Source organism: Panulirus ornatus, chromosome 54, assembly GCF_036320965.1.
Source record: "Panulirus ornatus isolate Po-2019 chromosome 54, ASM3632096v1, whole genome shotgun sequence".
NCBI classification, from domain to species: Eukaryota; Metazoa; Arthropoda; class Malacostraca; order Decapoda; family Palinuridae; genus Panulirus; species Panulirus ornatus.
Genome location: NC_092277.1, coordinates 5,312,217 through 5,365,927, shown reverse-complemented (window position 1 = coordinate 5,365,927; position 53,711 = coordinate 5,312,217). Strand labels below are relative to the sequence as shown.

Genomic DNA, 53,711 nt, shown 5'->3' with positions numbered 1-53,711 from the left:
CCGGCAAAGCAGCAGGTTTGGATGTCATTGCAGTGGAATTTATTAAAAATGGGGGTGACTGTATTTTTGACTGGTTGGTAAGGCTATTTAACGTATGTATGATTCATGGTGAGGTGCCTGAGGATTGGCGGAATGCTTGCATAGTGCCATTGTACAAAGGCAAAGGGGATAAGAGTGAGTGCTCAAATTACAGAGGTATAAGTTTGTTGAGTATTCCTGGTAAATTATATGGGAGGGTATTGATTGAGAGGGTGAAGGCATGTACAGAGCATCAGATTGGGGAAGAGCAGTGTGGTTTCAGAAGTGGTAGAGGATGTGTGCATCAGGTGTTTGCTTTGAAGAATGTATGCGAGAAATACTTAGAAAAACAAATGGATTTGTTTGTAGCATTTATGGATCTGGAGAAGGCATATGATAGAGTTGATAGAGATGCTCTGTGGAAGGTATTAAGAATATATGGTGTGGGAGGCAAGTTGTTAGCAGTGAAAAGTTTTTATCGAGGATGTAAGGCATGTGTACGTGTAGGAAGAGAGGAAAGTGATTGGTTCTCAGTGAATGTAGGTTTGTGGCAGGGTTGTGTGATGTCTCCATGGTTGTTTAATTTGTTTATGGATGTTGTTGTTAGGGAGGTGAATGCAAGAGTTTTGGAAAGAGGGGCAAGTATGAAGTCTGTTGTGGATGAGAGAGCTTGGGAAGTGACTCAGTTGTTGTTCGCTGATGATACAGCGCTGGTGGCTGATTCATGTAAGAAACTGCAGAAGCTGGTGACTGAGTTTGGTAAAGTGTGTGAAAGAAGAAAGTTAAGAGTAAATGTGAATAAGAGCAAGGTTATTAGGTACAGTAGGGTTGAGGGTCAAGTCAACTGGGAGGTAAGTTTGAATGGAGAAAAACTGGAGGAAGTGAAGTGTTTTAGATATCTGGGAGTGGATCTGGCAGCAGATGGAACCATGGAAGCGGAAGTGGATCATAGGGTGGGGGAGGGGGCGAAAATTCTGGGAGCCTTGAAGAATGTGTGGAAGTCAAGAACATTATTTCGGAAAGCAAAAATGGGTATGTTTGAAGGAATAGTGGTTCCAACAATGTTGTATGGTTGCGAGGCGTGGGCTATGGATAGAGTTGTGCGCAGGAGGGTAGATGTGCTGGAAATGAGATGTTTGAGGACAATGTGTGGTGTGAGGTGGTTTGATCGAGTAAGTACCGTAAGGGTAAGAGAGATGTGTTGAAATAAAAGGAGCGTGGTTGAGAGAGCAGAAGAGGGTGTTTTGAAATGGTTTGGGTACATGGAGAGAATGAGTGAGGAAAGATTGACCAAGAGGATATATGTGTCGGAGGTGGAGGGAACGAGGAGAAGTGGGAGACCAAATTGGAGGTGGAAAGATGGAGTGAAAAAGATTTTGTGTGATCGGGGCCTGAACATGCAGGAGGGTGAAAGGAGGGCAAGGAATAGAGTGAATTGGATCGATGTGTATACCGGGGTTGACGTGCTGTCAGTGGATTGAATCAGGGCATGTGAAGCGTCTGGGGTAAACCATGGAAAGCTGTGTAGGTATGTATATTTGCGTGTGTGGACGTATGTATATACATGTGTATGGGTGTGGGTTGGGCCATTTTTTTTGTATGTTTCCTTGCGCTACCTCGCAAACGCGGGAGACAGCGACAAAGCAAAAAATATATATATATATATATATATATATATATATATATATATATATATATATATATATTTTTTTTTTCATAATTCGCTATTTCCCGCGATAGCGAGGTAGCGTTAAGAACAGAGGACTGGGCCTTTGAGGGAATATCCTCACCTGGACCTCTCCTCTGTTCCTTCTTTTGGAAAAAAAAAAAAAAAAAAAAGAGAGGGGAGGATTTCCAGCCCCCCGCTCCCTTCCCTTTTAGTCGCCTTCTACGACACGCAGGGAATACGTGGGAAGTATTCTTTCTCCCCTATCCCCAGGGAAATATATATATTTTTTTCTTTTTTTTTTTTATACTATTCGCCATTTCCCGCGATAGCGAGGTAGCGTTAAGAACAGAGGACTGGGCCTTTGAGGGAATATCCTCACCTGGCCCTCTTCTCTGTTCCTTCTTTTGGAAAATTAAAAAAAAAACGAGAGGGGAGGATTTCCAGCCCCCCGCTAAATGGGAGCGGGGGGCTGGAAATCCTCCCCTCTCATCATTTTTTTTTTTTTTTTAATTTTCCAAAAGAAGGAACAGAGAAGGGGGCCAGGTGAGGATAGTCCCTCAAAGGCCCAGTCCTCTGTTCTTAACACTACCTCGCTGATGCGGGAAATGGCGAATAGTTTGAAAGAAAGATATATATATATATATATATATATATATATATATATATATATATATATATATATATATATATATATATATATATATATATAAATATATATATATATATATATATAAATATATATATATATATATTCGCCATTTACTGCATTAGCGAGGTAACATTAAGAACAGAGGACTGAGTCTTGGTGGAAATATCCTCACTTGGCTCCCTTCTCTGTTTTTTCTTTGGGAAAATTAAAAACAAAACTGGAGGAGAGGATTTCCAGCCCCCTGCTCTCTCCATTTTTCGTCGCCTTTTATGACATGCAGGGAGTACGTGGAAAGTATTCTTTCTCCCCTGTCCCCATGGATAATATATATATATATTTATTATACTTTGTCGCTGTCTCCCGTGTTAGCGCAAGGAAAGACGAAAGAATGGCCCAACCCACCCACATACACAGATATATACATCACGTCCACACACACACATACATACCTGTACATTTCAACATATACATATATATACATTCACAGAAATTTACATATATACACATGTACATAATTCATACTTGCTGCCTTTATTCATTCCCGTCACCACCCTGCCACTCATGAAATGACAACCCCATCACCCTGCAAGCATGCGAGGTAGCGCTAGGAAAAAACAATAAAGGCCACATTTGTTTACATAGTCTCTAGCTGTCATGTATAATGCACTGAAACCACAGCCCCCTTTCCACATCCAGGCCCCACAAAACTTTCCATGGTTTACCCAAGACGCTTCACATGCCCTAGTTCAATCCATTGACATCATGTCGACCCCGGTATACCACATCGTTCCAGTTCACTCTGTTCCTTGCACGCCTTTCACCCTGCTGCATGTTCAGGCCCCAGTCGCACAAAATCTTTTTCGCTCCATCCTTCCACCTCCAATTTGGTCCCCCACTTCCCCTCGTTCCCTCCACTTGACACATATATCCTCTTTGTCAATCTTTCCTCACTCATTCTCTCCATGGGACCAAACCATTTCAATAACCCTCTTCTGCTCTCTCAACTATGCTCTTTTTATTACCACACATCTCTCTTACTCTTTCATTACGTATTCCATCAAACCACCTCACACCACATATTGTCCTCAAACATCTCGTTTCCAACACATCCATCCTCCTCCACACAGCCCGATTTATAGCCCATGCCTTGCAACCATATAACATTGTTGGAACCACTATTCCTTCAAACATACCCATTTTTGCTTTCCGATATAATTTTCTGGCCTTCCACACATTCTTCAATGCTCCCAGAACCTTCACCCCATCCCCCACCCTGTGACTCACTTTTGCTTTTATGGTTCCATCCGCTGCAAAATCCACTCCCAGATATCTAAAACTTCTCTTCCTCCAGTTTTTCTCCATTCAAATTTACTTCCTAATTCACCTGTCCCTCAACCCCACTGAACCTAATAACCGTGCTCTTATTCACATCTAATCTCATCCTTCTTCTTTCACACACTCAACCAAACTCAGTCCCCAACTTCTGTAGTTACTTACCCGAATCAGCCACCAGCACTGTATCATCAGCTAACAACAATATATACTTTCCAAAAAGTACATTTCTCAGACACAATGACTAGATGGCACTTTTTTTTCAGTTTGAAGGAATATGCACCTGAACTTATATCCATGCTTGTTCAGCTTTTTTAAGGCTTAGGTTTTCAGAAGTACAGGAGGGTCTATTATATCAAAACTACCTTCCAACTCTTCCTTATTTCCTGTAGAAATGTGCAGTATTCATGTCACACTCTTATTGATTGAGTAATCCCCCAGAAAAGAAATTTACAATCTGTACTAATTCCCAGCGTGCACTGTAAGTTGTATCACACAATACTCTCTTGCATTCCATTGTTTAGAAAGTTCAAGATTGGACTTTAGAGTAGAATTTACTGGTTCCCTGGACATGTTTGTATCAGCAGTAATGGAATAGCAAATGCTGAGGCTAAAGCAGCTGCACCTGGCAATCTGTGTATAAGATTTGTGCTTCTCTGTGATTTTGTTGGCAGAATAGAGTATTAGACGTAAATGGTAAGCTAGATGGGACTAGGAGGCCCAAAACAATAACAACCTGTGAAAGATGAAGAAATGTTTTGAAGCATGGCTTTCCCATATCAGCAGGAATTACCTATCTATTGATCTATCTATCTATATCTCTGATGTCATTTCCAATTGGAACTCCCTCAAGAGGTTGGCCAATTGTCTCGTTAATTAGGGAGCTCTAGTGCCGCTTCTTAATCTTTAGTGCTTCACTTATAACAGCCACTGGCAAAGGATAACTGTGGTGCAGTGTTTGCAGAGGCTTCTACCTAATGTTCCGAACGAGGACTTCTACCCAATGTTCCTACCTACTATTTCTACCTAATGTTTCTACCTAATTCTCATGCCTAGATGTTCCTACTTACTATTTTTATCTACCGCTCTTACCATTTTGCCAAAAGGCAGGGCTAGCACATGCTCACTGCAGGTAAATCTAGAGATATGAAGAAAGTTCTGTGTGAATTAAGGGTTGTCTATTGTTTTGTACAACAAGGAGAGGTTATATGTTTGTGGACAGAATTCCAATTGTCCTCATCTGGGTAAGGCAGAAAGAAAAGACAGCTACCTTGGAGATAAGTACAGCTTGATAACCACTGAAGTGCTGACTCACTAAGCAGCTGTCACTAACCCTCCTGATACCCAGGCTAGTAGAACTGGTAATATACTTATTTCCCTGGTTCCCTGGCTGTTGGCTGCTTACCAACTATTACCTACAGCAGGAATTACCATTGAGACGATTCTTTGTTGACTGAGTTGTCATACCTTATGAAGAGGAGCCCTGCATCATTATGTGACATCTGCAATTGCTGCATTACTGTGAAAGTAACAGTTTAAGAAATGAATTTATTGGAGAAATCTTAAACAGTGTTAATGCACATAATTTGATGATCTCAAAGAAGGCCAAAATATATAATTGTATGTGATAGAGTTGATAGAGATGCTTTGTGGAAGGTATTAAGAGTATATGGTGTGGAGGGTAAGTTGCTAGAAGCAGTGAAAAGTTCTTATTGAGGATGTAAGGCATGTGTACGAGTAGGAAGAGAGGAAAGTGAATGGTTCCCAGTGAATGTCTGTTTGTGGTAGGGGTGGGTGATGTCTCCATGGTTGTTTAATTTGTTTATGGATGGGGATGTTAAGGAGGTGAATGTAGGGAGGTGAATGCAAGCGTTTCAGAGAAGGGGCAAGTGTGCAGTCTGTTTTGGATAAGAGGGCTTGGGAAAAGAGTCATTTGTTCGCTGATGATACAGCGCTGGTGGCTGATTCGGGTGAGAAACTGCAGAAGATGGTGACTGAGTTTGGTAAAGTGTGTGAAAGAAGAAAGCTGAGAGTAAGTGTGAATGAGAGCAAGGTTATTAGGTTCAATAAGGTTGAGGGACAAGTAAATTGGGAGGTACGTTTGAATGGAGAAAAACGAGGAAGTGAAGTGTTTTAGATATCTGGGAGTGGATTTGGCAGCGGATGGAACCATAGAAGCGGATGTGAGTCACGGTGGGGGAGGGGTCGAAAGATCTAGGAGCATTGAAGAATGTGTGGAAGGCGAGAATGTTATCTCGAAGAGCAAAAGTGGGTGTTTGAAGGAATGGTGGCTCCAACAATGTTATATGGTTGTGAGGCATGGGCTATAGATAGGGTTGTGCAGAGGAGGGTGTGGATGTATTGGAAATGAGATGTTTGAGTACAATATGTGGTGTGAGGTGGTTTGATCAAGTAAGTACTGAAAAGGTAAGAGAGATGTGTGGTAATTAAAAGAGTGTGGTTGAGAGAGCAGAAGAGGGTTTATTAAAATGGTTTGGTCGCATGGAGAGAATGAGTGAGGAAAGATTGACAGAGGATGTATGTGTCAGAGGTGGAGGGAACGAGAAGTGGGAGACCAAATTGGAGGTGGAAGGATGGAGTGAAAAAAATTTTGAGCAATTGTGGTCTGAACATACAGGAAGGTGAAAGGCGTGCAAGGAACAGAGTGAATTTGAACAATGTGGTATACTTGGGTCAATGTGCTGTCAGTGGATTGAACCAGGGCATGTGAAGCGTCTTGGGTAAACTATTGAAAGTTTTGTGGGGCCTGGATGTGGAAAGGGAGCTGTGGTTTCGGTGCATTACACATGACAGCTAGGGAATGAGTATGGACGAATGTGGCTACCTCGCGTGCATGCGGGGAGTGGGGAGTGCCATTTCATGTGTGGTAGGTTGGTGGTGGGAATGGATGAAGGCAGCATGTATGAATATGTACATGTGTATATATAAGTGTATGTATATGTATGTGTTATCCCTGAGGATAGGGGAGAAAGAATACTTCCCACGTATTCCCTGCGTGTCGTAGAAGGCGACTAGAAGGGGAGGGAGCGGGGGGCTGGAAATCCTCCCCTCTCGCCTTTTTTTTTTTTTTTTTTTTTTTTTTTTTTTTTTTTTTTTTTGTAAAAGAGGGAACAGAGGAGGGGGCCAGGTGAGGATATTCCCTCAAAGGCCCGGTCCTCTGTTCTCGACGCTACCTCGCTAATGCGGGAAATGGCGAATAGTATGAAAGAAAGAAAGAAAGAAAAGAATATGTATGTATACATTGAAATGTGTAGGTATGTATATGTGCGTGTGTGGGTGTTTATTTTTATACGTTGAAATGTATAGGTATGTATATGTGCGTGTGTGGGTGTTTATTTTTATATATGTGTATGTGGGTGTGTTGGGCCATTCCTTCGTCTGTTTCCTTTCGCTACCTCGCTGATGCGGGAAACTGACAAAGTCAATAATAAGAAAATAAATAAATGAAGTTTCAAATTATTTTATATATTTCTCATGCTAAGGATGTTGAATAACCATTCTGCTCTAGTGCTTAACAAGTTCCACAAAATAGATTTTTAATTTTGTTTCTGCTAAAGCACCATGTCTTGCTATCTTTGTGGAAATATTCATTGGTATGGCCTCTGTCATTTTTTTTTTTTTTCATGACAGTTGGCTTGGATCATTCATTTGTTTGGGGTCATTTGCACCAAGGGAACAGTCAGTGGCCATTCCAGCCAGAAAGTTTGTGAGTGAGGTGTGAGGTCACACACGCACAATAACAACTGATAGAATGCACAACCATGAGATGAATTCCAATTAACACAATTACAGTCATACACACACATGAACAATAATGCAAATACTCATACTAATACAGGAACTGTTCTAACCTTTGTTGCTATCTTCCAATCAGTAGGAAATGTATTTCCAAAGTCTTTGGAAGGTGGGACCCACTGTTGATATGCTTTCACATTTACTAATGCCTAATAGTCTAGTCTGAGAAACCAGTGAATCCTGTGTTGTCACCCTTGATATCCCTGAAGCATTTCCAAGGCCCTCCTCTTTTAGCTTTCTTCTCACTATTTTCTCATCTTGCTTCCACTCTGGCTCATCTATCTTCATAGTGTTCCTACATTATTCCTCTTCCTCTTAAAAATACTCCATTAATTCTTGCTGATTGTACATTTTATCTTGTCATGACTGAATCTGTGAACTCAGTTTAAACATCTTTAGGAAGAATAGATAACCTGATTAAGATGAACACCCTTAAAAGTCAGTTTCTACCAACTTCCATCTCCTATGATAGGTCTCTTGTATATATAGTACTGCTCTTACAGCTTTAGTAGATGTGGCTTTATTGAAGAGTACTTAATTGACATAATCCTGTATAAAGAATTTCAGCTTAATCTCCCTGTCTGTCTTTATAACTTGATCCACTTAGCCTGTGCTTCTTTTTGTGTTTTCTTTCCCTCTAACTTAGATTTTACTTTAATTTCTGTTTCAAAGAACTAGCTACTTATATACCCATCTGTCTGTCTTTATCAAGACCATGTCACACACAGCAAGCCACTGCATCACATGATTACAATGTGTCCATCTGCAGCCTAGGTATGAATCGTCCCTTTTTGAAAGGTATTTTTTTGTCATTCAACTTTTCAGACAAGAAGATAATGATGACAGTTCTGCCCTTACCTTTCTTTCTATGCTCACCCCTTTTTCTTTTTCCACAAGGCTTGGCATTGATGGAAACTTTTGTCCATGACAGAAGCTTTCAGTATGAATAGAAAAATAAGATATATTCACATATTATTTATTGTACTGAAAAATTTTGATGGGGCTTTAGAATAAGACAGTACTTGATGAAATGCACAAACATGTAGAATTTGAAGTGTATTACACTTGTAAATTTTTCCTTTGGTAGGTACAGTGGCAGAAGGTGCACCAGTTATTCCTATCTCTGCACAGCTCAAATTGAACATCGATGTTGTATGTGAGTACATCATGAAAAAGATTCCCGTCCCAGAACGTGACTTTATGGCAGAACCTCGACTGATTGTCATTAGGTCTTTTGATGTCAACAAACCAGGCTGTGAGGTGGAAGACCTTAAGGGTGGTGTAGCTGGTGGCTCCATCTTAAGGGGTGTTTTGAAGGTGAGCTGCATGCTGTTGATCGATTATTTTTGATGTTAATGAGGGTTCCATCATACAAAAACCAGTCCTAGCTTTCTCCATTTCCATTTTTTCAAAATTCTTTTTCATAAGACAAAAGGGACACACCACACAACAAGGATGAAGCAACTACCTTGGCAGAGAGACTTCAGCTGAAGTCTGAGAATAGGTCATCAAACTTAAATTTGCATTTTGCCATTTATTCTAACCTGAACTCATCCTGAGATATAAGTTTACTTTATACTCTTTCATACAATGTACCTTTATTCCTGTGGAAGCAACATTATGGGGAGCAGAGATATATATTTGATGGATTTCATTTTTAGAAATGGAAATAATGAGAAACATTCCTACTTTATGTAGGTTTATTTTTATGTTAAATTCACATACATAGTTTAATTTAAGATAAAGTTCCTCATTGACTAATAGCAAAGATTTTAGCGAGTATTTCATTTCTTTAGATTTGGAAGTGATGTTATGTTTAATCATAGGCATTTTTGTTAATGTCTGATGAAATGTAGTGGCAAAAATGTTTTATATCTTTATTTTTCCAGTACCTTAAACATTTCCTCCTTTCAAATATTACTTTTCTTTTTACAGTGTACCTAACGCTCCATAAATTTGTTGGTACAGTACAAAAAAATTTAATAAATATTTGAAAAAGTGAAGCCTTGGATTTTTGTTCTTAGTCATTAATCTTATAGGACCTTTTCGTAATTGTTGGTCATAAACTAAATGAATAAGGTTGAAACAGAAGACCTTTCCTTATATTACCAGTACTACCCGCCTGGGTATTGGGAAGGTTAATGACAACTGTGGAGTGAGCTAGCACTTCAGTGGTTGTCAAGTTGCACTTCTCTGACCCAGGTAGCTGTCTTTTCTTTCTGCCTAACAGCAGACGTGGACTACTGGCATTTAGCCCACAAACATGCTATCTCTCCTTGTCATACATAACACTTGACAACACGTAATACGCATGACTCATTATTCGTAACTAGGTTTCCCTACAGTGAGGACTATGCGTTAGACCTGCCTTACAGCAAAATGGTAGGAGCAGTAAATAGAAACATTAGGCAGAAGTAATAGGTAGGAGCGTTAGGTTGAAGTAGTAGGAACATTAGGTAGGAGCCTCTGCAAACACTATGCTAGAATTGCCCTCTGTCAGTGGCCTGTTGTAAAGGCTATGAGGTGGCCCTGGAATTCACTGTTTATTGCCATGGCCACCCCCTTGAGGGAGTTTCAGTTGGAACAGGCATCAGAGACATAGACAAATAAAAAAGGGATGTGATATGCAGTGCATGGGCAATAGTGTCCCAGGGCTAGTGCATTATGCTCACCACAGGAGCATAATGAGCTGTGTGAGGTAAATGTTGTCATGTGTTACATGTGACAGGGAGAGATTGCATGTTTAAGAACAAAATGTTAGTAGTCCACATGGAGGTGAGGCAGAAAGAAAAGACAGCTACCTAGGTCAGAGGAATACAACTTGACAGCCTCTAAAGTGCTGGCTCACTATGCAGCCCTCACTAACCCTCCCGATTCCTGGGTAGGTAGTACTGGTAGTATACCTTCTTGGTCATTGGATACCTACCAAGTACTACCTACATTGGTATTGCCTACAATACTTTTTTTATTTCAACAGAGAACATTATATGGCTAAGTAGGACTTTCCTTATAAACATCCACTGTAACAGAATATCTCATTATTTTTGTTAGAAACCTGTATATCTTTATCTCTGATGTCCGTTCCCTTCAGGAAGTCTCACATGGGGTTAGCCGCAGCCAGAGAATATCCATGATTGTTGAAAGCATTCTACATTTTACTTTTTTATTTTTATTTTTTTAGCAATCTCAGTTTAACCAGAACTAATATGGCAGTAGCAGCAGAACAAAAGAAACTAATTAACATAGCTTTGTATACATTTTATTTACATATTTCTTTGATGTCTGCTGACAGTTATAATTTGAATGTAGTTAATGTATAAAGGAACTGCATATTTTGCTATCTAGCCAGATCATCCAGGTTGAATATTGAGTAACTATCCAGGAAGTCCTTTCTCCAGCTGGATTCACTGTTCAATGCATTTTTAAAGTTTGGCTCTTGATGGAAGGACAGACAGATGATAGACAAAGAGATCCATGACAGTCTGTCATGCTAAGCAGGCAAAACAGTTACTGAAATAAATGAGTACCTACCTGCAAATCCTGTAAATTTTATTATTCTTCAGAAATGTATGGTCACAGCAATTTAGTCAGTTGTTACATGTGTAAGGATGGATCGATATTTAAAAAGTAAAACATTAAAATCTTCTTAGGTGATTTTTGCATCCATGAAATTGTGCTGAAATGGGCCATGTTTTAATATTCATCAGATCTTCAGCAGTCTCACAAAAAAGTTACATAAAACATATCAAATTGGTGTTTCTTATTCCCTGCTTCAGTCCATTAGCATGTCCTCCCATGCTTACCACATTGCTCCAGTTCATTCTTTTCCATGCATGCCTTTCACCTACCTGCATATTGAGGTGCTGAGCACTCAAGATCTTATTGACTCCATCCTCCATCTCCAATTTGGTCTTCCCTTCTCCTTCTTCTCCCCACTACTGACACATAAATCTTCTTTGTCAGCCTATCTTCTCCATATGTTCAGACCATATGTTCATCTTCAGCTCTTGGTCATACTCTCTTTATTATCACTTTCTCATCACATTCTACCACCTCTCACACCACTTATTGTCCTTGGACATTTCATATGCAAAGCATTCACTCTTTTCCATACAATTTCATCGAAAGCCCACACCTTGCATCCTTACATCATTGCAATTATTGCAGCTTCACATCTACCCATTTTTGCCATTCCAGTCAGTGACTTATTCCTCAGTACTCCCAGAACCTTTGCACCCTCACCCATCCTATGCTTCACCTCTGCTTCCATGGTTCTGTTGATTGCTATATCTACTCCTAGGTTCCTAAAACACTTCACTTCCAGGTTTTCTCCAATGAAACCCACTCCTTAATTTGCCTGTCTCTTTGCATTTTTTAGATCTAATAACCTTGCTTTATTAATAACTCATTTGCTCTCAACTTTCTTCTTCAACACACACTTCCAGACTCAGGTACCAAGTTCTGCAATGTCTCGCTCAAATTAACGAAAAACAGTGCCATCATCACACAACTGACGACATACCTGCCCCTCTTTCCAAGACCCATGCATTTACCTCCCTCACCACCTTATCCATACACAACTGAAACAGCCTTTGTCACATCACACACCCTTGCTACAGATCCACCTTCACCTGGAACCCTCCTTGCTAACTTAAACATACCTTACTCTCTTGATAAAAACTCCTCCATGCTTCTAACAGCTTTCCTCCCACATGCTAAATCCATAACACCTGTCACAAAGCATCTCTCTCAACCCTATCATATGCTTTCTCCAAATCCATGAGTGCCACATACAAATACTTCTGTTTCTCATCAGTTTTTCTGACATGTTCTTCAAAGCAAATACCAGATCCACACATCCTCTACCACTCTTGAGACCACAATCTGAAACATGAAATCTAATTCTCGAAACATCGAATCTAATTCTCTCTGCATGCCTCCACCCTCTTGATCAACACTTTCATACAGCATATCGGTACATTCAGTGAATTTATACCTCTAATGCAAACACTTACCCTTGTTCACCTTGCCTTTATACTGTGAAACTATATATGCATTCCACCAATCCCCAGGCAGCTCATGATGTTCCATACATACAACGTAAATATATTTTAACCTGTCAGCTGCAGTGTCACCCACTTGAGCCACTTTACCGCATTTCATCTTATGCAAGGCTTTCACCACCTCTTCTCTGTTCACCAAACCACCTGCCATGACACTCTTACTTTGCACACCTCTCCAACCCAAGCACCCTTGTGCCACCCCATAATATAATACATTCAGCAGTCCTTCAGATTGCTGACTCCTCTTCTTATCTCTGCCTGTTACCACTTCCCCATATGTCTCCTTTACTGATGTTCCCATTTCTTATTGTTTTTTCACACTATTAACCTTCTGAAATGGAATATTTTTTTATTTCCATGAAGTTTGCTGATACTACCTCACCCCAGCTCTCACTTCCCCCCTTTGTCAGCCTGTGCACTTACCTCTTGACCTCCTGCTGATTTCTCTTGTAAGTCTTTGAATCACTTACACTCCCTCACTTTAAGTTTCATCCTAGCACTTCTCTTTTTCTTTCTCTCATGATTTCGTCATCCAGCCACTCACTACTCAGTACCTGCCTTATTCCCAAACTTTGCATACCGGATACATTAGCATTGCTTTAGTAAATACCTCCCATTCCTTATCCACTCCCCCAGCTTTGTTTACTCTTACCATTTACCATTTGCACTTAGTCTCCCCTGGTATTTCTTTGCATGAATCTGCTTTTCAAGCTCACATACTTTCACCACCCTCTTTACTCCATTTGATTTTCTTTTATTCTGAAAAGCTCTGCATATCTTCACTCTCACTTCTGTCAGGTTATGATCAGACATCCTACCAGACATCCAAGAGTCTTTTTTCTGTGCCGGTCATTTAGTGAAAGTGAAACTAATTTGTTATTGTTTTGTGAAGCACAGCTTTTTCAGAAGATATTAACATATGAATGATTCTTTTCTTTGTTGGATTTATGTGAGCTGTGAAAGTTGCTTCTTACATACCTAGAATGCTGTACTGATTATTCAACATTCAAAAGAATAATCGCCGCTTGCACAGCAGGATGCCAGTCTGAGCTAATTTTGAAGCTAATGGCCAGCCTCTCATACTTACACCTTAACATGGCCATTTGCAAACCGGCCACTCCTGGTTAACTCATGGCCTGTCAGTCTGATTCCATCCCATTATTGTGTGCTACATCAAATGCATATTTGCTAGTTAATTTCATAAAATTGAGGCTCACAGCTATCTCACAGGAAAAGGATGCTTTATTCTTTGTGGCAGATTTACTGTCTCACTTCTCATTTCTGGATTTAAACATCTAAGAGAACTGTCATTCACAAGCTAACTATTCCTTGACTTTTAGAAAAACCATACCAAAAATTAGCTGTGTCCAGATCATACTGCTGTTATGTTACAGTAGAAAGCCTTCAGTTGTACTTACACTCAATAAAAATGCATTAACAGGACATGTAAACAATTAGTATATTGTGTTCAGTGTTGTAAATGGAAATGGCGAGGAGCTTGTAGATTTATATGTTGAAAAAGGACTGGTGATTGGGAATACCTGGTTTAAAAAGCGAGATATACATAAGTATACGTATGTAAGTAGGAGAGATGGCCAGAGAGCGTTATTGGATTACATGTTAATTGACAGGCGCGCGAAAGAGAGACTTTTGGATGTTAACGTGCTGAGAGGTGCAACTGGAGGGATGTCTGATCATTCTCTTGTGGAGGCTAAGGTGAAGATTTGTATGGGTTTTCAGAAAAGAAGTGTGAATGTTGGGGTGAAGAGGGTGGTAAGAGTAAGTGAGCTTGGGAAGGAGACTTGTGTGAGGAAGTACCAGGAGAGACCGAGTACAGAATGGAAAAAGGTGAGAACAATGGAAGTAAGGGGAGTGGGGGAGGAATGGGATGTATTTAGGGAATCGGTGATGGATTGCGCAAAAGATGCTTGTGGCATGAGAAGCGTGGGAGGTGGGTTGATTAGAAAGGGTAGTGAGTGGTGGGATGAAGAAGTAAGATTATTAGTGGAAGAGAAGAGAGAGGCATTTGGACGATTTTTGCAGGGAAAAAATGCACTTGAGTGGGAGATGTATAAAAGAAAGAGACAGGAGGTCAAGAGAAAGGTGCAAGAGGTGAAAAAGAGGGCAAATGAGAGTTGGGGTGAGAGAGTATCATTAAATTTTAGGGAGAATTAAAAGATGTTCTGGAAGGAGGTAAATAAAGTGCGTAAGACAAGGGAGCAAATGGGAACTTCAGTGAAGGGCGCTAATGGGGAGGTGATAACAAGTAGTGTTGATGTGAGAAGGAGATGGAGTGAGTATTTTGAAGGTTTGTTGAATGTGTTTGATGATAGAGTGGCAGATATAGGGTGTTTTGGTCGAGGTGGTGTGCAAAGTGAGAGGGTTAGGGAAAATGATTTGGTAAACAGAGAAGAGGTAGTGAAAGCTTTGCGGAAGATGAAAGCTGGCAAGGCAGCAGGTTTGGATGGTATTGCAGTGGAATCTATTAAAAAAAGGGGGTGACTGGATTGTTGACTGGTTGGTAAGGTTATTCAATGTATGTATGACTCATGGTGAGGTGCCTGAGGAGTGGCGGAATGTGTGCATAGTGCCATTGTACAAAGGCAAAGGGAATAAGAGTGAGTGCTCAAATTACAGAGGTATAAGTTTGTTGAGTATTCCTGGTAAATTATATGGGAGGGTATTGATTGAGAGGGTGAAGGCATGTACAGAGCATCAGATTGGGGAAGAGCAGTGTGGTTTCAGAAGTGGTAGAGGATGTGTGGATCAGGTTTTTGCTTTGAAGAATGTATGTGAGAAATACTTAGAAAAGCAAATGGATTTGTATGTAGCATTTATGGATCTGGAGAAGGCATATGATAGAGTTGATAGAGATGCTCTGTGGAAGGTATTAAGAATATATGGTGTGGGAGGCAAGTTGTTAGAAGCAGTGAATAGTTTTTATCGAGGATGTAAGGCATGTGTACATGTAGGAAGAGAGGAAAGTGATTGGTTCTCAGTGAATGTAGGTTTGCGGCAGGGGTGTGTGATGTCTCCATAGTTGTTTAATTTGTTTATGGATAGGGTTGTTAGGGAGGTGAATGCAAGAGTTTTGGAAAGAGGGGCAAGTATGAAGTCTGTTGTGGATGAAAGAGCTTGGGAAGTGAGTCAGTTGTTGTTCGCTGATGATACAGCGCTGGTGGCTGATTCATGTGAGAAACTGCAGAAGCTGGTGACTGAGTTTGGTAGTGTGTGAAAGAAGAAAGTTAAGAGTAAATGTGAATAAGAGCAAGGTTATTAGGTACAGTAGGGTTGAGGGTCAAGTCAGTTGGGAGGTAAGTTTGAATGGAGAAAAACTGGAAGAAGTAAAGTGTTTTAGATATCTGGGAGTGGATCTGGCAGCGGATGGAACCATGGAAGCGGAAGTGAATCATAGGGTGGGGGAGGGGGCGAAAATCCTGGGAGCCTTGAAGAATGTTTGGAAGTTGAGAACATTATCTCGGAAAGCAAAAATGGGTATGTTTGAAGGAATAGTGGTTCCAACAATGTTGTATGGTTGCAAGGCGTGGGCTATGGATAGAGTTGTGTGCAGGAGGATGGATGTGCTGGAAATGAGATGTTTGAGGACAATATGTGGTGTGAGGTGGTTTGATCGAGTAAGTAATGTAAGGGTAAGAGAGATGTGTGGAAATAAAAAGAGCATGATTGAGAGAGCAGAAGAGGGTGTTTTGAAATGGTTTGGGCACATGGAGAGAATGAGTGAGGAAAGATTGACCAAGAGGATATATGTGTCGGAGGTATGGGGGTGAGTTGGGCCATTTCTTTCATCATTTTCCTTGCGCTACCTCGCAAACTCGGGAGACAGCGGCAAAGCAAAATAAATAATAAATATAAATAGTATTGAATTTTTTTTTTTTTTTTTTTTTTTTTTTTTTTTTTTTTTTTTTTTTTTTTTGTCGCTGTCTCCCGCGTTTGCGAGGTAGCGCAAGGAAACAGACGAAAGAAATGGCCCAACCCACCCCCATACACATGTATATACATACATCCACACACGCAAAATATACATACCTACACAGCTTTCCATGGTTTACCCCAGACGCTTCACATGCCCCGATTCAATCCACTGACATCACGTCAACCCCGGTATACCACATCGCTCCAATTCACTCTATTCCTTGCCCTCCTTTCACCCTCCTGCATGTTCAGGCCCCGATCACACAAAATCTTTTTCACTCCATCTTTCCACCTCCAATTTGGTCTCCCTCTTCTCCTCGTTCCCTCCACCTCCGACACATATATCCTCTTGGTCAATCTTTCCTCACTCATTCTCTCCATGTGCCCAAACCATTTCAAAACACCCTCTTCTGCTCTCTCAACCACGCTCTTTTTATTTCCACACATCTCTCTTACCCTTACATTACTTACTCGATCAAACCACCTCACACCACACATTGTCCTCAAACATCTCATTTCCAGCACATCCATCCTCCTGCGCACAACTCTATCCATAGCCCACGCCTCGCAACCATACAACATTGTTGGAACCACTATTCCTTCAAACATACCCATTTTTGCTTTCCGAGATAATGTTCTCGACTTCCACACATTCTTCAAGGCTCCCAGAATTTTTGCCCCCTCCCCCACCCTATGATCCACTTCCGCTTCCATGGTTCCATCCGCTGCCAGATCCACTCCCAGATATCTAAAACACTTCACTTCCTCAAGTTTTTCTCCATTCAAACTCACTTCCCAATTGACTTGACCCTCAATCCTACTGTACCTAATAACCTTGCTCTTATTCACATTTACTCTTAACTTTCTTCTTTCACACACTTTACCAAACTCAGTCACCAGCTTCTGCAGTTTCTCACATGAATCAGCCACCAGCGCTGTATCATCAGCGAACAACAACTGACTCACTTCCCAAGCTCTCTCATCCCCAACAGACTTCATACTTGCCCCTCTTTCCAAAACTCTTGCATTCACCTCCCTAACAACCCCATCCATAAACAAATTAAACAACCATGGAGACATCAGACACCCCTGCCGCAAACCTACATTCACTGAGAACCAATCACTCTCCTCTCTTCCTACACGTACACATGCCTTACATCCTCGATAAAAACTCTTCACTGCTTCTAACAACTTGCCTCCCACACCATATATTCTTAATACCTTCCACAGAGCATCTCTATCAACTCTATCATATGCCTTCTCCAGATCCATAAATGCTACATACAAATCCATTTGCTTTTCTAAGTATTTCTCACATACATTCTTCAAAGCAAAAACCTGATCCACACATCCTCTACCACTTCTGAAACCACACTGCTCTTCCCCAATCTGATGCTCTGTACATGCCTTCACCCTCTCAATCAATACCCTCCCATATAATTTACCAGGAATACTCAACAAACTTATACCTCTGTAATTTGAGCACTCACTCTTATCCCCTTTGCCTTTGTACAATGGCACTATGCACGCATTCTGCCAATCCTCAGGCACCTCACCGTGAGTCATACATACATTGAATAACCTTACCAACCAGTCAACAATACAGTCACCCCCTTTTTTAATAAATTCCACTGCAATACCATCCAAACCTGCTGCCTTGCCGGCTTTCATCTTCCGCAAAGCTTTTACTACCTCTTCTCTGTTTACCAAATCATTTTCCCTAACCCTCTCACTTTGCACACCACCTCGACCAAAACACCCTATATCTGCCACTCTATCATCAAACACATTCAACAAACCTTCAAAATACTCACTCCATCTCCTTCTCACATCACCACTACTTGTTATCACCTCCCCATTTGGGCCCTTCACTGAAGTTCCCATTTGCTCCCTTGTCTTACGCACTTTATTTACCTCCTTCCAGAACATCTTTTTATTCTCCCTAAAATTTAATGATACTCTCTCACCCCAACTCTCATTTGCCCTTTTTTTCACCTCTTGCACCTTTCTCTTGACCTCCTGTCTCTTTCTTTTATACGTCTCCCACTCAACTGCATTATTTCCCTGCAAAAATCGTCCAAATGCCTCTCTCTTCTCTTTCACTAATACTCTTACTTCTTCATCCCACCACTCACTACCCTTTCTAATCAACCCACCTCCCACTCTTCTCATGCCACAAGCATCTTTTGCGCACTCCATCACTGATTCCCTAAATACATCCCATTCCTCCCCCACTCCCTTTACTTCCATTGTTCTCACCTTCTTCGATTCTGTACTCAGTCTCTCCTGGTACTTCCTCACATAAGTCTCCTTCCCAAGCTCACTTACCCTCACCACCCTCTTCACCCCAACATTCACTCTTTTTTTCTGAAAACCCATACAAATCTTCACCTTAGCCTCCACAAGATAATGATCAGACATCCCTCCAGTTGCATCTCTCAGCACATTAACATCCAAAAGTCTCTCTTTCGTGCGCCTGTCAATTAACACGTAATCCAATAACGCTCTCTGGCCATCTCTCGTACTTACATAAGTATACTTATGTATATCTCGCTTTTTAAACCAGGTATTCCCAATCATCAGTCCTTTTTCAGCACATAAATCTACAAGCTCTTCACCATTCCCATTTACAACACTGAACACCCCATGTATACCAATTATTCCCTCAACTGCCACATTACTCACCTTTGCATTCAAATCACCCATCACTATAACCTGGTCTCGTGCATCAAAACCACTAACACACTCATTCAGCTGCTCCCAAAACACTTGCCTCTCATGCTCTTTCTTCTCATGCCCAGGTGCATATGCACTAATAATCACCCATCTCTCTCCATCAACTTTCAGTTTTACCCATATTAATCGAGAATTTACTTTCTTACATTCTATCACGTACTCCCACAACTCCTGTTTCAGGAGTACTGCTACTCCTTACCTTGCTCTTGTCCTCTCACTAACCCCTGACTTTACTCCCAAGACATTCCCAAACCACTCTGATATGATGAAATATAAAGACAGGAATTAACATCGGTTTTAAGATTTTGAACGGAACATTTAAATGCAACTACAATATGGTTTTGACCCTAGGAAATTGACATGACTAAATATAGCTGTTATTTATTTCATCTTTCCCTTCACATGTAGGATGGCATCACAAGGAGGTGTTTTCAAAGCCAAACTTACAACATTAGGATTTTAAGAGTACTGTCCTGGATCAGCACTAGTAATGCCTTCTTCAGTAAGGCATTTCCTCTTGATAGATTAGTAAACCTTTGCTTAAAATAGGGAATCAGGTTTGTAAACTTGCGGCAGTATTTTACTTTTGCATGTGTTACATTTATGACGGTATTAGTTGGTAAGCATCCAACAGCCAGTAATACCTGCCTGAACATCAAGAGGGTTAGTGATGGCTGCATAGCGAGCCAGCACTTCAGTGGTTGTCAAGTTGCACTCCTCTGACCCAGGTAGCTGTCTTTCCTTTCTGCCTCACCCACACATGGACTACTGGCATTCTGTCCACAACCGTAGGATCTCTCCTTGTCATACATAACACTTGAAAGCACTAAACTCAGCTAATTCTTTGTAACTCTAGATTTTCCTGTGGTGAGCTGTGTGTGCTATCCCTGCCTTTTGGCAAGATAGTGAGAGCAATAGATGGAAGTAGTACGTAGGAACAATTAGGCAGGATCATTTGGTAGAATAAGTAGGTAGGAACATTAGGCAGGAGCATTAGGTGGAAGTAGTCAGCAGGAACATTAAGTAGGAGCCTTTGCAAGCACTGCACTAGAAGTGCCTTCAACCAGTGGTCTGTTGATTAATGGTTGGGTTACTAAAGGCTAAGAAGTGGCACTGCAGTTCACTTATGGAGACTCTTATGCTCTGGTCACCCCCTTGAGGGAGTTCCAGGTGGGAACAGGCATCAGACGTATAGATAAATAGATTGATATATTTGTATGTAGTGTAGAGTACTTGTGAACAAACTGGTATCTACCTGTTTTGGCAAACTGTCTAGTAGGTTTACATTATGTTCTTCAAAAAGTACCCGTGTGGAGCAGACTCCTCAGCCTCTATAAGTTCTTTTTGCAACAAGTCTCAGTCATAGAATATTTTACAATAATGTACTGAGAATATGTAACAAATTTTCAAAGTTAGAAACAACTGCATAGGAGGAAAATTTGTATAGGTATTTCTGAAATGTTTTAGGACAATATATGGTGTGAGGTGGTTCCATGAGTAAGTAATGAAAGGGTAAGAAAGGGGTGTGGTAATAAAAAGAGTGTGGTTAAGACAGCAGAAGAGGGTGTGTTGAAATGGTTTGGTCACATGGAGAGAATGAGTGAGGAAAGATTGACAGAGGATACATGTGTCAGAGGTGGAGGGAACAAGGAGAAGCAGGAGACCAAATTGGAGGTGGAAGGATGGAGTGAAAAAGATTTGGAGTGATCGGGGCCTAACCATACAGGAGGGTGAAAGGCGTGCAAGGAATAGAGTGAATTGGAACGATTTAGAGTTACTGGGGTCAGTATACTGTCAATGGATTGAACCAGGGCATGTGAAGCATCTGGGGTAAACCATGGAAAGTTTTGTGGGGCCTGACTGTGAAAAGGGAGATGTGATTTCAATGTATTACACACAGACACATGTACATAATTCATACTGTCTGCCACACATGAAATAACATCTCCCTCCCCCCGCATGTGCACTGTCATGTATAATGCACCGAAACCACACTCCCTTTAAAATCAAGGTCCCACAGAACTTTCTATGGTTTACTCCAGATGCTTCACATGCCCTGGTTCAATCCATTGACAGCACGTCAACCCCGGTATACCACATCATTCCAATTCACTCTATTCCTTGCACACCTTTCACCCTCTTGCATGTTCAGGCCCCAATCACTCAAAATCTTTTTCACTCCATCTTTCCACCTCCAATTTGGTCTCCCACTTCTCGTTCCCTCTACCTCTGACACATATATCCTCTTTGTCAATCTTTCTTCACTCATTCTCTCCATGTGACCAAACCATTTCAAAACACCCTCTTCTGCTCTCTCAACCACACTCTTTTTATTACCACACATCTCTCTTACCCTTTCATTACTTACTCGATCAAACCACCTCACACCATCAAACATCTCATTTCCAGCACATCCACCCTCCTTCGCATAAATCTATCTATAGCCCACGCCTCGCAACCATATAACATTGTTGGAACCACTATTCCTTCAAACATACCCATTTTTGCGTTGCAAGATAACGTTCTCGACTTCCACACCTTTTTCAACACTCCCAGAACTTTTGCCCCCTCCCCCACCCTATGATTCACTTCTGCTTCCATGGTTCCATCCGCTGCCAAATCCACTCCCAGATATCTAAAATTTTCACTTCCCTTACTCCAGTTTTTCTCTTTTCAAACTTAACTCCCAATTTACTTGTCCCTCAACCCTACTGTACCTAATAACCTTGTTCTTATTCACATTTACTCTCAGCTTTCTTCTTTCACACACTTTATCAAACTCAGTCACCAGCTTCTGCAGTTTCTCACCCGAATCAGCCACCAGCGCTGTATCATCAGCGAACAACAACTGACTCACTTCCCAAGCTCTCTCATCCCCAACAGACTTCATACTTGCCCCTCTTTCCAAAACTCTTGCATTCACCTCGCTAACAACCCCATCCATAAACAAATTAAACAACCATGGAGACATCATGCACCCCTGCCGCAAACCAACATTCACTGAGAACCAATCACTTTCCTCTCTGTCTTACATCCTTGATAAAAACTTTTCACTGCTTCTAACAACTTGCCTCCCAAACCATATAGTCTTAATACCTTCCACAGAGCATCTCTATCAACTCTATCATATGCCTTCTCCAGATCCATAAATGCTACATACAAATCCATTTGCTTTTCTAAGTATTTCTCACATACATTCTTCAAAGCAAACACCTGATCCACACATCCTCTACCACTCCTGAAACCACAATGCTCTTCCCCAATCTGATGCTCTGTACATGCCTTCACCCTCTCAATCAATACCCTCCCATAAAATTTGCCAGGAATACTCAACAAACTTATACCTCTGTAATTTGAGCACTCACTCTTATCCCCTTTGCCTTTGTACAATGGCACTATGCACGCATTCCGCCAATCCTCAGGCACCTCACCATGAGTCATACATACATTGAATAACCTTACCAACCAGTCAAGCATATATTACTGAAAATAACAAAAGAAACCCTGAATAGTTTTATAGAGAAATTTAGAAGCAAGACAGTCATTACCTAGTCATTTGGTTCAGTAATCAAGGAAAAGTGACATTTGAAGATTTTTTTCGAACTGAAGATGCAGCTCTTGTCTCAAATCCAATTCATTTGTTGAGCAAGGAAAACGTGCCACACATTTTGACATAAAATGGCAGGTCTAGAACAATTTTATCTGAGGAATGTGAAAAAGGTTAAAATTGAAATGGTAGAGTCCTTGACTGCATTTTTGTTATCTTGCTACAGGGATAGTTCCACAGGACTAGAAATTTGTAAATGTTACATATTAAGAAAAAAAGTAATCCTGTATCTGGTAAACTTATGGAAACCATCATTTGGCACATTATTGTAAATAACCTAAGAGGATCACCACAGATTAAATTATTCTCAGCATGGTTTTTGATGAAATTTTTCCTTACAAACTATATTATTTCTTTTATGTTAAAGTCAACATTAATAGATTAAATTAAAGCAGCTGATGTCATTCAGTTAGGTTTTCAAAAAGCACTCATTAGAGTTCTATATCAAGTGTTACCAGCAATATTTTAATCAGATGCTGTAAATGGGCTTGTACTTTGGTGATGTAAGAAATTGGTTGACTGGCTGTAAATGGACACAGAATGGTTAGACACAACAGATGGTGTGCTACAGGAATCAGTCTTTGGACTGGTTCTCTTTTTCATGTACACTAGCATTATGAATTATCAGATTTGCAGACAATACTAAGCTGGAAAATAAATCTTCAGCAGAAATTCAACTTTTATAGTTTTTGACTGACATAAATGAACTGATGGACTGGACTTGTATGGCAAGTCAATTTTAATGTCAGTAAGTACAGAGTTTTATGTGGTGGCAGTAAAAATGAGAAGGTAGGCTGGAGTGTGAATTAAGTTGAGCTACAAAAGGTAAATGAGGAGAATGGTTAGTGAAACCATTTCTGTTGATCTGAAACCAAGTAAACAGTAAAAGGGGCAAAAGATATTTTAGATTCTTAGATAGGGCTTTTGAATTTATTTGGAAATTATTATTATATTTTTATTATACTTTGTTGCTGTCTCCCGCGTTAGCGAGGTAGCGCAAGGAAACAGACGAAAGAATGGCCCAACCCACCCACATACACATGCATATATATACACATCCACACACGCACATATACATACCTATACATCTCAACGTATACATATATTTACACACAGACACATACATATATACACATGTACATAATTCATACTGTCTGCCACACATGAAATAACATCTCCCTCCCCCCGCATGTGCACTGTCATGTATAATGCACCGAAACCACACTCCCTTTAAAATCAAGGTCCCACAGAACTTTCTATGGTTTACTCCAGATGCTTCACATGCCCTGGTTCAATCCATTGACAGCACGTCAACCCCGGTATACCACATCATTCCAATTCACTCTATTCCTTGCACACCTTTCACCCTCTTGCATGTTCAGGCCCCAATCACTCAAAATCTTTTTCACTCCATCTTTCCACCTCCAATTTGGTCTCCCACTTCTCGTTCCCTCTACCTCTGACACATATATCCTCTTTGTCAATCTTTCTTCACTCATTCTCTCCATGTGACCAAACCATTTCAAAACACCCTCTTCTGCTCTCTCAACCACACTCTTTTTATTACCACACATCTCTCTTACCCTTTCATTACTTACTCGATCAAACCACCTCACACCATCAAACATCTCATTTCCAGCACATCCACCCTCCTTCGCATAAATCTATCTATAGCCCACGCCTCGCAACCATATAACATTGTTGGAACCACTATTCCTTCAAACATACCCATTTTTGCGTTGCAAGATAACGTTCTCGACTTCCACACCTTTTTCAACACTCCCAGAACTTTTGCCCCCTCCCCCACCCTATGATTCACTTCTGCTTCCATGGTTCCATCCGCTGCCAAATCCACTCCCAGATATCTAAAATTTTCACTTCCCTTACTCCAGTTTTTCTCTTTTCAAACTTAACTCCCAATTTACTTGTCCCTCAACCCTACTGTACCTAATAACCTTGTTCTTATTCACATTTACTCTCAGCTTTCTTCTTTCACACACTTTATCAAACTCAGTCACCAGCTTCTGCAGTTTCTCACCCGAATCAGCCACCAGCGCTGTATCATCAGCGAACAACAACTGACTCACTTCCCAAGCTCTCTCATCCCCAACAGACTTCATACTTGCCCCTCTTTCCAAAACTCTTGCATTCACCTCGCTAACAACCCCATCCATAAACAAATTAAACAACCATGGAGACATCATGCACCCCTGCCGCAAACCAACATTCACTGAGAACCAATCACTTTCCTCTCTGTCTTACATCCTTGATAAAAACTTTTCACTGCTTCTAACAACTTGCCTCCCAAACCATATAGTCTTAATACCTTCCACAGAGCATCTCTATCAACTCTATCATATGCCTTCTCCAGATCCATAAATGCTACATACAAATCCATTTGCTTTTCTAAGTATTTCTCACATACATTCTTCAAAGCAAACACCTGATCCACACATCCTCTACCACTCCTGAAACCACAATGCTCTTCCCCAATCTGATGCTCTGTACATGCCTTCACCCTCTCAATCAATACCCTCCCATAAAATTTGCCAGGAATACTCAACAAACTTATACCTCTGTAATTTGAGCACTCACTCTTATCCCCTTTGCCTTTGTACAATGGCACTATGCACGCATTCCGCCAATCCTCAGGCACCTCACCATGAGTCATACATACATTGAATAACCTTACCAACCAGTCAAGCATATATTACTGAAAATAACAAAAGAAACCCTGAATAGTTTTTTAGAGAAATTTAGAAGCAAGACAGTCATTACCTAGTCATTTGGTTCAGTAATCAAGGAAAAGTGACATTTGAAGATTTTTTTTCGAACTGAAGATGCAGCTCTTGTCTCAAATCCAATTCATTTGTTGAGCAAGGAAAACGTGCCACACATTTTGACATAAAATGGCAGGTCTAGAACAATTTTATCTGAGGAATGTGAAAAAGGTTAAAATTGAAATGGTAGAGTCCTTGACTGCATTTTTGTTATCTTGCTACAGGGATAGTTCCACAGGACTAGAAATTTGTAAATGTTACATATTAAGAAAAAAAGTAATCCTGTATCTGGTAAACTTATGGAAACCATCATTTGGCACATTATTGTAAATAACCTAAGAGGATCACCACAGATTAAATTATTCTCAGCATGGTTTTTGATGAAATTTTTCCTTACAAACTATATTATTTCTTTTATGTTAAAGTCAACATTAATAGATTAAATTAAAGCAGCTGATGTCATTCAGTTAGGTTTTCAAAAAGCACTCATTAGAGTTCTATATCAAGTGTTACCAGCAATATTTTAATCAGATGCTGTAAATGGGCTTGTACTTTGGTGATGTAAGAAATTGGTTGACTGGCTGTAAATGGACACAGAATGGTTAGACACAAAGATGGTGTGCTACAGGAATCAGTCTTTGGACTGGTTCTCTTTTTCATGTACACTAGCATTATGAATTATCAGATTTGCAGACAATACTAAGCTGGAAAATAAATCTTCAGCAGAAATTCAACTTTTATAGTTTTTGACTGACATAAATGAACTGATGGACTGGACTTGTATGGCAAGTCAATTTTAATGTCAGTAAGTACAGAGTTTTATGTGGTGGCAGTAAAAATGAGAAGGTAGGCTGGAGTGTGAATTAAGTTGAGCTACAAAAGGTAAATGAGGAGAATGGTTAGTGAAACCATTTCTGTTGATCTGAAACCAAGTAAACAGTAAAAGGGGCAAAAGATATTTTAGATTCTTAGATAGGGCTTTTGAATTTATTTGGAAATTATTATTATATTTTTATTATACTTTGTTGCTGTCTCCCGCGTTAGCGAGGTAGCGCAAGGAAACAGACGAAAGAATGGCCCAACCCACCCACATACACATGCATATATATACACATCCACACACGCACATATACATACCTATACATCTCAACGTATACATATATTTACACACAGACACATACATATATACACATGTACATAACTCATACTGTCTGCCACACATGAAATAACAACTCCCTCCCCCTGCATGTGCACTGTCATGTATAATGCACTGAAACCACAGCTCCCTTTTAACATCCAGGCCCCACACAACTTTCTATGGTTTACTCCAGATGCCTCACATGCCTTGGTCAATCCATTGACAGCACATCGACCCTGGTATACCACATCGTTCCAATTCACTCTATTCCTTGCACGCCTTTCACCCTCCTGCATGTTCAGGCCCCGATCACTCAAAATCTTTTTCACTCCATCTTTCCACCTCCAATTTGGTCTCCCACTTCTTGTTCCCTTCACCTCTGACACATATATCCTCTTTGTCAATCTTTCTTCACTCATACTCTCCATGTGACCAAACCATTTCAAAACACCCTCTTCTGCTCTCTCAACCACACTCTTTTTATTTCCACACATCTCTCTTACCCTTTCATTGCTTACTCAATCAAACCACCTCACACCACATATTGTCCTCAAACATCTCATTTCCAGCACATCCACCCTCCTCCGCACAAATCTATATATAGCCCACGCCTCGCAACCATATAACATTGTTGGAACCACTATTCCTTCAAACATACCCATTTTTGCTTTGCAAGATAAAGTCTTGACTTCCACACCTTTTTCAACACTCCCAAAACTTTCGCCTCCTCCCCCACCCTATGATTCACTTCTGCTTCCATGGTTCCATCCGCTGCCAAATCCACTCCCAGATATCTAAAATTTTCACTTCCCTTACTCGTTTTTCTCTTTTCAAACTTAACTCCCAATTTACTTGTCCCTCAACCCTACTGTACCTAATAACCTTGCTCTTATTCACATTTACTCTCGGCTTTCATCTTTCACACACTTTATCAAACTCAGTCACCAGCTTCTGCAGTTTTTCACCCGAATCAGCCACCAGCGCTGTATCATCAGCGAACAACAACTGTCTCACTTCCCAAGCTCTCTCATCCACAACAGACTGCATACTTGCCCCTCTTTCCAAAACTCATGCATTCAACTCCCTAACAACCCCATCCATAAACAGATTAAACAACCATGGAGACATCACGCACCCCTGCCGCAAACCAACATTCACTGAGAACCAATCACTTTCCTCTCTTCCGACACGTACACATGTCTTACATCCTTGATAACTTTTCACTGCTTCTAACAACTTGCCTCCCACACCATATATTCTTAATACCTTCCACAGAGCATCTCTATCAACTCTATCATATGCTTTCTCCAGATCCATAAATGCTACATACAGATCTATTTGCTTTTCTAAATATTTCTCACATACATTCTTCAAAGCAAACACCTGATCCACACATCCTCTACCACTTCTGAAACCACACTGCTCTTCCCCAATCTGATGCTCTGTACATGCCTTCACCCTCTCAATCAATACCCTCCCATATAATTTACCAGGAATACTCAACAAACTTAATCTCTGTAATTTGAGCACTCACTTTTATCCCCTTTGCCTTTGTACAATGGCACTATGCAAGCATTCTGCCAATCCTCAGGCACCTCACCATGAATCATACATACATTGAATAACCTTACCAACCAGTCAACAATACAGTCACCCCCTTTTTTAATAAATTCCACTACAATACCATTCAAACCTGCCGCCTTGCCAACTTTCATCTTCCACAAAGCTTTTACTACCTCTTCTCTGTTTACCAAATCATTCTCTCCAACCCTCTCACTTTGCACACCACCTCAACCAGAACACCCTATATCTGCCACTCTATCATCAAACACATTCAACAAACCTTCAAAATACTCACACTATCTCCTTCTCACATCACCACTACTTGTTATCACCTCCCCATTAGCCCCCTTCACTGACGTTCCCATTTGTTCCCTTGTCTTACGCACTTTATTTACCTCCTTCCAAATCATCTTTTAATTCTCCCTAAAATTTAATGATACTCTCTCACCCCAACTCTCATTTGCCCTGTTTTTCACCTCTTGCACCTTTCTCTTGACCTCCTGCCTTTTTCTTTTATACATCTCCCAGTCATTTGCATTATTTCCCTGCAAAAATCGTCCAAATGCCTCTCTTCTCTTTCACTGATAATCTTACTTCTTCATCCCACCACTCACTACCCTTTCTAATCTGCGCACCTCCCACGCTTCTCATGCCACAAGCATGTTTTGCACAAGCCATCACTGCTTCCCTAAATACATCCCATGCTTACCCCACTCCCCTTACGTCCTTTGTTCTCACCTTTTTCCATTCTGTACTCAGTCTTTCATGATACTTCCTCGCACAAGTCTCCCTCTCAAGCTCACTTACTCTCACCACTCTCTTCACCCAACATTCTCTCTTCTTTTCTGAAAACCTCTACAAATCTTCACCTTCGCCTCCACAAGATAATGCACCTCTCAGCACATTAACATCCAAATGTCCCTCTTTCAAATGCCTATCAATTAACACGTAATCCAGTAACGCTCTCTGGCCATCTCTCCTACTTACATACATATGCTTATGTATATCTCTCTTTTTAAACCAGGTATTCCCAATCACCAGTCCTTTTTCAGCACATAAATCTACAAGCTCCTCACCATTTCCATTTGCAACACTTAACACCCCATGTACACCAATTATCCCCTCAACTGCCACATTACTCACCTTTGTATTCAAATCACCCATCACTATAACCCGATATCATGCATGAAAGCTACTAACACACTCACTCTTCTGCTCCCAAAGCACTTGCCTCTCATGATCTTTCTTCTCATGCCCCAGGTGCATATGCACCAATAATCACCCATCTCTCTCCATCCACTTTCAATTTCACCCATATCAATCTAGAGTTTACTTTCTTACACTCTGTCACATTCTCCCACCACTCCTGTTTCAGGAGTAGTGCTACTCCTTCCCTTGCTCTTGTCCTTTCACTAACCCTTGACTTTACTCCCAAGACATTTCCAAACCACTCTTCCCCTTTACCCTTGAGCTTCGTTTCACTCAGAGCCAAAACATCCAGGTCCTTTCCTCAAACATACTAACTATCTCTCCTTTTTTCTCATCTTGGTTACATCCACAGACATTTAGACCCCTCAGTCTGAGCCTTCGAGGAGGATGAGCACTCCCCACGTTTCTCCTTTTAGGAAGTTGAAATACAAGGAGGGGAGGGTCCCCCCCCCCTCCTGTCCCCTTTAGTTGCCTTCTACGACACGTGAGGAATGCAAGGGAAGTATTCTTTTTCCCCTATATATTTACAACTTCATATTTTCAGCTCATTGGTTTGGTCCCCACGTTGATTACTGAGTTAGGATTTTGTCAACTTATGTGAAAAAATTAACACAGAATGGAGATAGTACCATGGTGAGCTATTGAGACAATTTTTGGACTGAGAAACAGATCCTGGCTGGTAGTACCTACCTGGGTATCATGAGAGTTAATGATGATTGCTTAGTGAGCCAACACTTCATTGGTTGTTAAGTTGCAGTTCTTTGACCCAAGTAGCTGTCTTTTCTTTAAGCCTTACCCACTCAGGGTTTGCTGGCATTCTGTCAGTGAACTTACAATCTCTCCTTGTCACTTGAAAATGTTTACACAATTTAGTCTTTGTAACTGTAGGTTTTCCTGTGGTGAGTGTTAAGCCATTTAGCAAAATGATAGGAGCATTAGATAGAAGTAATAGGTAGGAACATTATATGGGAGCATTAAGTAGATGTGGTAAGTTGGAACATTAGGTACACATTTGGTAGTAGTAGATGGTAGAAACATTAGGTAGGAACCTTTGAAAACCCTGTGCTAGAATTAACCTCAAGTGACCTGTTGGGTGAGGCACAAAAGCCTAAGAAGCAGCACTGGAGCTCACTAGTTATGGGGACTCCTGTTGTGGTGATCCCTTTAAGGGAGTTCCCAAAGGGATTGGGCATTCGAGACATAGATAGGTAAATAGAATCAAATCCTATGAGAACCAGCTAGTTAGTTTATATTTATTTAGAAAAGAAGATTAAGAGATGATCTGATACAGGTAATCAAAGTTATCAAAGTCTCTTGATAGTCACAGCTTTGGAAGGTACTAAAGGCTAGATTTGTTTGATTTCACTTGTAGTAAAGTATACTAACTTTTGGGAAGGGGAACATTTTACTTTGTATTAGGAGAAATACTTTTTCTGCAACAGAATATCCAAAATATGAAATGATTTATTGATTAAGGTAGTTGAAAGCATCACCGTGGATACACTTAAGAAGAGAATGGATAAGTACTCTATATTTGTAAATGACAGTATTTGAACCTCCTTAGTTTTATGCATTTTTAATCTTACCATACTAATCTCTGAGTCTTCCTTAAAGAGATGCATTGATTTTTGGAAGTGGAAATTTCATGATATTTCCTGTGTATTAGAGTATTTAGTTGTTTTGTTGTTGTTTTTATATGGGATGGCCTATGCAGATGCTTTAATAGTATTTTATTTCTTTACTGCTCTCATCCACCCATTGATATACAGATATTGTATTAATGTTATCTCCTTGTATGTTTCTTTGAAGCTGACAAGTCTATCTCAAGTTTTTTTTATTATTAGTGTTATCTCCTTGTTTGTAACTTTGGAGCAGACAAGGTTCCCCCCCCCCCCCCTTTTTTTTTTAAAGGAGGCAGAACTAAATAAAGAACTATATGAAAACTGAATTTTGTTCATTTGATTTTGGTTGGCATTCATCACCTGCTAGAGGTGTAATACTTAATGAATATATATGAGTAATGATCTAGTCTTTGGTGCTTTTATAGATTGGTCAGGAAATAGAGGTGCGACCAGGAATTATGTCACGTGACCAGCAGTCTGGGAGAGTTGTATGTAAGCCAATCCGATCGAGAATCATCTCCTTGTTTGCTGAGACCAATGAACTTCAATTTGCTGTACCTGGTGGTCTTATTGGTAAGTGTAAATGTTTTATTAATATAACAGTTTGAAATACTTTGGTTTAGAAGCAAAATAGGTAGCAGTTGGTAAGCAACCAACTACAGGGAGGTATATTATCAGGACTATCCACCTGGGTATCGAGAGGGTTAGTGACATCTGCTTAGTGAGCCTGCACTTTCATGGTTGTCAAGTTGCACTCCTCTGACCCAGGGAGCTGTCTTTTCTTTCTGCCTCACTGGACTATTGGCTTTCTGTCCACAAACATACAATCTCTCCTTGTCTTATGCAGCTCATTCTTCGTAACTAGATTTTCCTGCGATGAGCACTGTGTGCTAGCCCTGCCTTTTGGCAAAATGGTAGGAGCAGTAGGAACATTGAGGCAGGAGCATTAGTAGTAGGTAGGAGCCTTGGCAGCCAATGTGCTAGACTTGCCCTCTGCCACTGGCCTGTTAAGGGTGATGCACTAAAGGCTAAGAAGCAGCATTGGAGTTCTTTAGTTATGGAGAGACTGTTGCTGTGGCCACCCCTTTGAGGGATCTTCACTTGGAACAGGTGTCAGAGATGGATAGATAGATAGATAGATAGATAGATAGATAGATAGATAGATAGATAGATAGATAGAAGCAAAATGATATAACAGTAAATGTTAATATCTTTTGTTTTTCATATATACCACACAATCATCATCTGGGTATATTTACACGTTTCTGTTTTGATATGATTGATATGTATTAGCAAGTTTATATTTAAGAATATATGGTGTGGGAGGCAAGTTGTTAGAATTAGTGAAAAGTTTTTATCGAGGATGTAAGGCATGTGTACGTGTAGGAAGAGAGGAAAGTGATTGGTTCTCAGTGAATGTAGGTTTGTGGCAGGGGTGTGTGATGTCTCCATGGTTGTTTAATTTGTTTATGGATGGGGTTGTTAGGGAGGTGAATGCAAGAGTTTTGGAAAGAGGGGCAAGTATGAAGTCTGTTGTGGATGAGAGAGCTTGGGAAGTGAGTCAGTTGTTGTTCGCTGATGATACAGCGCTGGTGGCTGATTCATGTGAGAAACTGCAGAAGCTGGTGACTGAGTTTGGTAAAGTGTGTGAAAGAAGAAAGTTAAGAGTAAATGTGAATAAGAGCAAGGTTATTAGGTACAGTAGGGTTGAGGGTCAAGTCAATTGGGAGGTAAGTTTGAATGGAGAAAAACTGGAGGAAGTAAAGTGTTTTAGATATCTGGGAGTGGATCTGGCAGCGGATGGAACCATGGAAGCGGAAGTGGATCATAGGGTGGGGGAGGGGGCGAAAATTCTGGGGGCCTTGAAGAATGTGTGGAAGTCGAGAACATTATCTCGGAAAGCAAAAATGGGTATGTTTGAAGGAATAGTGGTTCCAACAATGTTGTATGGTTGCGAGGCGTGGGCTATGGATAGAGTTGTGCGCAGGAGGATGGATGTGCTGGAAATGAGATGTTTGAGGACAGTGTGTGGTGTGAGGTGGTTTGATTGAGTAAGTAACATAAGGGTAAGAGAGATGTGTGGAAATAAAAAGAGCGTGGTTGTGAGAGCAGAAGAGGGTGTTTTGAAATGGTTTGGGCACATGGAGAGAATGAGTGAGGAAAGATTGACCAAGAGGATATATGTGTCGGAGGTGGAGGGAACGAGGAGAAGTGGGAGACCAAATTGGAGGTGGAAAGATGGAGTGAAAAGATTTTGTGTGATCGGGGCCTGAACATGCAGGAGGGTGAAAGGAGGGCAAGGAATAGAGTGAATTGGATCGATGTGGTATACCGGGGTTGACGTGCTGTCAGTGGATTGAATCAGGGCATGTGAAGCGTCTGGGGTAAACCATGGAAAGCTGTGTAGGTATGTATATTTGCGTGTGTGGACGTATGTATGTACATGTGTATGGGGGTGGGTTTTGCCATTTCTTTCGTCTGTTTCCTTGCGCTACCTTGCAAACACGGGAGACAGCGACAAAAAAAAAAAAAAATATTTAGGTACAGAAGTCTTAATTACGGAATACATTGAACCAAGGAATGTGTGTAACCAGGAAAGGTACAAGCAGAATGTGTATTATATCTTCTGTGAAGTGTTGTGATGTCTGTCATTAGGCACACAGATACTAGTTTAGATCAGCGAGTAAAAAACCTGAAGAACAGAAATCCCCAAAATAGATAGGGTACAGAATTGGTACAATATATGACAAACATGTAGATTATGTTAAGCATCATATTGCTGCATGAATGATAACACATTGCAATACAGTGTTCTGATTATGTATAAAGTCAAACATGAATAATTAATGAAAAATGCTTTTGACCCTTTCGCACACATGAACGAAGCAGAAATCAAGAAAGCAGAGATTGGAGGCTTTAAGGTGAGATAAGTATGAAACTGACCCTAAGGAAATATGAAGGTTGTTAATTGAACAGTGTAAATTGGTATTTAGCTGAACATTTAAGGAGAGATTGAATATTATACTGTGATACAAGATGTATATTCAGAGCAATTGATCATCTCAGAAAAAATTCAGCTCCTGAACATGTTGGAATCCCATGACAGAAACAATAATAGCAAAACTCATGAAGTTTTTATCAAGGCTGATTTGAATGAAAACAGAATTGCAGGCATTTACAAGTTGGCATATGTAACACTAATACTAGTTAGCTTGACTCTGCATGTGATAAAAGTCTCTCAGAGAGTGATAAAAGCACTTGTATGAAACCATCTAATCAAGAACCTGCATCATAAATAAAGGCCAGCATGGATTTGTGCCCAGAGGAAGTATGCAAACCCAGTTATTAGCTGATTACAATGAAAATGGATTGGACATTTTTCTTGACTTAGCAAAAGTATTTGACAGTCAACCACAGACTTTTACTTGAGCAGGTAGTTAAACAAAACATTAAAGGTAAGATAGGAAAATGGGTGAAAAAGTTTATAACTGACTGAAAGTTCAGAGTGACCAAACGGAACCATGTCTGAGGAGGAATATATCCTCTCTTAAGTTACCACAGGGAATGGTATTAGCCTTGATTCTCTTTATAATGATGATATCAGTCAAGAGCAGCAAAATAAAAGAAAGCACAGGAAGGAGCTTTTGCTAATGATATTAGAGTAAATATGATGATTGGATTAGATACTGAGCAAGAGGAGATGCACAGACATGGATACAATTTACAAATGGGCAAAATTAAACCTGATGGAATTTGTTGAAGATGAATATGTGCAAATGAGTTATGGGACAAGGACAAATACATTAGTGATACCATATAAAGGCCCAGCAAGGGGAGAGATAGAAAAAGGAACAAATGTAAAAGATTTTGGTGTCCTCATGAATAAGGATCTAACTTTCAGTGAACATGTTGAGAAAATAACTTTAGCACGTCTGGTGATAAGTGTTATGATTTTGGGAACTTTCCCTACAAGAGAGAGAAACCTGTTGATAAGTATGTATAATGTATATGTGAGAGGTAAAATTGAATATTGCTATGCTGTGACTTGCACAGCTCATTCTTCAAAACTTTAGATTTTCCTGTGGTGAGTGCTATGCCCTATCCCTGCCTTTTGGCAAAATGGTCAGAGCATTAGATAAAAGTGGTAGGTAAGAACATTAGAGAGGGGCATAAGGTAGGAATATTAGGTAAAAGTAGTTGGTAGGAACTTTAGATAGGAGCATTATGTAGTTTTAGTAGTTTGGAACATTAAGTAGAACGAGTTGGTAGGAACATTAGTAGGAGTATCTGAAATCACTGCACTAGAGTTCCCCTCTACCAGTGGCCTGTTAGGGTGAGACACAAGGTGCTAATAGCAGAAGCAGCACTGGAGTTCACCAGTTATGGAGACCTTTTCTTGCTATGACCCTCCACTTGAGGGAGTTCCCAAAAGGAACGGGTTTCATAAATAGAGATAGATAGATAGAGTGGTCAGAAGCACTTCACAAGCAGAACTTTAACTATATAGCTTAAGAAGGAAAGAGAAGGTATCTTTTTCACATCAGATCCATTCCACAAACTTTCTTTACATTTTATAAATGGTTCATCTTTTACACGAAATTAGTGCATGAACTGTACAATCAGCTTTGCCAGTCATACTAGGAATACCTCATTGTGTACCATTAAATCAGCTGATAGTGTTTTCCCATGTGAAATTAATTATCCTCTTATATTAACAGGTGTAGGTACAAAGATCGACCCAACCCTTTGTAGAGCAGACCGTATGGTAGGACAGGTGTTGGGAGCTGTAGATTCACTGCCAGAGATCTTCACTGAACTTGAGATTTCCTATTTCCTTCTTAGGAGATTGCTGGGTGTTCGCACAGAAGGTGACAAGAAAGGTGCCAAGGTAGATATATAACATATTACAATTCTAAGTTTTGCAAACATTAAGGATAGGTTTGACAGCAATTGATACAGCTTACCAGATACAGCCAACAAACCTTTATCATTGTAGTTTGAACAATGACCTTTGTTACCCTTGCCTTTATAGAATGGCCTCCTTCCCCATACTTTTTCATCTAGGGCCCATGTCTCAAATACATGCAATACTGTTAAACTACTGTACCATCAGACATAGTTATCTTTGCTCTCAGAGACAGTGATTTCTCTTTCAACACACACACACACACACACATGCACACCATGACTCACTTCATTTTTCATGGTTACATTTACTGCCATGTCCATTCCCAGGTATGTAAAGCACCCCACCTTCTCCAGGATCTCTCCATTCAATCTCACACTTCAGCTAACCTTTTTCTCCTACTAAGCCTGATAACCATGCTTTTCCTTACTTTTACTTTCATCTTTCTCCTGTCATACTTGAAACTTCCACCAGCACCATGTCATTGGTAAGCTGTAACTGACTCACCATCCAAGCCCCCTTACCCCACCCCGACAGTCTGCAGACCTGTCCCTATCTCTGAAGACCTTCACATTCACCTTCAACAACATTTCCTAAGATTAAACAGCCATGGTGACATCACATTGCTTCCACAGATCCACTTTTACTTGGTACCACTCATCTTCATCTCTTCCTTTTCACACACATGCCTTAGTTTCTTGTTAGAAATTGAAACTTTTACTGTATCAAATGTATCCCTCAGATATATGTTATGTCAATTAATAATGCTATCGAGTAAACATCAGTCTCCCAGGTCAATGGTCTAAGCTTGTTTTCTGATGCACGCTACTTCATTTGTAACTTTTCACAGATTTTGGCATAAATTGGGACAAACTGCACTAAACACAAGAAGAATCATGTAATTATAAGCTGTTTGAAGACCAGAATGTAATCAAAACATGGAATTTATGAAACTCGCTATTTGTTAAGATTTACTGGGAGGTAAAAAGAACAGCCATTGTCACCTGGCAGGAACACACTTCCAGCTGATTTGCAGCATTTTTCGAAATTGTTTAGGTTGCCTTATCCCTTTTAGCTGATGATGGCCATTCTTTTTATTTCTCTCAATATTTTGCTTGATGTTTTTCCACCATTTCCATTCCTCACATATTTAATCCATTTCATGTATTTTATTTTGTTTATAATGCTTGCAGATCTCAAGCTTTTTTTTTTTTTTTTGTAATGGAAGGATTATGGTAAATTTTATTTGACTCTAACCACTGAATTATTTGGTGCTTTTTGTATCTGATTGTTGGAACTTGGTTTAATATTTTGGAATACTATGGATTATAAGTGACTGGAAGTGTGTTCCCACCAGGCGATAATGGCTTTTCTTTTTACCTCCAAGTAACGTTTCACAAGTAGCAAGTTTCATTAATTCCATAGTTTGAGTAGACTCTGATCTTTAGAAAAAATTATAATTACATGTTTCTTCTTATGTTTAGTGTGATTTGTCCCATTTTGTTAAAGTATGTGAAAAGTTACAAATGAAACAGTGTGTGTATCCAAAAACAAGCTTAGATCGTTGACTTGGGCAACTGTTGTTATTTAATATAGACTTACCAACACATTACTTCATAATCTCTTCACTGGTTAGCATTATGATTGACATAACATATATCTGAGAGATAAACTTGATTCAGTAAATAAGTTTCAATTCACATTATATGGTAAATCTTTGAAATACAACAGTGTTATACAGACGTTGCATTCAGCCAATCATCACCAACCACTCGAGTGCATCTTCGCCTTGATATAAAAATTGATTATAGTCATCATCATCCCACACCATACATTTGTAACACCTTCCTTAGAGCACCCCTATCGACCCTGCCATACACTTTCTTGAGACCTATAAATACAACATGCAAATTCCTGGAGGGTTTTCTTTTTTTTAGATATTTTTCACATATTCCTCACAGCAAGCAGCCATCTGACCCACACATCCTCTACCACTCCTGAAACCACATTGTTCCTCCCCATTCTGGTACTTTTATGCTTACCACCACCCTCACAGTCATCATTCTCCCATACGCACCTGTTCAGATATTCTCTTTTGTCCCTTTTCCCTTTATATAATTTTACCTAACCTTGGGCCCCTCATTGTGAGCCATGCTTATGTTATTAATGCTGACTAGCCAGTCAGTAGCATAGTCATCATCTTTCTTGAGAAATCCAGTTACAATCTCATCCAATCCAGCAAACTACTTGCCATGAAGGGACCCTTACACACTGCATACTTCCTTGACCCAGACACCTCACATCCACTAGCTTATCATCTACCACATTCAGCAGTCCCTCTGAAGACTTACTCCATCTCTTCTTCGCCTTCTCTTGTCTTTTTGACACTTTCCCATCTCTGCATCTCTTCCATTCATGTTACCACTTGCTCATCTCCTCTGCACCTCGTCCATTTTTGTTACCACTTTCCCATCTCCTCTTCAATTCTGCCATTCTTGTTACCACTCTCATGTCTGCTTTGCCATTCTTGTTATCACTCCCATGTCTGCTTCTTTTACTGATGCTCCCATTTCATTCTTGTTCTCTACACACTATTTACATACATTAGTTTTTGTATAATTTCATTAGTGTTACTGTTTATGTTACATCCAGTAATGTTGTTGCAGATACAGGAACATCAATATCTTTACACATGGATCACCTAAATTGTTAATTTACCATTCTGATTAGTAACTTTCTTTGAAACAAATGATATATATGACAGATAATACAGGAAATCTTTACCGACGTGTGGTGGGCTTACCACACACTACCGTGAAATAGTGCTTTCTACACAAAGTGAACCCTTCTTATGCTACAACATGTATTTCTTTTAATTTCGTTTAGTTTGTATGTCTCTGACACCCATACCCAATAGGAAATCACTCAGGTCTCCATAACTGTTGAACTTCAGTGCTGCTTCTTAGCCTTTAGTTCCTCATCCTTAACAGGTGGCTACTAGAAGGCAGCTCTAGCACAGTATTTTTAGAGGCATCTACCTAATGTTCCTACCAACATCTTCTGCCTAATGTAATGCTTCTGCCTAATGTATGTACCAATTAATATTCCTGCCAAATGTTCCTTCTTCTACCTAGTGCTCCCCAGATAATGCTCTGACCTACAGCTTCTACCTTATGATATTGCACTCTTCAGTTATAAATGTTCGAGGGAATTAGTACCTCGGAGGGTTAATGTGTTTGATGAAAAGGTGATAGGTATAAGGTGTTTTGGTAAGGGAGGTATGCAACGTTAAGAGTCATGTTAAGTGGTGTTGTTGAAAGAGAAGAGATGATGAAAGCCTTGCATAAGATCCTGATGTAATCATATTTACACTGTTTTATTATATATTTTCAGTGTGATGAAATACCAGGAGGAGTTGAGTGTAGAAAGGCAAAAGGTGAGAGTGAATGAAGCTAGGAGAGTTGGCAAGGATTGCATAGCTAGCATGTTTGAGAGAAGTGTGTGCCATGTGGAACGTGGATGGTGGGCAGATGAAACAGGGTAGTGAGTGTGAGATGACAAAGTTGCTTTTGAAAGAGAAAGTAGATGAGTATGCGTGATTTAGAAATGCACAAGAGAAAGCAGCAGGTCAAGAGGAAGTTGTAGGAAGGGCTCAAAAGAGGGAAAATGCAGACGTGATGAGCAAGGATCAGCAAACTATTGGGAGAATAAGTGTTTTGGAAGGATGTTAACACAGTGGTGTTACAAAAACAAGAGAACGAAATGGTAATTGGAAACAGGTAGTGATGAGGTAAAGAAAAGATTGGGTGTGTACTTTGGTGGATTTTCAAATGTGAATGATGCCAGGCTGACAGATGTAAGGTGTTTTTATTGGAAAGTTGTGCAAATAGCAAATAGTTTAATGGAAAGAGAAATAGTTAGAGCCTTGTGTATGATGAAATGTAGCAAGGTATCCTAAGTGAATGGTACTGTATTTGAATTCTTTGAAAAAGGGGGTGACTGTTATTGACAGGTTAGTTAGGATTTTCATTTTATGTATGGATCGTGGTAACGTGCCTGAGAATTAGCTGAATGCATAAATAGTGACATTATATAAAGTGAAAGGGGACAAACATGAGTGTTTGAATTACAGAAAAGTGTGAGGCATGCAGGTGGGAAATGGACAATAAAGGGTTCTGAGTGATGGGATAATGAAGTTGCTAGTGAAAGAGAAAAGAGAGGAGTATGGGCAGTACTTCAGTGTACCTGGTAAGTTATATGAGTGGGGAGCGTAAAGGTGGAAGCATGCATAGAACATCAGAGTGGAAAGGAAGAATATTGTTTTCTGGAGTGGTTGAAGATATGTGCATTAGAAATATTTATTTTATTCATTTATTATCCATTGTCGCTGTCTCCTGCATTAGCGAGGTAGCGCAAGGAAACAAATGAAAGAATGGCCCAACCCACCCACATACACATATATATACATACACGTCCACACATGCATGTATACACACCTATACATTTCATTGTATACATATATATACATACACAGACATATACATATATACACATGTACATAACTCATACTTGCTGCCTCTGTTCATTCCCGTTGCCACCCCGCCACACATGAAATGACAACCCCCTCCCCCCACATGTGCACGAGGTAGTGCTAGGAAAAGACAACAAAGGCCACATTCGTTCACTCTCAGTCTCTAGCTGTCATGTATAATGCACTGAAACCACAGCTCCCTTTCCACATCCAGGCCCCACAAAATTTTCCATGGTTTACCCCAGATGCTTCACATGCCCTGGTTCAATCCATTGACAGCACGTCAACCCCATCATACCACATCGTTCCAATTCACTCTATTCCTTGCACGCCTTTCACCCTCTTGCATATTCAGGCCCCAATTGCTCAAAATCTTTTTCACTCCATCTTTCCACCTCCATTTTGGTCTCCCACTTCTCATTCCCTCCACCTCTGACACATATATCCTCTTTGTCAGTCTTTCCTCACTCATTCTCTCTTTGTGACCAAACCATTTCAAAACACCCTCTTCTGCTCTCTCAACCACACTTTTTATTACCACACATTTCTCTTACCCTTTCGTTACTTACTCGATCAAACCACCTCACACATGTTGTCCTCAAACATCTCATTTCCAACACATCCACCCTCCTCTGCAGAACTCTATCTATAGCCCACACCTTGCAAACATATAACATTGTTGGAACCCCTATTCCTTCAAACATACCCATTTTTGCTTTCCGAGATAATGTTCTCGCCTTCCACACATTTTTCAATGCTCCCAAAACTTTCACCCCCTCCCCCACCCTGTGACTCACTTCTGCTTCCATGGTTCTATCCACTGCCAAATCCACCCCCAGATATTTAAAACACTTCACTTCCTCCAGTTTTTCTCCATTCAAAAATATTTATGGATTGGGGAAAGCATATGATTGTGTTGAAAGAGTTGCTTTGCAGAAGGTGATACAGATGTATAGTATGGGAGGAAAGTTATTAGAAGCAATAAGGAATTTTTATCAAAAGGGTAAGGCATGTGTGCTTGTAGTTAGAGAGGAGGGAGAGTAATTCCAGATGAAGATAGGTTATGGGTGGTGGTGTGTGATGTCACCATGGCTTTTTAATTTGTTTAAGGATGGGGTACTAAGGAAGGTAAATGCAAGGGTCATGGAATAAGGGAGCCTGGGAGGTGATACAGCTCTATTTGCATGTTTGAGTGAGAAACTGTAGGTTTGAGTTTAGGAGAGTGCATGAAAGGAGAAAGTTAAGAGCAGGTATTGATAAAAACAAGGTTATTAGGTTTAGTAGTACATAGGGTCAGGTCAGGAGAAAACTTCAGAGGAATTTAAGTGTTTTAGGTACTTGGAATACCTGGCAGAAAATGAAACTATTGTGGATGAGGTGAGTCACAAAGTGGGCGAGGATGCAAAGATGCTATGTGCGCTGAGGAATATGTGGAAATAGGGGTCACTGTGTGGGAAGGCAGCAGTGTGCATGTTTGAAGGCATAGTAGTCCTATCACTGTTGTATGGATGTGGGGCATAAGCTATGGATGTTATTTTATTGGAAAGGGTGAGTGTGTTGGAAATGAAATATTTGAAAAGTGTAATTCAAGTAAGTAGTGATTTGGTAAGAGAGAGGTTTGGTAATGATAAGAGCATGCTTAAGAGAGCTGAAATGGGTGTGGTGAAATGGATTAGACATATGGAGAGATTGAGCGAGGAGAAATTGACAGAGAGAATGCATGTTAAAAGTGGAGGGGACAAGATGGGAGAGATTGAATAGGATGTGGAAGGATGGAGTGAATATGAATTTGAGCTCTTGAGGGACTGAATAATGCAGGAGGGTAGAGGGCCAGCAAGGAATAGGATGAATTAGAGCGATATGGTACACAGGGGATAACATACTGCCATTGGATTGAACCAGAGCATGTGAAGCATATGGGGAAAATCACAGAAATGTCTGTAGGGTCTGATTGTGGAAAGAGGGCTTTAGTTTTGATGCACTGTCAACAAAAAGTGTAGAAATATTTGCAAGTGAATGAGGCCTTTTCTCCATCTGTATCTTGCACTACCTTGCTTATGCAGAACTTGGCAAATGAGGATGAAAGAAGGGAAAGAAAATTTTTTTTAGATTGTTCCCATTTTTGCGGCTACTTTGATTGTACCAAAGGGTAGGCCACAAGGAGACTTTTGGCTAGCTCCACTTAGGCTGTAATGTAGGAGAGCAAGGAGCATTTACTGTGAATCTTGTATGAATGATTAGATACACTAATTTTTGGAACATATTTCTCTGTGACAACACATGTGACAACACATGAAAGTTGATTTGGTTTGATAACATATGCATCACATATGAACTGAGAGAGTTAATGAGCCATCCATCAATGTTTACTTAAATTTAAAGGTTTCCCACATTAAAAGAGCCTTCATTATCTTTGCCCTTCCATGCTGTCATGTTTCCCTATGAATAGATTAGAACAGATTTTCTCGTTGGTTTTTGTCTTCTTCAATGTCATGATTGCTTTTCATGATTTGGTCTCAGAACTTAACATATACTACCACTGCAGCTGCATACATGTACCATTTTCAGCCTTGAGCTCATACTGCTTCATAATCTCAGCTTGTTAGAGCATGAGATGGGTGTTGTTCCTTCTGGTCTCATCTGATTCCTCTCATTTTTTCTTTCCCTCTCTCTTTTAATTTGTCACTTCTTTCACACACTCCTTTGAACTCATTATTCTTTGTAACTTTACTGACTTGCTTAAGTATCCCTTGGCTGCATATGTTCATATCAGAGGTTATTTTTTTTTTTTTTATTATTATACTTTGTCGCTGTCTCCCGCGTTTGCGAGGTAGCGCAAGGAAACAGGCGAAAGAAATGGCCCACCCCCCCCCCCCCCATACACATGTATATACATACGTCCACACACGCAAATATACATACCTACACAGCTTTCCATGGTTTACCCCAGACGCTTCACATGCCCTGATTCAATCCACTGACAGCATGTCAACCCCGGTATACCACATCGCTCCAATTCACTCTATTCCTTGCCCTCCTTTCACCCTCCTGCATGTTCAGGCCCCGATCACACAAAATCTTTTTCACTCCATCTTTCCACCTCCAATTTGGTCTCCCTCTTCTCCTCGTTCCCTCCACCTCCGACACATATATCCTCTTGGTCAATCTTTCCTCACTCATTCTCTCCATGTGCCCAAACCACTTCAAAACACCCTCTTCTGCTCTCTCAACCACGCTCTTTTTATTTCCACACATCTCTCTTACCCTTACGTTACTCACTCGATCAAACCACCTCACACCACACATTGTCCTCAAACATCTCATTTCCAGCCCATCCATCCTCCTGCGCACAACTCTATCCATAGCCCACGCCTCGCAACCATACAACATTGTTGGAACCACTATTCCTTCAAACATACCCATTTTTGCTTTCCGAGATAATGTTCTCGACTTCCACACATTCTTCAAGGCCCCCAGAATTTTCGCCCCCTCCCCCACCCTATGATCCACTTCCGCTTCCATGGTTCCATCCGCTGCCAGATCCACTCCCAGATATCTAAAACACTTCACTTCCTCCAGTTTTTCTCCATTCAAACTCACCTCCCAATTGACTTGACCCTCAACCCTACTGTACCTAATAACCTTGCTCTTATTCACATTTACTCTTAACTTTCTTCTTCCACACACTTTACCAAACTCAGTCACCAGCTTCTGCAGTTTCTCACATGAATCAGCCACCAGCGCTGTATCATCAGCGAACAACAACTGACTCACTTCCCAAGCTCTCTCATCCCCAACAGACTTCATACTTGCCCCTCTTTCCAAAACTCTTGCATTTACCTCCCTAACAACCCCGTCCATAAACAAATTAAACAACCATGGAGACATCACACACCCCTGCCGCAAACCTACATTCACTGAGAACCAATCACTTTCCTCTCTTCCTACACGTACACATGCCTTACATCCTCGATAAAAACTTTTCACTGCTTCTAACAACTTTCCTCCCACACCATATATTCTTAATACCTTCCACAGAGCATCTCTATCAACTCTATCATATGCCTTCTCCAGATCCATAAATGCTACATACAAATCCATTTGCTTTTCTAAGTATTTCTCACATACATTCTTCAAAGCAAACACCTGATCCACACATCCTCTACCACTTCTGAAACCACACTGCTCTTCCCCAATCTGATGCTCTGTACATGCCTTCACCCTCTCAATCAATACCCTCCCATATAATTTACCAGGAATACTCAACAAACTTATACCTCTGTAATTTGAGCACTCACTCTTATCCCCTTTGCCTTTGTACAATGGCACTATGCACGCATTCTGCCAATCCTCAGGCATCTCACCATGAGTCATACATACATTAAATAACCTTACCAACCAGTCAACAATACAGTCACCCCCTTTTTTAATAAATTCCACTGCAATACCATCCAAACCTGCTGCCTTGCCAGCTTTCATCTTCCGCAAAGCTTTCACTACCTCTTCTCTGTTTACCAAATCATTTTCCCTAACCCTCTCACTTTGCACACCACCTCGACCAAAACACCCTATATCTGCCACTCTATCATCAAACACATTCAACAAACCTTCAAAATACTCACTCCATCTCCTTCTCACATCACCACTACTTGTTATCACCTCCCCATTTGCGCCCTTCACTGAAGTTCCCATTTGCTCCCTTGTCTTACGCACTTTGTTTACCTCCTTCCAGAACATCTTTTTATTCTCCCTAAAATTTAATGATACTCTCTCACCCCAACTCTCATTTGCCCTTTTTTTCACCTCCTGCACCTTTCTCTTGACCTCCTGTCTCTTTCTTTTATACATCTCCCACTCAATTGCATTTTTTCCCTGCAGAAATCGTCCAAATGCCTCTCTCTTCTCTTTCACTAATACTCTTACTTCTTCATCCCACCACTCACTACCCTTTCTAATCAACCCACCTCCCACTCTTCTCATGCCACAAGCATCTTTTGCGCTTGCATCAAGTATACATGTGTGTCTGTAATTACCAGTTTTTGTTGTATGAGAGAGCTCTACACACTCATGGGCTCTCATTTCCTGAACTTTCTATGCCATTAAGTAGTCTCTTAAACCTTTGTAAATTTTTGGCATTCACAGTCTCCATGGTCATTATATTCCAATTGTCCATCACTCTTACAGCATACTTACCAGCACCGCTGAATATCCTTTCTAACTATATTTTTGCTGTGCTGCTTGATACAGCCTCTTGTTACTCAGGAGCTGCATCTCTTGGAAAATTATCAGTGTTCTCCAGCTGGTTTAGAGGTTTGAAGTGTGTTTGTATGTGTATGTCGTTTTTCAAAGAAAAGTTGTTAAATGCATAGAAGGGTTAGGGGGTTGAGTATAGTAGGTAGTTGTAATTAATAGGAAATAACCCAAAGGTATATTGAAATTTGATTGTAATGATTAGGTAAGAGATAAGATATAACCCTTTATTTTTGTTATTTAGGTTCAGAAATTGACAAAGAATGAGATGTTGATGGTAAACATTGGCTCCTTGTCTACTGGTGGCCGAGTTTTGGCTGTAAAGGCAGATTTAGCGAAGATAACTCTCACACAGCCTGTGTGTACTGAGGAAGGAGAAAAAATTGCACTTTCCCGTAGGATTGATAAGCATTGGCGGTAAGAGTCAAGAAATCATTAAGTAAATTTTTTCTGATTTATGGTAACTTTAGATATAAGTTTTTGAATTATGTGCATATATACTTATATAAGTGAATATCATTTCAAAGAATTGCTAACCATTTATTTTGAAGTTAACTTTTTGATCTCTTAAGAAGTATATAAATATTTGCCATCTTCCACTGACAAAGATAACTTTTTGACCTCATAAGAAGTATATAAATATTTGCCATCTTCCACTGACAAAGAAAGTAGGATTTCTATATAGTCAACCAGCATAACATGAGCATATTGACATGTAAAGATACTGAATTATCAACAATGCACTCAAGCTTTACATTTTCTTCCAGTTTGATTGGTTGGGGCCAGATTCGTCGAGGTGTCACCATTAAGCCAGAGTAACAGTATCATTTTTTATGGAAGTATTTTTTGTAACATAGAAGGAAGTAAAGTTGCTTCTTGAAAGTACCTTGGATATGAATTATACAATCTATGAGGAAGAAAGAGCTTAAATAATTTGCTTGGGTATTTTCTCTTATACTTGTGCATACAATTTGTGCAGGTGAAGACTATTAGCATGATAAGGAATGGAGGTTATTAAGCATTATATATATATATATATATATATATATATATATATATATATATATATATATATATATATATATATATATATATATATTTTATCCCTGGGGATAGGGGAGAAAGAATACTTCCCACGTATTCCCTGTGTGTCGTAGAAGGCAACTAAAAGGGAAGGGAGCGGAGGGCTGGAAATCTTCCCTTCTCATTTTTTTTTTTTTTTCCCCCCAAAGGAAGGAACAGAGAAGGGGACCAGGTGAGGATATTCCCTCAGAGGCCCAGTCCTCTGTTCTTGACGCTACCTCGCTGAGGCAGGAAATGGCGAATAGTATGAAAGAAAGAAAAGAAATATATATATATATATATATATATATATATATATATATATATATATATATATATATATATATATATATCTTTCTTTCAAACTATTCGCCATTTCCCGCATTAGCGAGGTAGCGTTAAGAACAGAGGACTGGGCCTTTGAGGGAATACCCTCACCTGGCCCAATTCTCTGTTCCTTCTTTTGGAAAATTAAAAAAAAAAAAAAACGAGAGGGGAGGATTTCCAGCCCCCCGCTCCCTCCCCTTTTAGTCGCCTTCTACGACACGCAGGGAATACGTGGGAAGTATTCTTTCTCCCCTATCCATGGTTGTTTAATTTGTTTATGGATGGGGTTGTTAGGGAGGTAAATGCAAGAGTTTTGGAAAGAGGGGCAAGTATGAAGTCTGTTGGGGATGAGAGAGCTTGGGAAGTGAGTCAGTTGTTGTTCGCTGATGATACAGCGCTGGTGGCTGATTCATGTGAGAAACTGCAGAAGCTGGTGACTGAGTTTGGGAAAGTGTGTGGAAGAAGAAAGTTAAGAGTAAATGTGAGCTGGTGACTGAGTTTGGGAAAGTGTGTGGAAGAAGAAAGTTAAGAGTAAATGTGAATAAGAGCAAGGTTATTAGGTTCAGTAGGGTTGAGGGTCAAGTCAATTGGGAGGTGAGTTTGAATGGAGAAAAACTGGAGGAAGTGAAGTGTTTTAGATATCTGGGAGTGGATCTGGCAGCGGATGGAACCATGGAAGCGGAAGTGGATCATAGGGTGGGGGAGGGGGCGAAAATTCTGGGGGCCTTGAAGAATGTGTGGAAGTCGAGAACATTATCTCGGAAAGCAAAAATGGGTATGTTTGAAGGAATAGTGGTTCCAACAATGTTGTATGGTTGCGAGGCGTGGACTATGGATAGAGTTGTGCGCAGGAGGATGGATGTGCTGGAAATGAGATGTTTGAGGACAATGTGTGGTGTGAGGTGGTTTGATCGAGTGAGTAACGTAAGGGTAAGAGAGATGTGTGGAAATAAAAAGAGCGTGGTTGAGAGAGCAGAAGAGGGTGTTTTGAAGTGGTTTGGGCACATGGAGAGAATGAGTGAGGAAAGATTGACCAAGAGGATATATGTGTCGGAGGTGGAGGGAACGAGGAGAAGAGGGAGACCAAATTGGAGGTGGAAAGATGGAGTGAAAAAGATTTTGTGTGATCGGGGCCTGAACATGCAGGAGGGTGAAAGGAGGGCAAGGAATAGAGTGAATTGGAGCGATGTGGTATACCGGGGTTGACGTGCTGTCAGTGGATTGAATCAGGGCATGTGAAGCGTCTGGGGTAAACCATGGAAAGTTGTGTGGGGCCTGGATGTGGAAAGGGAGCTGTGGTTTCGGGCATTATTGCATGACAGCTAGAGACTGAGTGTGAACGAATGGGGCCTTTGTTGTCTTTTCCTAGTGCTACCTCGCACACATGAGGGGGGTGGGGGATGGTATTCCATGTGTGGCGAGGTGGCGATGGGAATGAATAAAGGCAGACAGTGTGAATTGTGTGCATGGGTATATATGTATGTGTCTGTGTGTGTATATATATGTGTACATTGAGATGTATAGGTATGTATATTTGCGTGTGTGGACGTGTATGTATATACATTGTGTATGTGGGTGGGTTGGGCCATTTCTTTCATCTGTTTCCTTGCGCTACCTCGCTAACGCGGGAGATAGCGACAAAGCAAAAAAAAATATATATATATATATATATATATATATATATATATATATATATATATATATATATATGTATATTATTTATTTATTTTGCTTTGTCGCTGTCTCCCGCGTTAGCGAGGTAGCGCAAGGAAACAGATGAAAGAATGGCCCAACCCGCCCACATACACATGTATATACATACATGTCCACACACGCACAATATACATACCTATACATCTCAATATACGCATGTATATACACAGACATATACATATATACACATGTACATAATTCATACTGTCTGCCTTTGTTTGTTCCCATTGCCACCTTGCCAAACATAGAATAACAACCCCCTCCCCCTTCATGTGTGCAAGGTAGCTCTAGGAAAAAGACCAAAGGCCCATTCGTTCACACTCAGTCTCTAACTGTCACGTAATAATGCACCGAAACCACAGCTCCCTTTCCACATCCAGGCCCCACACAGCTTTCCATGGTTTACCCCAGACGCTTCACATGCCCTGATTCAATCCACTGACAGCATGTCAACCCCGGTATACCACATCGCTCCAATTCACTCTATTCCTTGCCCTCCTTTCACCCTCCTGCATGTTCAGGCCCCGATCACACAAAATCTTTTTCACTCCATCTTTCCACCTCCAATTTGGTCTCCCTCTTCTCCTCGTTCCCTCCACCTCCGACACATATATCCTCTTGGTCAATCTTTCCTCACTCATTCTCTCCATGTGCCCAAACCACTTCAAAACACCCTCTTCTGCTCTCTCAACCACGCTCTTTTTATTTCCACACATCTCTCTTACCCTTACGTTACTCACTCGATCAAACCACCTCACACCACACATTGTCCTCAAACATCTCATTTCCAGCCCATCCATCCTCCTGCGCACAACTCTATCCATAGCCCACGCCTCGCAACCATACAACATTGTTGGAACCACTATTCCTTCAAACATACCCATTTTTGCTTTCCGAGATAATGTTCTCGACTTCCACACATTCTTCAAGGCCCCCAGAATTTTCGCCCCCTCCCCCACCCTATGATCCACTTCCGCTTCCATGGTTCCATCCGCTGCCAGATCCACTCCCAGATATCTAAAACACTTCACTTCCTCCAGTTTTTCTCCATTCAAACTCACCTCCCAATTGACTTGACCCTCAACCCTACTGTACCTAATAACCTTGCTCTTATTCACATTTACTCTTAACTTTCTTCTTCCACACACTTTACCAAACTCAGTCACCAGCTTCTGCAGTTTCTCACATGAATCAGCCACCAGCGCTGTATCATCAGCGAACAACAACTGACTCACTTCCCAAGCTCTCTCATCCCCAACAGACTTCATACTTGCCCCTCTTTCCAAAACTCTTGCATTTACCTCCCTAACAACCCCGTCCATAAACAAATTAAACAACCATGGAGACATCACACACCCCTGCCGCAAACCTACATTCACTGAGAACCAATCACTTTCCTCTCTTCCTACACGTACACATGCCTTACATCCTCGATAAAAACTTTTCACTGCTTCTAACAACTTTCCTCCCACACCATATATTCTTAATACCTTCCACAGAGCATCTCTATCAACTCTATCATATGCCTTCTCCAGATCCATAAATGCTACATACAAATCCATTTGCTTTTCTAAGTATTTCTCACATACATTCTTCAAAGCAAACACCTGATCCACACATCCTCTACCACTTCTGAAACCACACTGCTCTTCCCCAATCTGATGCTCTGTACATGCCTTCACCCTCTCAATCAATACCCTCCCATATAATTTACCAGGAATACTCAACAAACTTATACCTCTGTAATTTGAGCACTCACTCTTATCCCCTTTGCCTTTGTACAATGGCACTATGCACGCATTCTGCCAATCCTCAGGCATCTCACCATGAGTCATACATACATTAAATAACCTTACCAACCAGTCAACAATACAGTCACCCCCTTTTTTAATAAATTCCACTGCAATACCATCCAAACCTGCTGCCTTGCCAGCTTTCATCTTCCGCAAAGCTTTCACTACCTCTTCTCTGTTTACCAAATCATTTTCCCTAACCCTCTCACTTTGCACACCACCTCGACCAAAACACCCTATATCTGCCACTCTATCATCAAACACATTCAACAAACCTTCAAAATACTCACTCCATCTCCTTCTCACATCACCACTACTTGTTATCACCTCCCCATTTGCGCCCTTCACTGAAGTTCCCATTTGCTCCCTTGTCTTACGCACTTTGTTTACCTCCTTCCAGAACATCTTTTTATTCTCCCTAAAATTTAATGATACTCTCTCACCCCAACTCTCATTTGCCCTTTTTTTCACCTCCTGCACCTTTCTCTTGACCTCCTGTCTCTTTCTTTTATACATCTCCCACTCAATTGCATTTTTTCCCTGCAGAAATCGTCCAAATGCCTCTCTCTTCTCTTTCACTAATACTCTTACTTCTTCATCCCACCACTCACTACCCTTTCTAATCAACCCACCTCCCACTCTTCTCATGCCACAAGCATCTTTTGCGCTTGCATCAAGTATACATGTGTGTCTGTAATTACCAGTTTTTGTTGTATGAGAGAGCTCTACACACTCATGGGCTCTCATTTCCTGAACTTTCTATGCCATTAAGTAGTCTCTTAAACCTTTGTAAATTTTTGGCATTCACAGTCTCCATGGTCATTATATTCCAATTGTCCATCACTCTTACAGCATACTTACCAGCACCGCTGAATATCCTTTCTAACTATATTTTTGCTGTGCTGCTTGATACAGCCTCTTGTTACTCAGGAGCTGCATCTCTTGGAAAATTATCAGTGTTCTCCAGCTGGTTTAGAGGTTTGAAGTGTGTTTGTATGTGTATGTCGTTTTTCAAAGAAAAGTTGTTAAATGCATAGAAGGGTTAGGGGGTTGAGTATAGTAGGTAGTTGTAATTAATAGGAAATAACCCAAAGGTATATTGAAATTTGATTGTAATGATTAGGTAAGAGATAAGATATAACCCTTTATTTTTGTTATTTAGGTTCAGAAATTGACAAAGAATGAGATGTTGATGGTAAACATTGGCTCCTTGTCTACTGGTGGCCGAGTTTTGGCTGTAAAGGCAGATTTAGCGAAGATAACTCTCACACAGCCTGTGTGTACTGAGGAAGGAGAAAAAATTGCACTTTCCCGTAGGATTGATAAGCATTGGCGGTAAGAGTCAAGAAATCATTAAGTAAATTTTTTCTGATTTATGGTAACTTTAGATATAAGTTTTTGAATTATGTGCATATATACTTATATAAGTGAATATCATTTCAAAGAATTGCTAACCATTTATTTTGAAGTTAACTTTTTGATCTCTTAAGAAGTATATAAATATTTGCCATCTTCCACTGACAAAGATAACTTTTTGACCTCATAAGAAGTATATAAATATTTGCCATCTTCCACTGACAAAGAAAGTAGGATTTCTATATAGTCAACCAGCATAACATGAGCATATTGACATGTAAAGATACTGAATTATCAACAATGCACTCAAGCTTTACATTTTCTTCCAGTTTGATTGGTTGGGGCCAGATTCGTCGAGGTGTCACCATTAAGCCAGAGTAACAGTATCATTTTTTATGGAAGTATTTTTTGTAACATAGAAGGAAGTAAAGTTGCTTCTTGAAAGTACCTTGGATATGAATTATACAATCTATGAGGAAGAAAGAGCTTAAATAATTTGCTTGGGTATTTTCTCTTATACTTGTGCATACAATTTGTGCAGGTGAAGACTATTAGCATGATAAGGAATGGAGGTTATTAAGCATTATATATATATATATATATATATATATATATATATATATATATATATATATATATATATATATATATATATATATTTTATCCCTGGGGATAGGGGAGAAAGAATACTTCCCACGTATTCCCTGTGTGTCGTAGAAGGCAACTAAAAGGGAAGGGAGCGGAGGGCTGGAAATCTTCCCTTCTCATTTTTTTTTTTTTTCCCCCCAAAGGAAGGAACAGAGAAGGGGACCAGGTGAGGATATTCCCTCAGAGGCCCAGTCCTCTGTTCTTGACGCTACCTCGCTGAGGCAGGAAATGGCGAATAGTATGAAAGAAAGAAAAGAAATATATATATATATATATATATATATATATATATATATATATATATATATATATATATATATATATATATCTTTCTTTCAAACTATTCGCCATTTCCCGCATTAGCGAGGTAGCGTTAAGAACAGAGGACTGGGCCTTTGAGGGAATACCCTCACCTGGCCCAATTCTCTGTTCCTTCTTTTGGAAAATTAAAAAAAAAAAAAAACGAGAGGGGAGGATTTCCAGCCCCCCGCTCCCTCCCCTTTTAGTCGCCTTCTACGACACGCAGGGAATACGTGGGAAGTATTCTTTCTCCCCTATCCATGGTTGTTTAATTTGTTTATGGATGGGGTTGTTAGGGAGGTAAATGCAAGAGTTTTGGAAAGAGGGGCAAGTATGAAGTCTGTTGGGGATGAGAGAGCTTGGGAAGTGAGTCAGTTGTTGTTCGCTGATGATACAGCGCTGGTGGCTGATTCATGTGAGAAACTGCAGAAGCTGGTGACTGAGTTTGGGAAAGTGTGTGGAAGAAGAAAGTTAAGAGTAAATGTGAGCTGGTGACTGAGTTTGGGAAAGTGTGTGGAAGAAGAAAGTTAAGAGTAAATGTGAATAAGAGCAAGGTTATTAGGTTCAGTAGGGTTGAGGGTCAAGTCAATTGGGAGGTGAGTTTGAATGGAGAAAAACTGGAGGAAGTGAAGTGTTTTAGATATCTGGGAGTGGATCTGGCAGCGGATGGAACCATGGAAGCGGAAGTGG

The 53,711-nt window shown here is 40.4% G+C and overlaps 1 protein-coding gene across 1 annotated transcript; it reads left to right on the top strand.

Annotated features, from left to right (window-relative positions):
• Positions 1 to 8,569: 8,569 nt before the first annotated feature.
• LOC139765364 (eukaryotic translation initiation factor 2 subunit 3-like) lies at positions 8,570 to 46,707 on the top strand. Its single transcript, XM_071692747.1, has 5 exons — positions 8,570 to 8,801; positions 31,561 to 31,708; positions 35,854 to 36,023; positions 46,067 to 46,239; positions 46,590 to 46,707. The coding sequence occupies exons 1-5, from the start codon at positions 8,652 to 8,654 to the stop codon at positions 46,639 to 46,641; spliced, it is 693 nt and encodes a 230-aa protein (XP_071548848.1). The 5' UTR covers positions 8,570 to 8,651; the 3' UTR covers positions 46,642 to 46,707.
• The last annotated feature ends 7,004 nt before the right edge of the window (positions 46,708 to 53,711 follow it).

Coding starts and splice junctions, on each gene's coding strand:
- LOC139765364 (XM_071692747.1), top strand. CDS start 8,652: ATGAAAAAGATTCCCGTCCCAGAACGTGACTTTATGGCAGAACCTCGA. Junction 8,802..31,560: donor TCTTAAGGGGTGTTTTGAAG/GTGAGCTGCATG, acceptor GTGCTTTTATAG/ATTGGTCAGGAAATAGAGGT. Junction 46,240..46,589: donor AGGATTGATAAGCATTGGCG/GTAAGAGTCAAG, acceptor ATTTTCTTCCAG/TTTGATTGGTTGGGGCCAGA.